General features: G+C 41.4%; 1 protein-coding gene across 1 annotated transcript; it reads left to right on the top strand.

Moving 5' to 3' along the window:
* Nucleotides 1-16,377: 16,377 nt before the first annotated feature.
* LOC147616589 (uncharacterized) lies at nt 16,378-52,085 on the top strand. The gene is made up of 6 exons (XM_086777659.1): nt 16,378-17,900; nt 29,029-29,130; nt 29,251-29,544; nt 48,583-49,209; nt 49,315-51,558; nt 51,818-52,085. The coding sequence occupies exons 1-6, from the start codon at nt 16,497-16,499 to the stop codon at nt 51,863-51,865; spliced, it is 4,719 nt and encodes a 1,572-aa protein (XP_086633785.1). The 5' UTR covers nt 16,378-16,496; the 3' UTR covers nt 51,866-52,085.
* The last annotated feature ends 20,004 nt before the right edge of the window (nt 52,086-72,089 follow it).

The following is a 72,089-nucleotide window of genomic DNA, read 5'->3' as shown; positions in this document are numbered from 1 at the left end:
ATATGATTTCTTATGTTATGCTGTAGGCTTCTCAAGAAGATTCTTCTCCCTCAAAATCTATTGTCGGACTCACAAGATGGGTCTCGTAAATTGCTCTCTATGCTAGGTATGGATTATACAAAAATACACGCATATCTCAATGATTGCATGCTAAATATAGGGGTTAATAGAGATGCAACACAATGTCTACAATGTGGAGAGATCAAATATAGAGATGATTTGCAAGGAGACAAAATAACCCAAAAGGTGTTGGGACACTTTCCTATCATTCCTCGCATCCAACACAAGTTTAAATGTAAGGGGATTGCAGAACTCATAACATGGCATGCAACTCATTTCTCAATCGATGGCATGCAACTCATTGCTCAATTAATGGCATCATGAGGATCGCAAGTTGATTCACTGGCATAACAACATGTGGAGCATCAATGGCCAAAGTTTAAATATGAGCCTCGTCACTTACATCTTGGCTTAGGCATGGATGGTGTTAATCCATTTTAATTCAAGTCTACATTATGGTTGACTTGACCTATTGTATTAGTGAATTACAACCTCTCTCCATGGGTGGCGGTCAAGAAAGGTCATATCATGCTTGCTCTCTGTACCAAGCAAGTATAAGCTGGTGAACATGGATGTGTACCTCAAGCCTTTAATTGAGGAGCTTGAGATACTATGGTAAGGTATCAAAGTGCATGATGTCTCAAGGCCAATAAATAGGCATGATATGGAGGTGAAAGGAGTTTTCCTTTGGACGATGCATGACTATCCCGGGTTCCAAAGTACTCACGTACATACTTGAACTTCCTAGCTTTAAAATTTGAATATCATGCTTTTGTTTAATGTTAGTACAAACTATATAATGCAATATGGTCATAGGGAAGGTACTTTTGTATGGATCATGTGGATTCTAAAAGAAACACATTTGATTATGATTTGATCGCAACTTTTAAGCAAGAAAGTTGAGCTAGTAGACCTTATACCAATGTCATAGAGGACAATCTAGAGTATTGTGGAACTATTCAAGATATTCTTGAGGTTGGGTTTAGAGAATTTAGTCTATTCATCTTTGATGTCAAATTGTTCAAGGTGATATATAGAGGTGCTCAAGCAACCATGAAGAAACATCCAAATGGGTTTTTTCAAATTGATTCAACCAAGTTTTTAAATGATGAGAAAGATACTTTCATACTACCTTAACACTACCTCAACACTATCAATAGGTTAGTAACCCAACCAATCACCGGTAAATCATAATATAGTATAATGAAAGTGTGACCCCTTTGCTTTATGATTTTAGATTGTGTTTCATGTCGATCAAATCGATCCAAAGTGGTGGTATGTTATACAAGTTCCCCTCATTTAGACATATCGTTCAAGATCAAGATGTTGAGGCCACATCTACTACCTCAAGTTAACTCATTAGAAGAAGACGATGATGAAAATGAAGAAAACAATTTAGAGGAGGCCGATCAAGATCATGAGAAACATCAATCCAAATAAGATTATGAGTGACCTATCGATCATGACCATGCTTTATTGGATAATGATACTGATATGGATATGGAACCGCATCTTTTTATTGAGCTTCCATTAGATATAGAGATTAATGAAGTAACATAAATGGATATATTACAAGATGGGATAGATTTATGATCTTGACATTGTTTATGTAATTATATATATTGTTGATTTGGATGTCAAGATTATGAAAAATACATAAGCAATGTCAAGATCATGAACAATACATAAGCAAACACTATATAGTCCCAGAATGCACTACTATACTGTAATAACCAGTTTCGGGCAGAGATAGTTCTCAACTAAACTTCTCAAAATTGCCCAAAAACACCTTGCAATAATGACTAAACGAAGATCGAAACGTATCCAAAATGTGATTTGGGTCGCAAAGTATTAATACAAAGTACTACGCACCTTACAAGCACCTCCACGCCCGCGACGAACAGCTCCTTGATCATAGATGTGTAGCTCCCAAAGCTACCCAAGGGGTGTCATACCTAAACAAGAAGGAAAAGAGATAATGATGCTCTTACCCATGTACCACTTACTTGTCGCTCAACTCCTTATCTTGAACCAGGATTTGATACCATAAAGAGTATGCGGGGGAGAGTGAGAGAGCTTGAGTTCCTTGTAGACAAACACACACACACAAGAGAGAGCAAGACACAAGAGAGAGATGGATGGTTGAATTTTCTTCTATCTTCTTCTCTTCTCTACAACCATACAACTAAAAAGATAAGAGTACATACTATAAGGAAAATACTCTCCTATAATAACATACAATGGTTCATAGTGTGAACTGGACTATATGAGCCGATGTTATAACTATGCCATAACTCTAGTACTCCAAGGTGGATGTCACACAACTTGTCATCCCACTGGTAGCATATCAAGCGCATAAGTGTGGAAGCTATCACCTAGGTAGTATAGGAGCATTTACATGAGCTATATCCCTAAATGAGGGTTACATCTAAATATTAAAGAAGAAAGTGGGGTTCTACAAAACGAAAGAGATCACATATGGGAATTAAGCTTACTAAAGTGAGTTAATGAGGGTTTCACCTATTTGTGATAGTCCCTAAAAAGACCAAAAAGATTCACATCTGTGTGGACTACTAGTAGTTGAACAATAAGATGAAGAAGGATCATTTTCCTTTTCCGCACTTTGAGCATCACACAATGCTCGGGCAGCACACTAGTGTGATGAGCCCAACTGCTCTCATACCATCTCAGATCCTAAGCATCGAGGTTTACACCACACATGCAATGTATACCTTTTGAGCTCCAGTGTAGCTCAAGCAATGAAAGCTCATATCTTGGGTGAAAGATTACAAAGCATTTTGGCCAAAGCTGGATAGCGAACCCAATGTGAGAATTTATCTGCAACTTTGTAAAGAAGCTTATATTTTCCCGCTATTTCAGGGGTGACACAAGCTTTTGTGTGTGTGATATACATTGTTCAAGAATTACAATTCTGCTTTTGGCCATAGCCAAGCAGGGTACCCATGTGTGTGGCCATACCTTTTTTAGAAGAATTGCAACTTGGGTTCACACCATGTGAACAAGCTTCAAGATGAAGGACCTAGTGTGTAGATGGACCTTTTAAATGACTAAGGGTTGGGCTTATCCTTAAAAAAACTGTTACTTCAAAGTTAATGTTCCAAATACTGTCACTTGCACCTGGCATCAATCCCTCTACGTGTTTTACTCCCCTTTAACAGGTTTGGGACCCATGTCTCCTTCTTCTTGGAGATTTCTGTGAGCTTCAATGGTGATGTTAGACTCAGCTCTGCTTTGCTGACTGCTTTGTTATCATTACTGCAACTTTTTTCTACATGCTACCTTTCTCTCTACAGGCTACAGCTGCCTCTGCTTGTTGACGATGAGCACATTGCCGCCCTAGTAGCTACTTTTGCTAATGAAGGGCCTCAATTCTTCGTCTCACCACCATGTCTCCATCGACATGCTTACCACTGCTAACTACCGATTCAGCACTCTCTCTTTCGTGTCATAGCAGGTCAGTGCGCCACAGCAGCCCCGCCACCATAGGCGGCCATGTAAAGTTGCCTTAGCAGGCTGCCTAAGCTTCCATTGCAGCTTGGCCTTTACTCTACAACCACTCTTGCTGCTGCTGTGCTTGCCCTCACGGGCAACATTTTTTTCACCTATATACCACCATAATATCCGGCTCTTGCACTCTACTGGTTCTTCTCTGTAGCTCTTTACTTACAGTCCTCTTGCTTTGATTTCTCTCAAGTAAGATTCTCTATTGCTACTCCTTTCAGCAAGCTTCCCACATTAGCCCACTTGCTTTATCTAAAATCTATGTGATGCACCTTGTTTGAGACTTTTGAGCCAATCATTAGTGTCCTTGTAACTAGTTTGTAGCCATCACCATGGCTACTTTGATTTCACCATTGCTATGGCTTTAGCTAAGTTGCCCTTCTTTTTGTGCTTAAGGCTTCTTTATACCAGCTTCTTGCATGCTATTACAACATTGTTGTTAACTTGCAACTCCTCCTTGAGGTTTACACAACTATCAATATGGTTGTAATAAGCTCCCAAGCGAGCTCCTCTCTTTGCCTCACCCATTTAACCTCCCTCTTGAGGTTTATGTAGCCATTATCATGACTACCTTGGGCTCCCAAATGAACTCCATAATCTTACATGCTCTCTTCTTTGTATGTTGAACCTTCAAGGGTGCTTCTTCACAAGTTTCTCTCAAGAAACCAAAGTGAAAAATTAATTATAAAAGCCTTCAATGGCCTCCACCAAACTTCAGCCATGTCCCATGAGTAAAGTACCAAGCTCCACCTCTTTCAGTGAGCTCTATGGACTACATTCTCCACCCATAACCACCACCTGTCCACTACTTGAACAAAGAACCGTGCTCTTGTCCATTTGCAAAGAACCATGAGATCCTCTCATCCCATAAATCAGCAACCTTTCTTTACATTGAGCATTCTCTCATGCTCAAACCAAAAACTTTGAGTCAAAACTTCAAAACCAACCTTATCTATGAGACACCATTGTCTCCTTGGTAGCTTCCTTTTGACAATGTAGACTCCAAAGGTCTTCATATTGTTGAAACCTCCATTCTCAGCTTTGTAGGCAGCTTTATGATCTCTCCAATCACCAACAGCATAATCTCTCTCCAAATGCAATACTAATGATAATGAGTGTGCTCAAATTTTTCATAATAAAAGATGCAAAATCATACAATATGCTTAATCAAATGAACTCTCACCAAGGCTATTATACATAGATATTCACCACCATGATCAAGAGCCCATCCTAGCTCTGATACCATGCTAAGATTCCTAATATGGGATTAATCATGGTGGAGTGCATAGATTAAGCATGATAACAAAAATGGGTAAAACCACACCAAGAACTCCATGGCTAGAGAGAAAGAGCCTCAACAATGCTCTATTGCATATGCATCTTATTACACCATACAATGAAAGGCTTCTAATATAGATAGCCTCTAGCCTAATCTTCTTTACACATCATCATGTCACGTGGCAATTCTTTTTCCACATTCTTTTATGTGACGCTCACCATTCATATTATCTATCAATTTTAGAGTGCTTTCTTGCACACATAAATCGATCTTACATATTTCAACACCCCCTCTAAAGCGAGATGTTCTCACTCACCCATACATTTAGCATTGCATGCATGCATGCAAATGCTATCTCCATATACCCAAAATATTATTTACAGGTTTGCCAGAGTTTAACATTGATGGTATGCAGTATGTCAAATTGGTAAGCAGGCCAAACATGCTTTCCTGCATGAAAAGTACATAAATACAAGGCCATTATATGTTATACATCCGGATATATAGGGATTGACCACCAAGACTACAACAATTGCATGTTGTAGATATTATGTTACATTTGATGATAACACTGGGAAAGTGTGGGTTTATTTTATGAAGGAGAAAAGTGAGGTGTCTGCTCACTTGAAAAGTGTGGGTTTATTCTATGAAGGAGAAAAGTGAGATGTCTGCTTGCTTTTAGATATTTAAAGCCTTTAAGAAGGAAAAAAGTATGCAACTCAAATGCCTAGATGCAATGGTGGGATGTAATGAAGTAGATTTGGTTGCACATGCACATGGGGAATGGGGCCTAGGCACTTGGGCTTAGGGTCATTTACATGTGTACTTTGGGGGGGGGGGGGGAGGAACTTGGGCTATATTAGGCATTGTACCTTTTTTATCATATACATTTTCATGAGTACACTTACTCTTTGGATCTCTAAGCTTCCATGGTTAACTTCTCTCTCTTGAGATGTTAAGATGGTGACCCACACCCATGTTGTCACTCCATGCCTTGAGTGGCCAATCCTAGTTTCTTGCATGGGAGAGAGTATTTCTCCAATGAGTTCAATGATTCCTTGAGAAAGGAAGAAATCAAGAGACATCCCGCATGCAGGTACACTCCACAACAAATAGGAACATTGCAGAAGTGACATGTGTTGCCTTGTGAAAAGATTGGGGGAGGAGAGAGAGTTTCAGCTCTTGTTGCAAGCACATATATACTCACACAACAATGGATAAGACACACACAAAGATGGAAGGTTGAAATCTTCTTCTTCTTGTTGCTCTCAAAGGAGGCCTATTAAGATAAGTAGAGTACAATGTACAAGCAGTACATTATGTGAACACGCTAAATTAATGAGCTGGCAATATAAGTATGCCATAACTCGGTTGTTGGTGGACTAGGTAGGTAGGTGTAGGTTAGCTATAGAATCACTAACGAAGATTCGTCAAATGCACCAGTGTTGTAAAGGTGGAATGAGTCACCCAAGTATTACATGAGTGTCAGCTCATGATAAGCTTGACATCTCAACAATCCCCCTCACGCTAAACTCCATGTCAACACTCCCCCTCAAGCTCAACTCCATCTCCAAGACTCCAAGTATAGTGCCATGTCATCACCAATTTGGGAACTTCTTGAATATGAAAAATTGCCCATCATGCTATATATTATTGGAAAGATCTTGAAGAGTAGATTCTTAATCTACAATCTCCGAAAACATTTGATTTGATTTGCAAAAATTTAGCCATCATCCCATTTTTCTAGAAAAGGCTGACATGGCATTTCTTAGATAGTCCTTTTTTAGTCCAAATTTTGCCTAATGGTAGCTGTATACCAGCCCATAAAAGAGTCCATAATCCACTCTAGACCTCATGTAACATAGTATGCATTAGGGAAAATTTGGACTCACTTTTGGGCCTTTTAAGCTCTTTGAGATTCTAGGGAATATTCCATAAGGACCAATGAGAGTGAGGCTTCCGTACAAAACTTTTTTGAGGTTACTTTTTGGTGCAAAGGCCATAACTTGAGCATAAAAACTCAAAATTTGTCGCAGATTGGTGCGTTAGAATCCTCTCATCAAGATCTTTCCAATGATATGCTACATGATATAGTTTTGAGGTACTATGGATAGAGTCATCCATGATCCCCCTTTTCGTAATAGAATGATGACTTGGCTTTCTTAGAGGGCCCAAAAATGAGTCCACATTTTCCCTAATGAGCCTCACACTATCCAAATGTGGCTTTCCACGAACCTGCATAAACTGACTCTCCAACCCACCTATATAGTTCATGTCTAGCTTGGTGATCATCATGCAAATCAAGCTACCCATTATCTTCTTGTACTACATAGTGGCATTCTCCAACTCTCATCTGCATTTGCACTTAGCTTGCCATTATGATCTAACGATATAGAAATGGGCTTACAACCACCAACCATACCATATTTGGACAACATGTCCAATGTATACTCTCATTAATAGCCATATGCTCTCAGGTGTCCTGAATGATGACCTCAATGCTAAGAAAGTATCTCATCTCATCCAAATCCTTCATGACAAACTTCTTCTTGAGGAGACTCTTTGCATTCTCACCTTCCTCTTCATTGTCACCCCCAACAATCAAGTCATCCACATAGATAGCGATGACCTCACAATCCTTATCACTCTTTTGCACATAAAGTAAATGACCAGCATCTGCCATATGAAATCCAATAGTGCTAAGATACTATGCAATCTTATCATGCCATGTTCTTGATGTTCACTTCAAGTCATACAAGGCTTTACATACCCAGCACGCATAATCTGGGTGACTCAAATTCTCATTAACCAGGTGGCTATTCCAAATATACTTCTTTGAACTCACCATGCAAAAATGTATACTATACATCCATCTGATGTAAAATCTAGCCTTTTAGCGCAGCCACTATAATAACAGCTCTTACATTGTCATCTTAGCAATGGGGCAAATGTCTCCTCATGGCAGATGCATGCATAAAGGGTAGATACAAGGCAGACTACGAAACCCAACAAATCCCCCTTCAAAGTCAGCGAGGTGTTATGTGGGTAGCCTTCATATTCATGATGATTTGGGCTTATGATTGTACACGTGATACAAAAGATCACAGTGTGTGCCAACACCTGAAACTCTCACGTCAGGCCTGATAGGAGCTTGACCACACATGAAATCCCTCACGTCCTAGAACTAGCCCCCCCTTACTCTATACATAGAGTAGTTTGACATCATAGTTGAAACACACAGGTTAACAAAGAAATACACATTTTGGGTGGACTACCTGGGCAAAGAACCCATTATTGACCTGAACTAAAAAAATATAGATGAAGGGGAAATTACAAGGCATACTCATCCTCATCATCGAAGGTCGAGTCCTTCTATGTTGCGGATGTGGAAGCTTCTGAAACATCTTCAAAAATTTCATCTTCCTCTACAACCAAGTCGGCCTAGTCCTTTTCCTATTTTTGTGCCATCTTCTTAAAGCATCTGTCCTCTGTGTATGACCAAGCTTTCTACTAAAAAATGTGCATTTTATGGCCTTGCCTTTTCCCTTGCTCTTTGGAAAAGTGGTTTTAGAGAGGAAAGATTTCTCTAAATCAAGCGCTTCTTGAAGTCTCATGTCTTCGTCAATGAGGGTAGCTACCATACTTTTGTATGGCATTTCACATGACACTCAAAGTGAAGAAAGTGTTTCTTTGTACTTCTTGATTTCTTCTAAGCTAGAGAACAACTGAGCTTTCTTGTCGTCCTCATCAAGATGTGCATTTAATGCACCAAGTTGTTTTGCAGGAGCAGATGTTGCTAAGATGTCCTTGAAGAGTTTGATACTCTTTCATTTTCAGATTGTAGTATTTTTTCTTAAGAAAAACTTTAGAATTATTAATTTTGTTACCAAATAGATTCTCAAGCTTATCCCATACCTCTTTTGCTATTTTGTCTAAATCAAGATGATAAGGATAACATTATCTACAAGACCAAGCCCAATGTGAGCAAGTGCCTTGTCCTTATGCTTGTTCTAGGACTTTACCGTAGGTGATGATGGTGTGCCTTGAGGTTCTTCTTCATTTCCTTTGATAATCCCCCAGACCCCATCTCGCATGAGAAGAAGTTTTATCTTTGTTCTGCCAAGTAGGGAAATTTGTTTGAGAGAACTTTTCAAGAGAAAGAAGCTTTTCCAAAGCTTTGAAATAATCCATGAGTGCTTAATGGATATGATGGACTCTGACAGCTAACTCCGATAGCTAATTCTAACATCTAATTTAGAAAGTTGTTTCAGGCAGCTGACTCCAATAGGATTCCATCAACTGATTCAGACAGTTAACTCCAACAGTTGACTCCAACTTGGTGTCTCTGACATAGCTGACTCAGACAACTAATTCACCATTCGGATTCCACCAACTTATTTAACATTTAGATTCCATCAGTTGATTCTACGTTCGGATTCCGTGAACTGATTTTTCATTCGGATTACGTAAAAGTAAACCTAGCCAAAAAAGTCAACCTGGCCAAAAAAGTCAACCTGGCTAAGAAAGTAAACCCGACCGAGAAATTTGACAAAGTTGGCGAGCTTTGATATGCAGCAAGTACAAGTGAACTAGACAGTAATGTGCACACAGTAGATGGGCAACGATGATGAGACCAGTAGGTGTATGCTTAAGTGACTATATGTGCAAAGACAGCTCAATGCATTGATGAAGCTATAGGTGAATGGTAGATAATGGCACACACAGCATGCAGCACAAGGTGCAGGGCCAGTTGATGAAGCTATAGGTGAATGGCAGATAATGGCACACACAGCATGCAGCACAAGGTGCAGGGCCAGAGTAGTTGCATAAAGGGTGGAGCTCACATGTAATTTTGACGTAGAGCAAAGGGCCAGAGGTGTAGTCTGTAGGAGATAGACGTCATGACACTACATAGAGTTTGGTGACGATAACATCAGGTAGACACGATAACATCAAGTAGACATGCTTACACCATCAATAGAAGTAGTGTGCAACAAGAACCCTATGGTGAGCACTTGGCTCTAATACCATGTTGAAGACTTGGATCTCACATGGTATGTAGGAGTAGAAGGTTGTGTAGAGTGTAATAGTGACTCAAAGTGAGTGTGTGAGAGTAAAAGCACAAGAATGATTAGCATGAGTAGTTCTTCAATTAATCTAAAATGAAAGTACAAGGGTCTTTTTATAGGCTTGGTTGAGCCTTATCTTCGGCTAAACTAAAGGCCTAAATCACAGGAGAGAATATCTACCTAAAAGGTACTAACATCACTGCTTAGCTAAAGGCTCAAGCGGGTTATTTAGGAAAAATACATACACACACATAAAGGGCGGCAAACTACAAAACCCAACACAATGTACCTGCATGTGAATTGCCTCTGAATTCCATGCTTTCTCAAGTACTCACTGAACTCATTGGAGAAGTACTCTTCCCCTCCATCTGACCTTAGGCACTTAACAAGCAAAACCTATTTGCTTTTCAGCCAACATTCTGAAAGTGAGTAAACACTTCACTTTTCTTTTTCATGAAATAGAACCACACTTTCCTGGTGTGGGTCTATCAATGAAAGATACATATTAAGGACATCCTCCCATTGATGCCATCTTTGTCGGCCCTTTCCATACATCTAAGTGCATCTTATCTCTTACTTACATTCCTATCATGCGGAAATACATTCTTTGTTTTCTTTCCAAACTGACATGCTCCACATACTTTTTGCATTCTATCCACCTTAAACTTTAGCCAACTTATAACAAATTTTGAATTCTGCATAGACTTTAATCGTGCTCATTCACATGACCAATATGTTTATGCCAAATATCTATATTGGCCCCACAACACCTGTACCTTGTGCAAACGTAACAGCTTTCACCTCAGCCATGCTTACATCTAAATTAAACATTCTGCTACTCTTTTGCATTTTCCCTTTGTAACCAAATGATATATTTATTGTTAAATTCCTCAGTGTTAAATTCCTCAACATAGCAGGGGGGTTAAAGCATACCTGCAAATCCTACTGAACCATCTGCACAACCAAGACCAAATTCTTTGTTATGTTAGGCACATGAAGTACATTAGCCAAGTACCTCATCTTGCCATCCTGCATAGCCAATGGCACATTCCCAATGTGAGCAATAGAATGAGTTGTGTCATCCCCCCTCTCTACATAGCCTAGTTTTCCAAATTTTTAACATCTCTAAACCACTCAACCATGACAAGTCATGTCAACGATCCATTAGGAGCACAAGTTATACTCTGATCTATGAGCTTACCATACCACATATAAGTTGGCTCTGTGTCTCAATAGCATGCCTTTTCAACTCATATTCGGACTTGATGATGCAATCACACTAACGGAACACTTGGTTGCAAGTCCTTGAATTGCATTAATGCATACCTCAAGGGAAACCCTCTCACTTCAAGATAGTAGAGGCATCAAGGATCGATTGGGCTTACCATACCACATATAAGGTGGCTCTATCAATAGCAAACCTTTTGAACTTTCAAGCTTGATGGTGCAATCATGCTAATGGAACACTTGGTTTCAAGGGAAGCCCTCTCACGTAAAGTTTAGTTTCCTTAGAGTAACTAAGCGAGAAAATATTGTAATCCATTTATAAATTAATGGTTAAAAAACTACGATGGAAGCAGTGGTTTGATGTGACTAAATCTGGGAGACAAGTGCATGAAGTAGAAAACATGGTAATTATGTACATTTTTAATAACACCAAATGAGAACACAAGTATAGAGGCCAAGGTCCCTTTAAAGTCACAAAAATTTCTTCCAAGGTGTAGTAAAGATAGGGACCTAGATGGGGTTGATATGGAAGGATATTTCAACTAAGGGAACATTTTGGATTACTTAGGACATTCTATTAAATCCACAAGAAAAAGGAGGAGAAACGGGAGGCTAACAATAAAAAACAAAGGGAACATTCTCTATTACTTTTAAGACGTTCTATTAAATCCAAAAGAAAAAGGAGGAGAAAAAAGAGGCTGACAACAAAAAACAAAGGAAACTCTTTGAGATAAACGCTTGACATACCTACTGGTAAAGAAGAACTGTGATGCTCGAGCTCCCCCATAAAATGGTTACCGTACCTTTGGTAAATAAGGATATCCCAAACCTACCAGTTATCTCAAGCCTCATCATCCCGAACCACCCAACACCCCGAGCTCCCCTACGGAATACTTATTATACCTTTAATGAACAAGGATACCCCAAACCTACGAACATCCCACGCCTCATCATCCAACTACACAGTCCAAAACCACACACCATCATTTAGGTAGCACCTAACACACAACACTCCCTCACCTCAAAGCATGCCATCCCCTCCAACCCTATAATGGAGACCCAAAACCTCACCAATAGAGACGAAACCACCCCCTAAACGTCAACCTTAATGGACACTCGGAGAGGTCACTAAGAAAGAGTGGATACCCAAGAGTACCCTAGTTAGCCAAGGTAGGTTTAATGCCCAAGCAACAAAGACTTGGCAGAGCCACCAAATTGTTCCAAAGCCTACCTTGAGCATAGATCCACCAAATTGGTCCAAAGCCTAGCTTTAAGCATAGATCCACCAATAAGTGGGATGATGGTACCATTTTTGACACCGTAGGTCTAATTCTTTGCTTTGAGGCAATGCTCGAATGCATACACATATTACCTATGTAGGCTATAACTTTGCTGCTCAATGAGGACATGTTTTTCCTTGTGATCTTCCTCTTTCCATAAGTGTTGTCTTTCATCACCATTTGGATACTTTAACACGAGCTTCCCTCTTCATCCTTATACATTAACTAGGTTTTTTCACTTTTCTCTCTCTTTTGTTTCTCTTGCAATCCATGATATGTGGCATTGTATATATATTATTTTAAGGCACATAAATTTTTAGATCAAATTGTGGAAAAAAAAACCCTCCCCTTTAGTGTGATTTCCACGACTCAATTTGGGGAAAAATGATTGACATTTTTTATGGCCTTGAACTTAACGATGAAGATTTTGAGAATTTAAGTTTAAAAAACCAATTGATGTGTAGATTCTTAAAGAAAATTTATCCAACGAAAAAACCTCTCCTTATTTTGACTATTTTAGAAAAAATATTTTTTATGACACTACAATGACACTATGGAAGTCGACTCACCTTTGGAAAATGATGTTAGGAGCAAGGAGGGGTTAGAATGGCTCTCATTCTTTTAGCCAAAGCTCTATTTTTTTTCTTTGTAAACACCATTTTCTTGAGGAGAATACAGAAGTTATCTTTTATTCCTATGCTTATTGTAAAACCAATTAAACTCATTAAAGTATACTCACCTCCTTTATCAGCCTTCAAAACATTAACCCTTTCATTAAATTCATGTTTAATTATTACTTTGAAATGTTTGAACTCTTAAAATACTTTAACCTTGCTTGCCAAAAATTACACCCATGCTCTCCTATTAAAATCGTCAATGAAAGTGATGAAGCAAAGTTAACCATTTATTGACTTTGCTTATGGAGGACCCCAAAATTCAAATATACAAAATTAAGAGATCTTCTAGCTCTATATTAACTTCTATAAACATTACTTTTGCTTTGTTTTTTTTTTTGTGCAACAAGACTCATAAACTTTTCCACAAAATGAGTAGTGGAGTAGCCTAATGACCTTAGTACCACCATTTCTCAATTGTTGCAAGCTTTTGTTAAACTATTGATTTTTAAAGAGATTTCAAGTTTTGTAATAAGGAGATAAGCTACTGATGTTTCAAGAGACTTTAAACAAGGATCAATTTCTTGATTAATTACTTCTCCTTTGGGATGTTATTGTTAATTATGCAGCTCTCATAGTCTTGTCAAGCATGCACCTATGGGTGTTACTGTTAATCATGCACCTCTCATAGTCTTGTCAAGCATTTTTGTGTAAATCTGCAATTTTATTTTATTTTCTCCACTTTAACTTATTTCCTTACTTTGTCAATCATGCACCTCTCATAGTCTTGTCAAGCATTTATAATTTTATTTTACTTTATTTTCTCCATTTTTAACTTATTTCCTTACTTTGTCAATCATGCACCTCTCGTAGTCTTGTGAAGCATTTGTGTATAAATTCGCAATTTAATTTAATTTAATTTTCTCCATTTTAACTTATTTCCTTACTTTCTCACCCTTTTTTTAATGCCCAAAGCTTGGATCTATTTATTTTTCTCGATCAACTAGCTTTATATCTATCTCTATGTGGTTAGTGGAGTATTTTTCTTGTAATTACATGAATAATTTTCTTATAATTATGTATAAGTGATTTACTTATTATTTATATATAAGAAATTTACATATGATTATAATATAAAATTGAGGAATGACAAGGAGCTTATAAAGATAATTAGGGAGTGCAAAATGGTGCTTGGTTATGTATTATATGGTGATTTTAGATTAACATTACTGTAGGGGCCAAAGCAACCTACTATCCCTCCCATTTTCATTTTTGGGGACTCAATCTCCCCAATACTATTGTTGACCCATTAACACAAAACACTCTAGTTTTGAGAAGCACTAAGAGAGAGACTTTTCTTGGCTGGCCCTTCAACTGCTTTAGCGATGGAAGACTCATCATGGATTTTTTGGGTGAATAGAACACTATCACCCTTCTGCAATCACATTCCTGTATTAACCATTTGATTGTTTTGTTTTGCTTATGTGTAATTCGTGCATCTATTCAACCTTGCATGTTTTTTTGTGGATGACTCAATGATATGCTTGTTCATTATTTTTTCTTTTGAGTGGTTAGTTGACAAGGTACTCTTGTTTTAGCAATTAATTGAATCAATTAACCAATGTTGATTAGTCATTACATTAAAAACACTATATTCAACCGAAAAATGTTCATTTTGTTTTGTAATTTTGGGCTGTAAAGAGTGCTCGATTTGATTATTTATTGTGAAAGGCTAATGATTATTATAGAGTCATTACTTTATATCACTAATATTCACATTTTATAAGCAATGCTTTAATCTAAACGATGTTGCATTCTAATGCCTTAATCCTTATTTGGTCGATTTGTGTTTAGTAATTAATTCAATAAAAACATTATATTCAACCCAAAAATGTTAATTTGCTTCATAATTTTGGGCTTTGAATGAATAGTGCTTGGTTTAATTAATAATTATTTGCTTTTTATGAAAGGCTAACAAAAGAGTCATTATTCTATATCACTAATATTTGTTTGCATTTAAGTTCCCATTCTTATTTATATTCTTCCTATATGATAAAATTAGTTAGCATTTTATAAGCAATTCTTTAATTTAAAAGTTGTTTGCATTCTAATGGCTTAATCCTTATTTAGTCGAATTGTGTTCCTTATTAATTAATGCCCACCAATGGTGAGCATTAAATTTTCAAATGTAATTTTTAAAAGATTCAATCATTAATTCTCTAAAATTTGAATCCTCTATGTGTCCTTCCTTCCTCCTCCTCTTCCTTCCTCGCTCCCTCCTATATGCCTCCTCTCGCACCACACCATTGCCCTAGCTTTAGCTTCCTTGGCTATGTCTTCACCTTTCCTCACCTGCACATCCAACCCCAAGGCCTACGCATCCCCCTCCCTCAACACCCCCCCCCCGCATCTCTCTCTCTCTCTCTCTCTCTCTCTCTCTCAAACATAACATGCAAAGGACTGTAACCTTTAATATGAAGCTCATATTAAAGGGCTGTAACCTTTAATATGAAGCTCATATTAAAGGGCTGTAACCTTTAATATGAAGCTTATAAACATAATAAAACCTTAATATGAAGCTCATAATATGCAAAGGAATGTATGAAGCTCATAAACATAATAAAACCTTACAAAATTTGAAGGCAAAATAAGGGCACCTACATAAATTTCTGTATGCTAAGGGGAAAAATGTTTGGGGTGCAACTGGCTTGATTGTGGATTTACTTTTTCTTCTGTTTATTGAAGCAAATTCTCATTCTTCTGTTTATTGAAGCAAATTCTCATTCTTCTGTTTATTCTTGATGCCAAAACTAAACCCAAATTTAAACCAATGGGGGTGGGCACAATAGCTGCTCGGTAGAGCTGGGAGCTTTGAGAGTTTGAATCGAGCTTAGTGGTAGAAAAAAACTTTTTTCACAGCCAGTGAGAAAAAAGACAAGTTGGAGTTTCCCCTATTCAAAATCTCATTATTAATTGGTTTTTATAAAAACCTATAGATTTTATCGGTTTTTGTAAAGAGAATAGTGAATTCAATCGGTTTTAACCGATGCAAAATACACTAAAGGACTGTTTTTTTATAGCACCGGAGCTCACCTCTCTCCTTCCACTTCAGCAATGGTGGATTAAAAAGGGGGTGTGAGTAATTTTTTTTTGGGTTTTTCGAGCCGAGGTTAGAAACGAGCAAGCTCGTCTCCTGAGATTCGAATAGAGAAATGCTTTTGTCATTAGCTTCGTCAATCACCAATCTTAGAGACGATAATGTAGGAAAATTCATCACCTAAGCAAAATCAATGAATATAATGTAGTAAAAAAGCGATTTTTTTTTTCTTTTGAGATGAAAGGGCCGGCTAGGTAAAGGGGAAAATGGTATCTATCATTCACTGACTGTTGTGACCCCCTGCATTTCGCAACTCTGCTATTCTCCCTGTTTTTACACTGATGCGCTATGGCAGGCACTGCACGCTTGACTCCGCGCAGCGCCCCGACCATTCCTCCGCCCCCATCTTCATCGAATGCCGCCGCGCGAGAGGGTTTTGCTTACCCCAACATAGCGGCGATGAGCAACTTCCCAATGGGAGCCTCTCTGGAGCAGCAGCGCAGGGCCGTGGATCATTATCACCCTAACCAGCATCTACATCATCATCAGCAGCAGCAACAACAGCAACGGCAGAGGGAACTCGCCATGAAGAGGAGGATCGGCGAAGAGGTGGAGCGGGAACGAGAGCGAGAGCGGGAGAGGGTTCTTCTGTTCGAGAGAGGGCGGGCGGACAGGATGATGATGGAGAGAGCCGCCCGGATCGCAGCGCCTGCAGGCGGAGGGGGCCGGATTTTGGAGCGCGACAGGGTGCTTGCTGCAGCAGCAGCAGAGCGGCCGATCTTCGCAGACAAAAGAATGGATGGCCCTGGTATACTAGGTAACAATGCAAACTTTCCTGTGCTGGACAGAAGGGCCGAGATGCATGTGGGGTCATCAATGCACATGGAAAATGCACTGGACAGGGGTTTGGAAAACCTGGAATTGCCTACAGGCTTGGAAAACCCCAGGGGCATCAGAGTCTTAGAAAATCCTGGGGGCTTTGACATCCCCAGGGGCATGGAAAAGCCTGGGGGCTTGGACATTCCCAGAAGCATGGAAAACCCTAGGATGTCGGAAATCCCTAGGGGCTTGGACATCCTCAGAAGCATGGAAAACCCTAGAATGCCAGAAAATGCTAGGGGTATGGACACTCGCCGAAGCATGGAAACCCCTAAGGTCTCGGAAAACCTCAGAGGATTAAACCCTAGGGACTTGGAAATGGTCAGTCAGAACCCTAGAAGCTTGGAAATGTCTAGAGATCACCCAAGAGGCTTGGAAAACCCAGAATTATCCAGAGGAAATCCTCGAAGCTTGGAAAATTCTAGGGTCTTGGACAAACCTCTGGGCCTGGAAAATATTACAAGCTTGGATAACCCCATGGCATTGGACAGGAGGCCAGAAAGCAGCAACACAATAGGATTGGACAGAAGGTTTGACAGCATTGCTTCTGCTGCGAGAGGGTTAGATGCTACTTCTGATGATGGAGATGGTGACAGGAATGGATTTAAACCATCTCTGCGGCAAGCAAGCTTTGAGAGGAACAGGCCAACTGATCGGGAGCGAGAAGAAGACAACAGGGACAACGATGAGAAGCAGAAAGAGAGGCCAATGGATGATGCAGCAATCCAGGAGCTTGTGGCTCAGTATAAGACGGCTCTAGCTGAGCTCACCTTCAACTCCAAGCCCATAATCACCAATCTTACCATCATTGCAGGAGAAAATTTGCACGCGTCCAAGGCAATCGCTTCCACTGTTTGTGCCCATATTCTGGAGGTTGGTATTGTCAAACCAGTTTGTAAAAGCTTAGTTTTTTGCATGCATTTGGGATCTTCGAATTGTCAAATCAGGTTGTAAAAGTTAAGTTTTTGACTATGGTGGATGGGCTACTTTCAAAGAGTGCATCTATGGTTCCCAGAAGATGCTTAAAGTTGCTATGTCCCTACTAATACGTTGCCCATTTCTATGCTTCTTTCTAGGAAGCAGTTTTTATTTCTCGTTCTTGGATATATTCCAATTTTCTGAAAGCAAGCTATTTTTTGCCCTATCTTCAACATGTCTTCAGTCACCGGATCAAATTGAAAGGCTTTCAACTCTGGATTATTCTCTTGCACTCATGTAGATTATCTCAGGACCTTGTGCCCATGCTGCAGCAAGGGAGAGCTGATTGAGTGTTGCCTTTGTGATTCTCTCCGTCTCGTATTGCTTGGCTGCTGGCAGAATTTCTGGCTGCTGAGTTGGGAATAAGTCAGAGTCTTAGTCACTATTTATGTTAACAATAATTTACATGGATGATCTCTGTGCTGTATGGTGCGTGTGAGTTTTTTGATATCGAACATGATTTTACCCTCGATACACTGAAGACCATTGACCATAGTTGTCACGGTACGAAAATACGATACCGTATGGGAATTTTTGGTGCGATATGGAAATTTGGCATACCGTACGATAAAATACGGTTTTTTTAAAAAACACTTACAAACTATGGAGCTTCAAGCTTGAATGTGTGGGAAGGTTGGGGGGGGGGGGAGGAGTCCACAGTGCTTGAGGAACTAGAACATGGAGATGTGTCTCTCCCAGTTGGATCTCCCAATTGTCTCCAAAAAAGAGCCTGCATGGATAATGTGATACCAAAGGTCTCCCAGTGTAGTGTTTATGACTAAGGGACCGTCCTTGCACAGATATGGGCAGTGCTTTAGGGTGATAGTTTAGGGACTCCTCCGTAGATTAAAATGGCCCTGTCCAAATCTTCTCCCTCTTACATAACTTGAGGATTTGACTATCTAGCCTACCTATACCAGGGATCTCAAAGTGATGTAGCAAGATTCTCTCATCCTACCAATCGAGTGTACCCTACCAATCTACCTTGCCAGATTTTTTAGGTCTCTTGGCAACCCCGTATGGAATACTGAGTGGACACGAAAGTTGCGAAGTATTGCAGGCATTTGGGATCCTCGTTGAGCAAGAGTTCTATTTCTTTTGAGCATTTGGAATTTTTTTCTAAGGGGGGAGGGGGGGGAGATCATACCGTACAAAATCGTATGGTACGAATAGGTTCGTACCAGTACGAGAAACAACCCTGTTCCTGACAATGATATACTTGAAAGGTGCTGCCAATGTGCCACCCGTGTACACATGGCAATCTCAAATTGTACCTAACCTACCAATCTTGAGATTTGGCTTCACATTGGGGCAAGGCATGACATGCACAATAGAACTAATTTTTCTATGCTTGAGAAGATTTGGAGCTTGATATGGTGATCATACTGTGTCTTTCTATCTTTGTCTTGTTGGTTTTAGGCAACTAGGAGTCAAGTTCTTCTACAGGGCCAAAAGCTGCAGCTGTCACGATTGTGACTAACGCTCCTAATCTCTTTCTAATTACTCCTTAATCCCTCATTAACTGGAAAGACACCTATGAAGGGTCACACCCTTACACATGGGTAACTATCAAAGGACATGCTACTCATTCCCACATCCCCATTGCTTGTACTAGTCCTTCGCGGAAGGCAGCATGCATGCAGCAATGCCAGCTCGCAAGTGCCAACCATCTCCAGATCGCAGCAGTTGCAACCGTTGAAATAAAAACGTAATAATTAATAACTAAAAATTATATTACGTAAGTTTTTTTTGATGCTAACGTCAAACCTTACTAACACTAACAAATGTTATCTAACAAATGTTATCTAACAAATGTTATCTAAGTTCCCCTCCATTAATTAATTGAATATCTTTTTTCACTCATTGTATGCCCCTATTCATTAAAGACACACCCCTAAGTCCTAAGGACATAACCATTGATTCAAGAGCCACACTCCTTCACAGGGATGTGCCACTTCAGTTGTACCTTTTCGGCCTCTATTTAAGAAAGGCCCTCGTCTCAATGCAATCACTCAGTCTTTTCCTGCAGCATTTGTCTTATGTTCATTAATTAAGTCTTAATCATTTTAATTAGGCTATAAAAGCTTTCCAATGGTATCGGAGCAAACTTTTTCCGCCTTGTGACATGTGCAAACCCTAACCCTAGCCCTAAAATCAATCCTAACCTTAACCCTAAAATTAGGCAGCCCAAGCCTTAAAATTGGGTGTAGCAAGTATTGAATGGAAGAGAAGGAGAGAATGCCCCGTCAAATTCAATCCCAAACTCCCAATTTTTGCTGATTAATGTCAGGCCAGCCACATGCAGAAAACTTTTGAACAGAGGCAAGACAGCATGCAACCCCTCAATATGGAGGCTCACCTCTTCAGCCGGCACCCTTTCATGGACAAGCACCCTTCCATTGAATAGTCGCATCCCTTCGTGGATTTTCCCCAGCCGGCTGTCGTTGAGAAGCACACGACGTTTGCTATTTTTTTTAAATTAAAAAAACACACAAACATAATATAACCACATCCAAAGGTTATGGGTCTAAGGTTCTAAGTTGCCACGTATACAAGAGAAAAAAAAAAAATTATTCTTCTTCACTAGCTCCCTCACAAACCGGCGCCAACTGTTGTGCAGTTTTTAGCCTGTGCCACTGCACACGGTTTTTAGCGTGCGCCAGCTTCAGCCGCCTCCTTTCTTGCCGGCTTCAGCCTGCCTTAGCCCCTTCATCGTGTGCTTCCCGCTGTCCCCTCCCTTCGCTTGGACTAGCCGCTTTCCGTTGAAGACTTTCGTATGATTGCTTGCCACCATCTCTTCGGTGCTTCTCCTACAGCAACAACATTATTATGGCAATCTTTTTCAGGTGTGATTTTTCCATTTTCTCGGGCATTAAAATCTCACATAATGTGGCGCATTAGAATATCGAAAACCCGTCACTCCATTCTTTTGTGTGCTCTCCACTCATCAGGGGCCAATATCACTTTTTATGGGTTTAAGAGCACCTCCTAGTTTATGTGGACACACATTACCCTCTTCTCCGATGGCTTATGGCAGAGGAAACCTATGAATTCAGTTATTTACATGATACACCCTCACAGTCCATAGTGCCCTCTCCTACCCGTGTTTTCCCACTGGTCTCTGCCCCTATTCCAGTGAGTGTGCCTCCCTCTTTACAGCCCACTCATTATCGTGTTTAGATAGCCACATCGACGTCTCACCTCTGAGAGTTCGATGTGTGGGTGATCCGTGTTCATACATCTGCACAGGATTTGGATCATTACTGTTTTATGCTCAGGCGTCATCCTTATCTGGGTGCTATCCTTCCCGAGTGCAGCATCATTTTTCATGAATATTGCACCTATTCTGAGAACGTTTATCCATCTTCTTTCACTGTGCGTCCTTTTACACTAGATTATACACCTTTGACACCAGCAGCTGCCCCCACCCCTGTACCTTCTTCTCTAGTAGAGCAGACTCGTGCGAGCCCAGTCCCAGAGGATCGCCCTCATTATATTGGATGGTCCATAGCCGCTTCACCAGCACGTAGCCTCTCCTCACGGGATTTCCAGATGCCGCACCCTCCAGCCGATGGTTCTTACTAGAGCCTAGCGATGTCATCAACAACAAAAATCCCCAGAGCCTCGTCACCCTGCAGCCTCTACATCAACATCTTCTCTCATGGTTGAAACTGTTGACATACTGGCTCCTCCAGAATGGCAGCAAACTTTGTAGCAACTTCACCAGCAGTTCCAACAGCAACTCCATGAGTCCATGGCATCCTTGGCTTCACAGATCCAGCAGCTCCACACGGATTGCCACTCCCACACGAGTTCCGTACTAGTAGCAGATGTTTCAGCAACAGTACTAGCAGACGACGACGTCATTCCTTCGGAGGTAGAAGGTGATGACCTTAAAACTCTGTATCATCTTTTACAAGCTAGTAAAACAAAGAAATTGGAAATTGAACCCCTTGAATCTTATGGTGGTCAACGCAATAAGCGCATCTTAGACCAATGGCTCTACAAACTGCAGTTTATACTTTGAAACATTTCAAAAAGGTGATTTTTGCAGTATCCCTCCTCAAAGACACTGCTTTATTGTGGTGGCAACGATGACAGTACGTCGGAAAATCGGTTAGAACGTGGGAAAAATTCGAGCGGGTCCTTCGTGAGTAGTTCATACCTGCCAATGCGGATTTTCAAGCCCATACTCGCTTGCGCCATTTGGACCAAATGGTTTCTTGGCCTCTTATATCTCCCAGTTTACCAACTTGATACTGGAGATTGACTCCTCGTCCCCAGCGGATGAACTCCATGTCTTTGTTGAAGGTCTTAACCCCACACTGCGTGCCGATGTTCAGAAATATAATCTTGTCGATCTTGCTGATGCCATATGTTACGCCGAGCGTGTTGCAGACATTAATTCTCGAAATTCGGCCTCTTCCGGTCGAGCTAATGCCTTTCAGAAAGCCAATGGGTCTCGTATGAACCGAGATAGTCGAAGAGAATCTTCTGGCCCTTCTACCTCCCGGCCTAATCCCCAATGGAATAATTCTCAACACCCTCGCCGATTAGAAGGATCGTCCTCTTTTTAGTACGTCCTCAGTCCTTCCAACCACGCAATTCGGATTGTGGACGAGACCAAGGACGTGACCAATCTCGCAATCCTCGTCCTTCCACTGTTCCTTCTGGATAGGATCAACAAAAGACAGGATTGTGCACAATTTGCAATGGACCTCATCATGGGTTTGAGTGCCCCAAAAGACCAACCCATTGACAGAATTCTAATGCTGAACCCTCCACTTCCGAGGAGAAACCCCCAGTTGCTGACAAAGGAAAGTGTGCGGTCAATCAAGATGCTATTGCACACGCTTCGGTGATCACCGCTACTGCCACAGCTCAATCTGCCTCTTCATTGTTACCCCAGTGGTCTACTCAGGTTTTGGTTCTTCAAGGTTCTATTTCCAATCACCCTATTCATGTGCTCATCGATAGTGGGTGTTCTCATAACTTTGTGGGAATCACCTTGACCTAGAGATTGAAGATTCAGGCTTCTCAAAGTGCTATTATTTCTGAAGTAGAGCTTGCCGATGGTTCCACATCCTTGTATAACACCGTTGCCAAACACCTCTTCTTTCGAATTGAGCACTATCGTGACAAATTGGATTTCCAAGTCATGTCTTTGGCACATTATGATATGATTCTTGGTCAAGAATGGTTGTATCAATATGATCCCCTGATAAGTTTCCGGAACCATTCCATACAATTTGCTCTAAATGATACGCTTGTGGCACTCGAAGGCATCCGGGACCAACCCTCTACACCAACCCTTTCAGCTCTTCAAGCAAAACGATGGGTCCGCAAGAGTGGTTGTTCCTCAGCACTTTTAATGGTCTATTCAGCCAATGATTCTCCCGAGGAACATGGATACGAAGATGACGTACATCAAGCAACCTTTCTTTGCCCCATACTTGGATCTTTTTCCTCGGCAGCTTCTTGTGGTTCTCCCACCTCGGCGACTAGTCGACCATGCTATTGATCTTCTTCCTGGCAGGGCACCACCTACTCGTGCTCCATATCGAGTTTCTTTTACGGAATCTCAGAAGATATAGCGACAACTTACTGAACTTTTGGAGAAAGAACATATTTAACCAAGCAAAAAAAGTCCTTTTGGAGCTCCAATACTTTTGGTGAAAAAGAAGGATAAGTCTATGCGCCTTTGCATCAACTATCGTGCTCTTAATAAGTTGACTATCAAGAATAAGTATTCTTTTGCGCGCATTGATGAATTGTATGATCAATTGCTCCATGCAAAGGTCTTCTCCAAAATTGATCTTAAGTCTGATATCATCAGATTTGCATTCGCGAAGGTGATGAATATAAGACAGCTTTTCGAAGTATGGTCATTATGAGTATCTGGGCATGCCATTCGGGTTAACCAATGCCCCTGTAACATTTATGAGCCTGATGAATGATCTTTTTCGTCCTTTTCTGGACAAGCTCGTTATTATCTATCTTGACGACATCCTGGTGTTCAGTCGTAATATGGAAGAACATAAGGCACATCTTAAGATCGTCTTCAGGTGCTTCGTGACAATGCTCTTTACATTAATCCAGGCAAAAGTGAATTCTTCAAAACATCCTTGGAGCACCTCGGACATGTTGTTTCAGCAGACGGTATTTCTGTGGATCCGAAGAAAATACAGGTTATTGTCAATTGGTCAACTCCCACAAACATCCATGATGTTCATTCTTTCTTGGGACTTGCCAACTTCTATCACACAAAGGTTCATCGATTTTCAGAAATAACTGCTCCTCTCATATAACTTTGAAGTCCGCTTCTACATTCCGGTGGACTGAAGCCGCAACACAAGCTTTGGAAAGATTAAAGACAGTGTTGACCACAACTCCTGTCATGGCTATTCCTGACCCTACTCTCCCTTTTGATGTTTATACGAATGCTTCTGATATTGCCATCGGTGCCGTCTTGATGCAACAAGGACATGCTATTGCATTTGACAGTCATAAGCACTCTGCGATTCAAGTAAGATACCTAGTATATGACAAGGAATTTTTGGCTATTGTTCATGCCTATTGTGCATGGAAACATTATCTCCTTGGTGCGGATTCAATGGTGAAAACAGATCATCATTCTTTGAAATACATCTTCACGCAGCTAGTTATGAATGCTAGGCAATCACGTTGGGTCGAATTCTTAGCCAATTTTCATATGACAATTAAGTATGTTCCTGGTCTTACCAATGTGGTTGCGCATGCCCTCAGTCGTATGCTGCCAGCTTTGGTCTTGGCTATTTCTACAGTTGAAATGGATATACCTCAAAGTTTCAAGGATCGTTATTCAAAGGATTGTGATTTTGGAAATGCATTTCGAATTCTCAATTCTCAGAATGCAACTCCTTTCGACTTGAAGATTTATGGAGCATATACATTAGTGGATGGTTTACTATATTATCAGGATCGTATTTATGTACCTCATGATACTCATGTTCGAAGAGTCTTGGTGAAAGAACATCACGAGGTCACTTATGCTGCATACCCAGGCATCAACAAGACGTATCATCTTTTGACGGCTACATACTATTGGCCTCAAATGAAGCAAGATGTTATTAAGTTTGTCACAGCATGTCTTTCGTGCCAACGTATGAAAGTTAGCAGACAAGTTCCAGTTGGGCTTCTTCAACCACTTCCAGTTCCCAATGAACACTGGGAAGTATTAGTCTGGATTTTAGCACTTCAACGCTATGTTCTAAAGGCACTCCATAGATTCTTGTGGTGTTTGACAGATATTCTAAGATGGCACATTTCATTCCGTGCAAGAAAGCAGCTGAGGCTTCGGATATTGCAATACTGTTCATACAATATATCTTCAAACTTCATGGATTGCCAAAATCTATAGTTTCTGATCGAGATCCAAAATTTAGAGGACATTTTTGGGCTTCGATATTCAAGTCTCTTGGTACAAATTTACTCTTTAGCTCTACTTATCATCCATAGACAGATGGACAAACGGAATGAGTTAATCAGATTCTGGAAGAAATGCTACGTCATTATGTTCAGTCTCGATTAGCTTCATGGGAAGAATATTTGCCTTTGGTGGAATTTGCTTATAATAATTCTTATCATTTAGCTATTGGAATGACACCTTTTCAAGCAGCTTGTGGCCATACTCCCCTTGTTCCTGCCAACTTTGTTCTTCAACATAAAGTGGCTTTAGCAGACGAACTCATTCAAGAGATGCAAGATATTCTATTACAGATTAAGGATAAGATGGTCAGCGTACAAGAGCAATATCAGCGCACAGCTAATAAGCATCGTCGTCACATTGAATTTCAAGAAGGAGACTTGGTATTATTATATATTGCCCCTCATCGATACAAGACAAAGAAATCAGTCTTGCCAAAGCTTTGTCCAAGTTATTATGGACCCTTTCGTATTATTAAGAAGAACTGATCTCTCAGTTATAAGTTGGAATTATCGTCTTCTTGGGGTAGAATTCATCCAACTTTCCATATTTCTTGGCTCAAGAAGTTTGTGGACGGTGATTTTCCAGTTTTAGATGTTTTGGATTATGTTCTAGAAATCGAAGATGAACACATACTCTTAATTCCAGAGACGATTCTTGATGTCAGTCAGAAAGAAACACGACATAAGCTCACTATAGAATGTTTGGTTAAATGGAGAGATCTTGATGATTCTGACTCTACTTGGCAAAGTGATGAAGACTTATAAGAATATCCAGAACTTCTTCGGGAATTCTTTCAAAAACAACCATCTCTTCTTAGCTGGAGTCTTATTTTAAGTGGGAGGGAATGTCACGATTGTGACTAACTCTCTTAAATCTCTCCCTAATTATTCCTTAATCTCTCATTAACTATAAAGACACCTGTGAAGGGTCACACCCTTGCACATGGGTCACTATCAAAGGACATGCCTATTCATTAAAGACACATCCCTAAGTCCTAAGGACATAACCATTGATTCAAGAGCCACACCCCTCACAGGGATGTGCCTCTTCAGTTGTACCTTTTCGGCCTCTATTTAAGAAAGGCCCCCATCTCAATGCAATCACTCCGTCGTTTCCTGCAGCATTTGTCTTATGTTCATTAATTAAGTCTTAATCTTGTTAATTAAGCTATAAAAGCTTTACAGCAGCAGCTGGGCAATCAAGCAATGCAGTTGTTTTTTGTTGTGTCCAAGTTCTTTTTGGCTGTCCCTTCAGTTGAGCATGTTGTAGTTTTCAGTTTTCCTTCTATTGAAAGTAGTTTCTAGGAGCCTTGATGTTATGGCTTGATCTTTCCTTCTACTGAAAGTAGTTTCTAGGAGCCTTGATCATTGGCTAGGCTGTTTGTGCTTGTAGAGTGGTTGCTTGTATGCATAATCTGTTGTTTCAGCTAGGGGTAGGGTTTATGGTGCTACAAGCTATGAGGGATCATAGATGTACGTCATGGTTATTGGGTTAGAGTCGACAGAGATAGAGAGAGAAAACAGAGATAAACAAGCTAGAGAGAGTATAGTACACATGATTCAAATGATGTGAGAGATATTAGTTAATACTTCCATGAAGACTGAAGTACATGTTCCTTCATAAGTACAAAGGTTCCTCTTCTTTACATCACTTCTTATGTCACACACCACACACAAATACATATTTAAGTGAGTGTTTACTCCTTGTAAGAGGATGTTCACACACACATTACCACATATTTATCCAAGCTTAGAAGCCTTTCACACACATGTAAGACCTTGATTCCCAATAATCCCCCCCTTAAGAGATTACCTCATACTGTGTCAAGGACAATATTAGGCTCATGGCCTTTCTCAAGCCAGTTATGGGGTCTCAAAGGTAGAGTGCACATGGGATAAGGTCACTCACATTCACAACTCACAACTCATATTTGAACAGTAAAGAACACATAACTGAATAGAACACAACACATTTTTTTTTGGGACTTTAATAAGCACATATATACACACCAAAACAACACACAAAAAATTGACAGACGTGGAAACACACTTTTGTGGTCTGTAGCACCACATTTGTCATCTTCCCCCTTGATACCAACTTGGCCTACTCGTTTGGTGGCATAGAGGTTGAATTATTACATAAAGCAGATTTTTCATCTCTTGCCCGAAAAAATTAGGGTTTCCTAAAATTAGGGCTTTTTGAAATTGATGCTACAAGAGGCTGTAGCAACACTCCAATGCTTAGTATATGCCCTCAATTTTGAAAAATGTTGAAAAATTAGGGTTTAATGCTCTGATTTAAGCAAGATTTTCAAAAAACTTGAAAAGCCCCAAATTTTATTTGCAAAAAAGCTGAAAAGTCCCAAATTTTCCTGATTGATTTGATTTTTTGATTTGTGTAGACTCCTCTTCTTCTTCAGCACCTTAGTAGCACAGGGGCTCTTCACTTGGTCTTCTCTTCGATGTTGCATGCGGTTTTTGACAATGTCATGGAAGCTTCTCCTTGCTATTTGCTGTTTTGATGTAGGTCGGCTCTTGTGCCGTATCGAATCCTTTTATTAAGGCCTTTTTGAGCCTTATGCAATTAAGGCTTATTAAGCATGCCTTATAAAATTAAGGCATATTAAGCCTTAGATAAGGCTTAAAGGCTTCAAGCTTTAATGGCGTTCATAGGCCACACGGGCTGTTGCAGTTTGAAGGCAACTGCTCACAACACTACGTTGGGGGGCTGGTGGACAGTGAGACCAGCAGATGTAAGTGACCACTTTGGAGGTGGGTACAAGGCTGTGCGCATATTGTGGATGAAGCTCTAGGCAGCTCAGCTTGGAGAGGTGAAGCAAGGCAAAGGGTGGATGAACCTAGATGCAGAGCATAGTGGCGTCAGTGGTCAGTAGGACTCGATGGAGGCGACAGGTTGCTGGAGGGCACAATACAGCACAAGTGTTGTTGGCAATTATTGATAGAACTCGGCTGATAGGGTTGAGGCTCTGACACCACATGTTTCAGCTAGGGTTAGGGTTTACGGTGTTGCAAGCTATTGGGATCATAGATGTACGCCATGGTTATTGTGTTGGAGTCGCCAGAGATAGAGAGAGAAGAAAGGTAGAGGGAGTACAGAACACTCGACTCAAATGACGTGATAGATATTAGTTAATTATTCCATGCAGTACATGTAGCTTGATAAGTACAAAGGTTCCTTCTCCTGTCATCTTATGTCACACATGAAATCTAGATATTATGCATGCCCCTTTAAGAGGTAGGTACACACACAAATACACAAATAGTTAAGTGAGGTAGGTTCTCACACACAGATTACCACAGATTTATCCAAGCTTAGAAGCCTTTCACACACAGGTAAGACCTTGATTCCCAACATAATCTTCTCATGAATTGCATTTGTGTCGTTGAAAGTGTGTCAGATGCTACATGCAATTCGCTAAGATAATGCAGAGTTTGGGAATGTGCGAGTCTCCTTGTAAATGGCTTATCAATTCCAGTACCTTTTTCTGATTCTTTTTTTCTGGGTAATGCTAATGCTGAACACACTGCATTGTAGGTGCCTGTAGAGCAAAAGCTGCCATCTCTTTATTTACTGGACAGTATTGTGAAAAACATCTCCAGCACTTACGTCAAACACTTTGCTGCCAGGCTACCAGAGGTTGGTTACAGGAGTCTGTTGACTCTTGATAAGTTTCTGTAAATTTTTACTTAGCTTTTTAGTTGCTTCTAGGTACATGCACATCCTGAGTGGAACAATGTTTTCCCAAAAAAATTGCAGGTTTTTATAAAGTCATACAGACAGGTGGACCCATCCTTGTACCCAGCTATGCAACACCTTTTCAAGACGTGGCGAGGTGTGTTTACTAGTGAACCTCTTCGGGAAATAGAGGCAGAACTGCAGCTCAATGTACTTGGAAATGGTACATCTTCATATACTGCCCCTGCATCCAATCCCTCAAGGTCGAATGATTCTCCTCCACCGCAGCAGCGTTCAGGTCATGGCATCCATATAAACCCAAAGTATCTTGAAGCACAGAGACAGAAATTACAGCAATCAAGCCAGCTAAATGATGTAAGTGATTACCTGTTTTGATTGGATATTACTCACATGCCTGTTCTGTCTGTATACCGACACTTTGCATATACACACAATGTGGAGGCATTGCTGGGATTGAAACAGCACGGAGCTGGTGCTGACTGGTGAATGAAGCTGATGAATTATCAAAGTGGTGGCTGCCTGCTGATGAATAATCGAAGTGATGAAGTGAGGTCTTTTTGTAGGCTTGGCTGCCTGCTGTGGTCTTACTATCAGCTTCTGATTTCTGCTTTGTTTCATTTAACCATTCTGCATGGATAGGCTATGCCAGGGCTAGTGATGCTCTGTTACTTGAAGTCTACTGGGACAGTTGTACATGCAGCACAGAAAACTCAGCTAGTCAGATGCACGAACACCTACCAGATCAGCCCAGCAGTGCCATCTGTACATCTACCCTGGGCAGCCTTGTGTACAGCTGCTGTACAGCCTTATGATCAATGTGCAGGTTCTGGCCTCAGAAGGCCCATACATTAGCTTGCAGCTGAAATGTGTGGCGCCATACACTGCCTCAGCCTGCACAGGTGGTGCTCATTGAAGAGGGCTCTGTTTCTCTTGTTTCTCTTGCATGTGTGGGGTTCTTTAGAATGTAACATGACTGGGGACACTGATCGTGATTAAGTCTATCTAACGGCTGATTAATGGCAATTACTTAATTACTGCAATTACACAATAGACAAGAGCAAGATGACCTAATCTACTTTATATTTCGAAAACACGATTAAATACAATGAAGATACAAATCCAAACTCAGATCTGTACTGCATGGTGTGCAAGTCCTGCCACTGCATAATCTAATTGTCCTCCACTTGAGAAATGGGAAATGATCATAGAAGCTGGATAACACCATCACCACTTGGGCTATCATCTCTTTGGCAAATTGTTGCAACACTTGTCTCATCCTCCTCCATATTGGATTCGGAGAGACGTGAAGCTTCCCGGATAATTGTTGGCCTAGCTTTGGCTCTAGCAACTGCACCTCTGCAGGATCTTCACCCTCTTCTCAACACCTGGTGACTTCATTGTGGTACTTGCCGATGCTACCAACTAGCTTAATTTCTTCCCCACGTTCCTGATAGCTTTTCCACCGAGTTGTGCCTTGAGTTCCTCTTCTTTCCGTCTGTATCGGGTATTGCATTCTTCATCTTCCCTTTTGCACTGGGCTAGGCAGTCCTTGCATTCCCGCTGTTGGCATTCTTCATCTTCCCATTTGTATTGGGCTTCACATTCTTTCTCTAGACCTCGAATTGAAATATATAGACTCTTTACATATTACATGTGGAAGCTTGGAGTTTGAATCGTTAACTTGATTAGAGCATAATTCAGCATTCATAACTTGACGATTTGCACATGAACAAGTGAATGAGAGAGAGGCAGAAGAGAGCACACAGTGTATGGTCCCAATTGACCCTCTGAAGGGCCCCCATCCTGAAGGTGTATTTGCTTTATTGCTGAATGTGTATGGACTGACCTGTGGGCTGTAAATCAGCCCCTGGACCGATCAAACCTCGACGTACAGAACACCCATGGAGGAGGCTGACCTGGCTGCCTTCTGCTGTACTGCTGGACAGCACTTTGATACCTGCGTTTTCCTCCTGGAGACCTCCTACATGCAGCAAATTGTGTTTGCTACTTGTTGCCTGGCTTCAGATAATTTTCTCCTTGCGTTTTCTTGCTTGTGGACTGCCCGGGGCATGCACACAATGTGGGGGCTTCTTACAAAGACTTTAGATGCCTGAAATGACGGCTGGAAGCACCTTTATACAGTGGATATGGGGAATCAGATGTTGGCTGACGGGGGCTGACTGGGACTGGCTGCTGGCCAACTCGAAAAGAGGACACAAAATACATTTATGATGCATTGTCATAGGTGTGCCTCCCTAGAGATGGGCTCCTATTCTTGGGTCCCTCTCATGGCCTTCCGCCTTCCCGTTGGGCATGACCAATGGACTGAAACCAGTCCATGGCCCCTTAACTTCCATGATCTCAAGAGTGGTGTTTCTAGTTCATGCCTCAGATGCGTTCGAACGCACACGCTAGTGCCCACTAGTCCTCGACCTATGACACAAACATGTTGCCTGAACTAGTCTAATAAGTCCCTGGAACACCAATACATCATTCAAGAAAGTTACATCAGTGTGTGGGACAAGCACAACAGATGTGCGCGGGACATGCACAACTGACCTTTACATTCTTGTTGTGGCACACTGGTGGATTTCCGTTCATGAAACCATATAAGACCAGGCGTTTCCAGGCAAGTATATGCGATACCAGACCCAGTGGAAAGCCAATCCTCCAGGCGTTTCCGGGCATGTACACAAAGGCACAAGTCCCAGCGGAAAGCCAAGTCCTCCAGATATTCCGGGCATGATAACATCAAGTCCGAGCGGAATATCATATCCAACTATACAGCATGACACGTGTCAATCACATACATAGGCACATTCCATAAGCCATGCACACCAATCCAATATGTACATAGTGTGAAAGCAAGAGTGAACCATTCGGGTGGCCAAATGGTGACATTCTCCCCCGCTTCTAAACAGTTGTCCGCAACTGAAATGCATCCAAATATGCATGTAGTAACTGCGGGCAATCTCCAAAGAACTCTTCATCTACCCATTTAGCATCAATGGGAAGATAGTCCTAAAACTTCACAAGGTAACGCCTCACAACCTTGCTTGCTTGCGTTCCTTGTGATACACAATCTGCTCTGGCTGCAAGATCTCCTCAAGCTCATCCACTTTTGGTGGATCCTCAATGACCATTTCACTGGGCTCCGGCCCTACATACTTGCGAAGGAGACTCACATGAAAAGCATTGTGTATGTGCCAATGACTAGGTAATGCCAATCTGAAAGCCACTTCATTGAGCTTCTCGATCACTCGAAAAGGTCCATAATACCTGGTTGCAAGCTTAGGATATGCACCCTCTTTGCCGGGCCTCTTTGCAAGTCTTGCTTTCTCAAATTTCAGCAATACCCAATCATTCTCTTTAACATCCAATTGCCTTCTATGCTTGTCGGCAGCCTTTTTATGCTTGTCTTGTGACCTTGCAATGGCTGTCCGCACCTGAGCAAAAGCAATATCCAAGTCTCTTACATACCCATCGGCTGCAAATATCTCATCCTTTGTGCAAAGGATGGGTGGCAAAACCACCTTACCATAAACAATCTCAAACGGGGCCTTTCCCGTAGATGCATGCACTGTGTTGTTGTATGCAAATTCCACAAGCGGTAAGTACTTCTCCCAAGAAGACTTCTGATCCGCCATATAACATTTCAAGAGATCCAACATGGCTGAATTTGCAGCCTCACTTTGCCCATCCGTTTGAGGGTGATAAGCTGATGAGAAGTCCAATTTGGTGCCCATATTATCAAATAAGACCCGCCAAAAGAGACTTGTAGTCCTGGGATCTCTATCTCCCACAATGGACTTCGGCATTCCATGATGTTTGAACACTTGTGCAAGATATATTTTAACCATATGCTCAGCTTTGATGGTCTTTTTGACTGGCAAGAAATGAGCTTGCTTGTGCTAAACCTGTCCACAATTGTCCAAATTGCATCATTATCCTGTTGGGTACGTGGCAAGTCCATAATGAAATCCATTGTAATACTTTCCCATGGTTGCGTGGGAAACTAGGTGGCGGATACCCAAAGAGAGTTGACCGTGGCCTGCCTATCAAATTTGACCTTTTGACAGGTGATACATGCACGTACATGTGTCTCTATGTCCTTCCGCATACCTGGCCAAAAGAAATACCGCTCAATCATGTGCGTAGTAGGCATTATGCCTCTATGACCAGCATATGGAGGAGCATGGCACTCATCCAAAACCTTTTGCCTCATGTCAGGCACCACACATAGGCAATTATCTTTCATGAGATAACCCTCTTTGATCACATATGAGGCATGTGCATGACCAGCCATCAAATCAGCCCAAATAGTGGCAAAATCAGCATCCGTATGATACAAATCACGCATGGTAGACAAGTCCCCATGAGAGGCAACTGAGATAGCTGCTACCTACGGCTTTCGTGACAATGCATCGGCCACTACATTCTTCTTTCCCGGGGTGTGCAAGATCTGAAAATGAAACATAGAGAGGAAATTGGCCATCCTCATATGCTTCTCTGATAACTTAGTTTGAGTAAGAAAATACCTCAAACTCTGGTGATCTGTCTTCACAGTGAAATCAGCCCCAAGAAGGTAATGTTTCCATATAGTAAGTGCATGAATTACAGCCAAGAGCTCTTTCTCATAAATGCCAAGAGATAGCTTTGCATCATGCAATCTACGACTCTCATAAGCCACGGCATGTCCCTCTTGATTAAGGACAGCTCCTATGCAATTTCCAGATGCAGCACATTCCACACAAAAAGGCTTTTGCAAATCCGGAACGATCAACACTGGACCATGAGTAGTTGCATCTTTCAATTTGAGGAATGCATCTCTCTCTACATTAGCCCATTTGAACACGGCCTTCTTCTTTGTCAAATCATGCAAAGGAGAAGCAATCCATGCAAAGTGCCGAATGAACCTGTGGTAGTAAGAGCATAATCCAAGAAAACTACGGATCTCATGCAACGAACTCAATTCGGGCCAATTCCGAATTGCATCAATCTTTGCAGGATCCATTCGTACTCCATCTTTGGACACAATATGCCCAAGATAATGTATCTCTGACAAGAAGAATTCACTCTTCTTTGCATTTATGAAGAGTTTATGCTTATGGAGCTCTTCAAAAACAATAGCCAAATGAGCTTTATGCTCTTCTTCGGTCTTCGAGAAGACTAGGATGTCATCAAAGAAGACACCTGTAAATTTCCTGTACCCACGGAATATGCGATCTATCATTCTATTGAATGTAGCCGGGGCATTTGTAAGACCAAAAGGCATAACAAGATACTCATAAAGCCCAAATGCTGTCCTGAAAGCAGTTTTGTGTACATCCTGAGGCACTACACGCACTTGATGATATCCACTCTTGAGATCAATTCGGCTAAAGCATGCCGATCCATCCAACTTGTCAAGGATGTCGTCTATGCGTGGAATCGGAAACCGATTCTTGATGGTAAGCTTATTCAAAGCTCTATAATCCACACACATACGAAAGGATCCATCCTTCTTTTGAACCAAGAGGGTGAACAATATGGGGAAGAGCTTGGCTGAACCAAACCCTTCTCAAGAAGCTCATTCACCTGCTTCATGATCTCCTGGGATGCACTTAACGATAGGCTGGCCTATTAGGTGGTGAGCTACCCGGCACAAGATCAATGCGATGATCTTCCGGTCGTACAGGTGGTAACTCATTTGGTAACTCATCAGCAAAACAATCATTATGCTCTTGCAAGAATTTCAGCCTATCATTACAAAGAGTGTTTACATGTACATTATTTTTCTCAACATGATCTCGTACAAAAATCAAGTACGCAAAAATACTCTTTTTCATTACTTTCTTAATTTGTACATGAGATACAAGGGGAATGGTATCACCCTCTTCACCAGCATCAATTACATGTTCTCGGCCTTTATGCATGAAGGTGATCCTGTTAGTCTTGTAAGCCTTGCACGGATCAATACGTGTATGCCAAGGCTTTCCAAGCAATACATCACAGCCATTCAAAGACGCCACAAGAAAATCCTCATGATCCACATAGCCTTGAATGTGTATGCGCAACTTGCCAAAAATAGGCATGACCTGCACTTCTCTACCAACAAAGGCAGCCCCTGCTTCAATTTGAGGACCCATGTCCTCCACTTCAATACCCAAAGCAGCTGCCATCTGAGTGGATCAGATGCACAATCATCAAACATGAACAAAGCGGGCTGATCTTTGAGCTGTCCCCAAGCTTTACATACAACCCTATCTTTGCTATCATGTGAAGTGTTGCCCTGCACATCCGGAACCATATGCACATTAGGCTTCGGTACATTAGCATTTTCAGCTTTGTTCTTCTTATTTGGGCATGCTCTTGCCATGTGCTCAGTGCTGCCACAAGTAAAGCATTTGCCTTCACGCATATATTGCTCCTTCTTCTCAGCATTAAGACCAAAGTTTGCTTGCTTATAAGGGCGCTTTTTAGCAAACTTATTTTCAGCTTTTGGACCTGATTTGGCTTGGTTTTGGTCCCTTTTAGGTGGCTGTCCATCATTTTGCAGGTTTTGGACAGCCCTCTCTTTGCCTTGAAATAAGGGTTTAGCCTTATTGGATTGACTCAATTTGAGTTCCAATTGCTCGGTGGCGGTGGCGGCGGCGGCTGCGATTAATTGGTGTAAGGTATGACCAGGATACATTTGTAATCCCGCTTTGTACACGGGTTGCAATCTCGATTGAAACCTTCTCTTCCTTTCCGCCTCGGCGACATGCATAAATGGAGACACCTCCAAGAGCACTTTCCAAAACTTTTGTACACATGCATTTACCGATTCCCCCTCATTTTGCTTTACCTAATCCCACTTCATTGTTATCTCATTCAATACATTGGGAGGCAAGAATTGAGCATAGAACCTCTCCTTGAACTCTTCCCATGATCTAACAGGATTCGGTGAGAGCTTCTCCGTGAGCCACCAATGGGTAGCAGTGCCTTTCATGAACATGCTTACATGCCGGATCATGGATTTCTGAGTGAAATCCTCATCACTGAAAGCAATATCAAACTGGGCAATAAAAGCAAGTGCCTTGGATGCATCAAAGTCCCCATGATATGTTTCAAACTTCACAGATTTGTCTGCGGCTTTGAAGTCACGAGACTTTGATGCATGTGTGTGCATCTCAACATGTTTTCCCCCATGTTTGTCCATTGGGACAGCCCCTGTAATTGGCATCATTTTTGGACCAAAAGGTGATGCATAAGGCATAGATACATGTGTCCTGTAAGCATGAGGCATGGTTGGCCCCTCAACATGCATTGATACATTTTCAGCCATAACTTCTCTCTCACGAGCACACTCGAAGGCATGAGTGGCATGAGAGATACGCCAAATACCTGCACCAACAGAAAATTGCAGCCCATGTTGCATGTGTTGTGCATGTACATTTTCAGCCGGCAATGGCATTTGACATACATTTTGACCACTGCCATAAACATTGTATCCTTCACGGGCTACATAAGGTATTCCTGCATGGCGTGAAGTCACTGATTGTTCCTCTCCCATAGCATGGAGATTTATCCTCTTAGACATAAGTTCTTGTTCGGGCACTAGTGGGGATTCCACGACATGTGGGATGGTTGCCTTTTATGCATAGGCATCCTCGGTACGAGCCAAGTATGCACGTGCTGCATTCCTCGGTTGCATGTGCAACTCTTGAGCAATCATTGCCATTGCATGATCCATATAAGATTCAGCTTTCTTGGTCTTCAAACGATCATGTACCAATGGATCCTCGCGGCGATAGAGATTCAATTCTTCTTGTTGTGCATGGAGAAGAGCCTGCATACGAGTAAGTTCAGCCCTCAAGACTATGGACTCTTCTTCTTGTATCTTCTCTTTGCCATGGGACGGCTGTCCCACATATTCATGTTCCCTATTGTGCACCACATGAGTTTGCTCATCCTGTAAAGCATTGGAGGCATGCATTTCATTGTCCCTGTCTCTTGTATTAGCATCTCCAACATTCATTGTATGGCTGTCCATAATGTTCTAAGTGTAGAGATAGCTAGTGTTCACAGTGATCGTCTCTCACGATAGAAGTGAAAGAGAACCGTATGCTCTGATACCAATGTTACTTGGTTGAACACAATGCTAATCAATACACTTAAATACTCTAAGATTTGAAGGACACTTGCTCATATACAAGAAGTAAGTTGCTGAATTGACAAGAGACACACAATGAGCCGGAACGGCCGACCCCTCCCTTGAGTAAATTGTATTACTATTGGAGAAATTCAATACATAGCTTCACGGGCATCCATTGCCAAATCCTCCATGCCAATGCATATGAAATTCAGCATTTAGAAAACAATGGTATGTCGATGTAGATCACCAAGGAGCTGCCTTGATGCCTGGCCCGACTTCAGTGCCCATATTCTCTACCATTGGCACCGGCTTAAGCCAAAACTTACTGGGCAGATCCTTGCTCTTGAGCATGCAACGTGCCATCTCCATAAGTGTACGACTACGTCTCTCTGCAACTCCATTTTGTTGAGGAGTATAGGGGGTAGTACATTGATGGGAAATACCATGTATTTCAGCCATGGGACGGAAGTCTTTGAAAGCTGCAAAAGCATTTGACTTCACTTTCAAACCATACACCCAACAAAACCGAGTGTAGTCATCAATGAACGTGATGAAGTACAAGTGTCCTCCAAAAGATGGAGCCCTCATGGGACCACAAAGATCACTATGAATGAGCTCTAATGGACGGACAATCCTCATAGTACCATCTTTAGGAAATGAATTCTTGTGCATCTTTCCAAGAATGCATCCCTCACATACATGCTTGAATGGAACTTGCATAGGAGGAAGCTCATGCACCATACCTTGCTTTTGCAAGCGGACAAGAGATGGGAAATTCAAGTGACCAAACCGAGCATGCCATAACTCAGTGTCACTCAACGCACGGGAGGTGGATGCAACCATAGCATCATGAGAACGAGTACTCCTGTCATACATATGAAGCTTATACAAGCCACTGCATAATGTCCCAAAAAGCATAAGAGAAGTTGAATCTCTTCTGTCATACACTGAGCAACAATGGTCAGAAAACTGAACCTTAAACCGAGATAATGCAAGGGCTGAAACAGAAATGAGATTCTTCTTAATACCTGGTACATATAAAGTGTCACTAAGAGTAAAACTGTCCCTATTACATGCTGTTAGCTCCACATTGCCAATGCCTTTAAATGGAGTACGAGGCATCATTGGCACACATAACTATGCCACCTGGAGGTGAATCCTACAAAGTGGCAAATAGATTTTAACACGCGGAAGCTCTGGGGGTCTTCTTCATAGTTACTGCGGAACGGCGTTCCGCCTTCCCGGAACGCCGGAACGCCGCTCCGAAGCGCAAGGCGTGCCCGGAACGTGGAAACAGGAGCCGGAACGGAGCACTTGCCGGGGAACGTGGCGGAACGCGTGTCGGAACGCTGGAACGCTAGGGCGGAACGCACGTTCCGGGCGTTCCGGAAAAGTGTACTTTCGCTAAGTCGCCGGCGGCCGTTTTTTTCCAGCGTACGGCTCTTTTTCGCTTCTGCGCCTGCTTCGTTGGCTGCGCCTGCTGCTTGTGTGCTCTCCCTACCACTCCACGCTGCCCCCTTGGCTGCCCCCTTGGCTGCCCCACACTCTCCATTCCACCTACTATCCCACCCTTCCTCTTGGCTGCCCCACACTCTCCCTACCTTGAGCCTTGGCTGCCCCACAGTGCACACTCTCCCTACCTCCTCTTGGCCCCTCCTCTAGGCTCTTGGGCCTTGGCAAGTTGGCCCCTTCTTTTGCTCGGGTGGCACTCGTGACTCGAGTCTTGAGCACTCAGCAGGTAAGATTTAAAATTTACGCAATGAACATTGGATTTTGGAGATTCTAGTTTGCTGCGTTTTTTTTCACTTTGTGGACACTTTACTTATGTCTCATGCAAGGGCATTTTGCATGTTTTTTTAATTTTCAGCCATTTATCAATTTCAATGGCACCTCCTCGTGGCATAGATGCAGAAAACAGATCCCCTTGGTGGAATGAGGTGGATCTTGTGTCTAGATATGATAGTGCAAGAGGAGGAGGGTCACGCAAGTGGAAGTGCCACTTTTGTGGATCCATTAAGACTGGAGGCACGGATCGTGTGCGAGCCCATTTGTTGGGGGTTAGAGGCAAAGGCATTTCTGTTTGCCCTACAGTGTCAGGAGCAGATATCATACGATTGCAGGCACTTGCAGATAGACTTGATGCAGCAGGCACTTGCATCAAGTCTATCTGCAGATAGACTTGATGCAGCAAGGAGTCGGCCCTCTGTTCTTGATCCTCAAGGTACATCATCATCAGCTACACCTGCAGGCGTGGCATCTTCAGCGAGTGCATCTATCCCATTATTTGGGGCTGCTCCACAGCCATCCGCACATGGAACAAATGCTTCCCAGACCCAGGCTTCACGAGGTCCAGTGCAGGCTAGTCTTGTGGCATCATGGCACCCTGGGAGGAGGGCACAAGTAGATGCATCAGTGGCACGGTTTTTTTATGCTGCAGATGTTCCTTTGGTAAAGGCCCGCAACCCATACTTTGCAGATATGGTGAAGGAGATTGCTTCTTTCGGACCTGGCTATGCTCCACCTTCATCCGAGGCATTGCGCACTACACTTCTAGCCACAGAGAGGACGGCCATAGAGGATGCCTTGGGACCCATTCAGGATGTATGGCATAGATGTGGCGTCACTATCATGGGTGATGGTTGGAGTGACACCAGGAGCCGCTCCATTCAGGGTATCCTTGCCTACTCCAGAGGATGTAGCTTTTTTATTAAAGCTATTGACAATTCAGAGGCGGGCAAAACTGCAGAGAGATTGGCAAATATTTGGAGTGAAGCCATTGAGTACGTGGGTCCCAATAATGTCATCCAGTTTGTTTCTGATGGAGAGAACTCAAACAGGGCAGCAGGGAGGATCATTGAGGATAGGTACCCACATATTTGCTTCACTCCTTGCATGTCACATGGACTCAACAATCTCCTCAAAGATATTTGTAAGATGCAGTGGGTGGAGCCTTCTATTGAAATGGGCAATCACATTGTTTCATTTATCACTCGCCACCACTACATTTTGGGTGTATATCGACAGAGATCCCCAAAGGATCTCTTAAAGTATTCAGATACACGCTTTGCATATAATTTCCTTATGCTAAAGCGTCTTTTTGAAGTGAAGAATCATTTGAGGTAGCTTGTAGTTTGTGAGGAGTGGGATGCATGGCGAGAGCGCACCTGAGTGGCAGGTATTCGATGCAGGTCCATTGTTCTTGATGACACTTTTTGGGACACTGTTGAGGTATTGTTGCAGGTTGTGCGGCCAATCATTCTTATGTTGAGGCTTCTTGATGGAGATGAGCCTTGCATTGGCAAGGTGTATGAGGGGATGGACAGGATGATTGAGAGAATCCTATCTCTACAGACTTTGGATGGGGGTAGGAGACAGGAGCTATCTCGTCTTGCGACAGGCAGGTGGACAGAGTATCACTCTGCATTAGAGGCTGCTGCATTTGTGGTGGATCCAGAATTTCAAGGCAAAGGACAAGAGACAGATGCAGAGGTTGTGCAGGGTTGGGAGGATATCTTGAGGAAGCTTGTACCTAGTGCAGATGATAGGAGGAGGGTTCGTGAAGACCTTTCCTTCTATCGACAAAAGAGAGGCCTCTTCGCTTTGCAGGATGCACAGAATGATAGGTTCAAGATATCCAGTGCACGGTGGTGGGAGGATTATGGGGCAGATACACCATTGTTGCAAAGATTGGCCATTCGAGTGCTTAGCCAGGGTGCTAGCTCCTCGCCATGTGAGCGCTTATGGAGCAGTTTTGGGAACATTGCAAGCAAGAAGAGGAACAGGCTTGGTGTCCAGAAGGCAAATGACCTTGTATTTGTTAATGCAAACTTGCGTTTGCTTAACAAGTTCAGGGCTGAGTGTACTCCAGAGCCATTTATTGGATTTTGCCTTGATCTTGATGACAATGATGGTGAGGATCAGCCAGAGGGAGAGGATGATGTGGAGCAGCATGAGGATGAGGAGATTGAGGGACAGCCTGGACAGGAGGATGAGATCCCACTTGCTGATGACTAGTCTTTGACTCACCAGTTACCTTGGCCCTTGAGGCTAGTTTTGTACTTGTCATGCGATGTACTTTCTTTTCAGTTTCTATTTGGAGTTTGGACTCTTCAAATTTTTAATGTTTAAGACTTTAAAGTTTAATCTTGGATATTTTAAATGTTTTGTCATTTTAGTCCTAAATGCCGACATGTCATATGACGTGGCGTTCCGCGACGTTCCCGATCCGCTCCCGTTCCCGTTCCCGTTCCCGTTCCCGCTCCTGTTCCAGCATCCGACGTTCCCGGAACGTTCCCGTTCCGTGGTAACTATGGTCTTCTTTCAGCCCTAAACACCACTGAGAACATGCTGATGCAAAAACGGAGACAGAAGGGAGAGTCGAGAGAGAGAGAGAGAGATATGCTGGAAATTCAGTATATTCATATGGTACAAAAAGATACCTAATCTACAGCCATAGGCTGCCTTGCATAAAAGGTGGTAAACACCAAAATCTGTCCTACTCTAAGGACCCATTCCCTAGAGGAATGAATGATTCTATCAATGAGCACATGGGCCTTTATATAGGCTCTTGGACCATAGGAGTCTTGGCCGACCAGCAGTCGGCCAGCCGACTGGATATATAATCCCTAAAAGCTGCGCTGTCTGGTTTTCTTGCCTTGTCATGATGCGCCTTCAGCCGCCTTGCTCTTTGGTACAGCCGACAGCTCCTGTAATCAGCCGACAGCACCTTGGTCCTCCTCCAAGTCCAAACTTGCCACATCAACACCTTATGCTCCATCTTCTGGTTCTACTTCTCTTTTTCTGGCTGCCCCTTCTGGACTAGCTCTAGAGAAAGGTCCATGGCAAATGCTTGCACATGACATAGATCCCTGCAAGAAGTGATGTGCTTAGAAGCACCACTATCAAAGTACCAATCTCCAGTTGAGATAGACATACAAGAAGCAGGCAAACTGCATGTAACTACCAATGCATAGCCCTCATGAGCAAAGTTAGCCTCTTCTTTAGTGTCCACTGTAGCAGCCAAACCTTGTTGCTTCTTTTTCTTTTCACTCTCAATGCGCTTCTTGCATTCTTCAATGAGATGGCTAGGTTTCCTGCAATAGTTACATCTCTTCTTCTTCTTCTTTAGACGAGGTAGAATTTGAATGGGCAGGTGGTTTGCCCTTAGGCTTAGCACTAGATGAAGCCCATATTTACTCTTGTTTCGATCAAAGGCACCAAATGCCTGATCAGCAGAAAGCATAGTAGTCTTGTTAGAACGAGACTGCTCTTCCTGCAATAAGAGAGCCACCAACTCATCAAAGGTATACAAGTTTGGATTACCCTTTATGAGTAGACGAAGAGTACTAGCAAAACTCTGATAGGATTCTGGCAAACCTTGAAGCACTGTAGACACAAGTGAACTATCTGGAATGATCTCATCAATGTTGATAAGCTGCTCTCGCAAATCCTTGATGTGGGTAAGGAACTTGTCCATTGAATACCCTCATCCATATGCTTAGACTCAATCCTCTTGCGAAGATGGCAACACGAGTCTCATTGCGAACTTGAGACAAAGAAGCAAGTACACTGTACATCCCATGCACCCTTAGCAGAAGTGCATGAACGAATGTGCGGTATAACCTGCCTTTTGCATGAAAGGGCAATCAAAGCATGTGCCTGAGCATCCTTGGCATCCGATCTTAGCTGTTCTGGAGTAGGTGACAATGGTGCAGAAGATGTAGCACCACCTGAAGATACATCATCACCTGCACCAATAGTGCCTGAAGTACTTGCTGCTCGTGCAGGAGCAATAGGCCTGACATCAGCCCTTGATACATAGACCCATAAATTCTTTGTGACTAGTACATGTTTCATCATATATGCCCACATAGGATAGTTGGTGCCATCCAACTTATCCTCAACGGACAACATGCCAAACAAATCACTAGTATTCCTAGGAATGGCTGTCTCAAACGCGTACAAACAGGTAGTACAACTGAATCAAGGCGGGAACTGCAATATGACCCAAGTGTACCACTATCTTTGCTTAATACATAGGCATAAACCACATCAATTGGAGAGCAAAAAAAAATCTGCAAAGCAATCCAATGCTGAGACACCTGAAAATTGGGGGAAATGCCCCAAACTTGTCTTTATCACCTGTATCAATGCTGTAACATCCAAAAAATTGGGGGAAATGTCCCAATGCTAAGGGAATGTACTTGTAATATCGAAAGTGCCTGCAAATGTCTATAATAGACTTGCAAATAGTGTCAATTACTGCAAAATCCCCAAATTTCTAGTGCAATTACGCACCAGATCCGATGAAATCAATGCCAATGTATGCCAATGTTGCAATATCAAGCTCAATGGTGAAAAGCCCCAAAGTTAATGCAGCCAATTTGCTATTTTTTTTTAGCAATTTCTGAATTTTTGAAAGAATTTAGAAATGATAAAATAATGGATACAGTTGGCACAGATTTCGAGGAGAACACGGCAGCTTCAGTCGACACACAACAAATGTTGGCAGCGCACAGCTTCAGTCGACTGTGAAGGACAGGAGGTGCAGGTTGTTGGCGGCTCACAGCAACGGCAGGGGATGCAAGTCGTTGGCGGTGCACAGGAGTAGCAGGAATGTTCAGTAGCTTTGTACGATGGCACAACAGAGAGGCACGAGTGCACAACAGCAATACTTGTGAAGAGAGAAAAACGAGCAGTAGACCGACGCTGAGGAGCACAGGGCAGCAGGGAAATCCTAGCCCTAAGTTGCTCTGATACCAATGTTGGGCTTGGGAGCAGACGTGCACACGAACACGACTAGAGGCTCTAGCGTGCAGTGAACTTGATAGAGAGAAAACGTATGGCTGGAAAAGGTACTCACTAATGATATAATGAAAGTACAATGAGAGTACTAAAAAGCCTAGGGCTAAGTGTCCAACACACAAGAGTGTGTTCACACGGGAAAAAACTTGTGTCCAGCCACACGGAAAAAGCGCCCGTGAGTAAGCCGGGTTCACACTTGAACTAGCTGAGAGTGGCCGGGTGGACATGACCAACAGGACCATCACACAAGAGGTCTCACCGGCCGTGCCAACTCTCACATGTGCTCATCAGGTATTGTGTGAATTCGAGGATCTCTTTGCTCGAGATTCGTCGATGAGAGGGCGGTTACTTTGCAAGGGCAACTCTACGGTTTGTTATTTCCTGCAGGCAGTTCTATGTAGTCGTTCCTCATGAAGGCCAAGGTTATCCATGACTAGTTATTGGCGATGGGTGCTGCTCAGTCCTCTGCTCAGTTAGATGCACTTATCCTCACCAAGCTTCCCCTGGAGTATGATGTGGTTTCTTGAACTTTGCGGTGCCAGGTCACAACCACTCCGTTGGATTTTGATGATCTTAATTTCCTACTCTTTTGGAGGAAGAGTCCGTCCTAGTCTCAGAGGGTAAGATGAAGGTCTCTCAACAGTTTTGATCATGCACTTTTTACAATTCAGAAAAAAGGTCAGAGTCGTTGCGTCTCTTGTGGGAAGAGAGGACATCTGTCCAAGGATTGTTTGTCCAAGAAGAAGGACAAGACCAAGGGCAAGTCTTCATCTCAGAAAAAGGACAAAGACACGACAAACGACATTGATATAGATTGACCATTATCCCCCCAAAAAAGTAAATTTTTTTGAAAAAAAATATATTTGATTTTTTTTGGAAAAAAATATATATTTGATTTTTTTTTCAAAAAGTTATTTTTTGAAAAATCCGTACGAGTCCATTCGGTATCATACCGTACGGTATTCTATACAATATGGTGTTGTGCGTCGTAGGGAAACAACTATGGACTCATTGCAACTTAACTTACTGGTGCATGGAAACCATGATTTGGAGTTCCAACCATTAGACATCTTGCAGGACATGGTTATCTTTGGTGTAGCAAAAATTATGAATTGGATCTGTTCCGAGTTCATTGTTCGAGGCTTTTGGAATGTGATGTGTTTTCTGTCCACTGTTGGGGATTATGGGCACGGTGTGTCCGGTAGCTCATCATCTATTCATGGAGTTCATTGCACACTTGTGTGGGAATTCGTAGCCAAGCAAAGTTCCTTGTTGTTCGTGGTGGCATTTTGTTTCGAGGAAATAGGTTGGCGGGTGCTCTCTTCGAGATGATTCCAGTATTCGCGGTGCTGGAGGGTCCATGGTTGCATCTTCATCAAATTATCTTCTTCAGACTCTTGCACACACTGAGCTGCAGAGGGGGTGTTAGAATTGTTCATCTCTGTGTTATGAGGTTACCCTATTTAATGGGTATTTTATGTATTTTTTCTTGTGTAGTAAGTTGTGAGCTGGTCGGCGTGTTTCTAGAGGCAGTCGGCCATGTCATTTCTCTACTGTATACGGTAGCTCCTCATTGCTCACTTTAGTCATCCAATCCCTTGCACATTGTTCAACACTTCTGCTGGCTATTGCCATTGTAAAGCTATTTGCTATTATAAAAGGTGATCTCATCCACAAGCTCTCTCTACTTTCTCTCTCTTGTTCAGTTTATGCTTCCGCCTGTGCATTCTCCAACACAAATTGCTTCTTCTTCATGCTCAATACACAGTAGAGAGAGATGACCTAATCTACCATGTATTACTAACATGAAATATATACAATGGTGAATAGAGATACTTAATGGTAGCAGTGGGTGTCCTGCTTGAGGTGGCTAGGGCTAGCCTTGATGTTGCACTTAGGGTTGGCCCTACCACTATTGGCCTAAATAGTTTAGTAGATTCTTTGCCAACTCATCTATGGTCATGTCCTCTTAACTAGGAGTCTAGTTGGTATGGGTTGGACACCCTTGGTTGACGATGGGGCTTTGGATCATGCACCCCCTATCGGGTGGATGACTTCTACATCCCTGTCTTGGAGATTATCTATGAGGTCTATTACCTCGGTGGCAGTGGCACTCATCAAAGGTGTAGAGCCTAGGCCTGTAGAGATGGTCGGGACAGCAAAGTAATGGCCATATCTTCTGATGATATCTCCTTCCCAGCCTGGAGGACTTCTTGCTGAAGGGCCTGCAGCTTGTTAATGTGCTCCCGCATCGTCGACGACGTTGCAGGGCTCATAACCCGCATCTGCACTTCCAAGGAAATCCTCTTCATGGGCGATACCTTGTTATAAAGAGAAGCCAAGTGCTGCCATATGCCTCTGGCCAGCATCATATGCTTTACGTGATTGATTACTTGTGGTGTGCAGTTGAGGAAGATAAATGACCGGACCCTGGCGTTGACACGATCCCACATCTGTGCCTGTGCCTCACAGTCCTTCTTCATTGACAGTAACTCCCCTTCCTCTGCTTCCGGCCGTGGAACCCTGATAACGATGAAATCAGCAAGGTCATATGACTCCAGCACAGACTCCATCATAACCTTCCAGATGCCGTAATTGTTCCCGTCCAACTGACGGTCCACTCGGAACGTGGGGAGAGTTGGGATCTTCACATGCTTCTCGGCCAGCTCTAACAAATCTGCCATCGCGGGGATGTAACTGAAAAGGTTGGGTGGGTGGGAAAAAAAAGCTTTAAACCTGCAAGTGGCTGTCCAGCAACTTAGCCCGCCTTCCTCTTTCTACTTCGCTTCCCGAACAGTCCCTAACAGTCCACCAATCAGCAACACAAAAATCCCCCTCTTGCTCAGAAAACTCCCATGATCTCAATGACTCAATGATGATTGATCGATCAATGAATGAATATGGTCATGGTCTAGACTCCTATTTATAGTGTCTAATGTTGGTGAGTTGGCTACCAACTCTACCAACCCTAATATTATGTCCAACTAAGTGTGTTCACACATAACGTAATAAATGTGTCCACATTGGGCTGCACATTGGGAGCATGGACAACATTACAATGTTCTGGCACAATGGCCCTTACAAATACATGAATCCGGCCATGTACTTGACCTTTGAGGTGGCCAATGGATAGAAGCATGTTCACGTCACACTCGGGAGAATGTGCACGTGACATCCCCTTCTGCTAAACTTGGAGCATGGGTGCAATTGATTCTCTAGGGTTCCACCCCCGCCGGGACGGATCTTCTAGCGAACTCGCTCTCTGCATTACACATTGGTCCAAACTCCAATAGCATGGCCATTGGACCTGCTGTCTTCAATGATGTCTGGGTCACTGCCTCCTCGGGAACCGCATGCAGCTCATGCTGATTGCAGGATTATATACAATGAAGACACACATCCAAATTTAGATCGATACTGTATGATTTGAAAGATTTGCTACAATGCATAACCTAATTGTAGTAGTGTGACGTGACTACGGAAGCTAGACTTGATTATTGCTAATTATTATTGATTAAGAAGCACTGCCGAAATAATCATGTTTTGTCAATATACGGTAGATTAGGTCATCTTATGTGATGACTGGCCCACAATCCAATGAAGTGACGTCCACACTGGGCCTGATCATGGATGCCTGGTACTCACATGTCTGGACGCCCAAAGCGCTGCCATACCTGCCCAGTGCCCATACATGCCCTTGGACCCTGCCCTTCAGGTGGCTGCAGCTGAAGTATATGTCCATGTGCATCCTCATTAAGGCATGCATGTAACATAGAAATGTTTACCTTAATGGCCAACCTCTGTGTTCTTGCAACATGGTATCTTGTCTTCCCAGGCACGCTTGTGTTTTGGTACCAAGTCATGCGGCCCTGGCTAGCAACAAATCCAGATAAATGCTCCACACTAAATATATCTTTATTGGGGCTGATGAGCCTTTAGCACAGTGTACACAGCCCACCTAGGCACCCAGTCCATATGGGTTAATATATGTAATCGACACTTGGTGTCTGAGACGCATTCAACTCGTGGACAAGGGGCTTTACAGCCTACTGGTGTGAAGAACCAGGGTTTCATTCCGAGTTTCTGTCCATATCAGAACTCGTTGAGTTTAAATAAATGTTGGATGCACCAGGGCTGCTCTGTGCATGAAAACCAGTGTGGCAGTACAGGTAAGGGCTTTTGGCCTTGACTAGAAGAACTAGAGTGTCTCTTGAGAACTCATGGCAACCCTTACTACCTACCTTTTTTGAACCACCATGATTCATGCATTATTAATCCACTTTCCTGCTCTATCAAGAAGGGTATTAGGGATTGATTGCATAGATCCCATTTACTTCCCCAATTATCTCTCATGCAAAAAGAAGGCGCCAAAGAGAACCTATGCAGTTTGGAATGTAGCAGTAAATAATTAATCTTAATTATATTTGTGTGTTTGATCTCTTACAAAAAAAGAGAAGGATTGCATTGTGCAGCTTCCATCTCGGATTGAAAGAAGTGATGGTGTACCTGCTGACGTCATTAGTGTGCACAAGTTGGCTTCAAGCTTACCGGAATTTGATTATGGTTCTTTCGATAGAGGAGGTGACAAGGGAGGAACTATTGTTGAAAGGAAAAATGCATGGGACAAGGGATTGCCCAGCAGAGAAGAGGATTCATTAAGAGTACCGGAAAGCAGTACTTTCAGATATGGAATGAGAAATGGGTACGAGCTGCAGCATCACTCTCCTCGAGCTCTTATAGATGCATATGGCAATATCAGAGGGATGCGAGCTCCAAGGTTACCTCCTGTTCTTATACAGCATGCCCAAGAGTTGGATAGTAGAAACAAAGGTCAAGCCAGAGACTGGCAAAAGTTGGAAGAGGAAGAGTATAGCTGGGCAGATGTCAGTCCAAGGTTGTTGGATGTTGGTGAGAGCTTAAGGAAGGAGAAGGATGACTGGCTCCATGGGGGTGCTGATAAGAATTTGATACCTGGCTCTTTGACTGCAAGAAAACCTTTTGGTTTAGACCAGCCACTTTCAGGTCATTCTGGCTGGGTTAGGCATGGGACTTGGTCAGGAATGGATCGGCCTGCATCTGCTGAAGATAAGAGCACAAGGGTAAGAGTATGCTTCTTTTTATCTGGCTCTTTGTTTGTTTTGCAGGTTGGTCGTAGAAATGATTCAACCTTTTGGCTGATATAGAGCTGTCCTAACGTTTTGCAGGATATAGAAGAACGGGCTCCCTTGCAAGACATTGGATCCAGGCTTGCCCTGGATCCTCTTGTAGAGCCTCCTGTAATTGGGCCAATTGGGCGTCCGATGGTCGGACATCGGCCGTTTGCTGGCCGCTTGCCACGCCCTTTGACTCAACAGCTTAGCCCATCTTCACAATCAAGGCTTCGACCATTGCAAGTTAACAGGAATACTTCACCTTCTGTGCTTGGACCAACGATTCAGGGTTCTGAGGCCTCAAATCCTGGGCCAAACTCCAGCAGTGGGCTAGCGGCTACAGATCCCCCCTTGGCTAGCCGTTCATCTGTGCTTCCTAACTTAGGCTCTTCGTTTGGTGGTGTCAATCTGAATTTGGAGTCCTTATCACCTGTCACCCCTGTTTCAGGCTTGAATTTTCAACAGAGGCAGCACCTCAAGAGGCCTTTATCTCCACTGTCACCTGCTACCTTATCTCAAGTGCATAACCCACCACCACTCAACCAACAAAATTTGTCATCCTTGCCACGGCATGGTTTTCCTTCAAAGTCTGTTCAGCACCAAGACCAGGCTCCAGATATGCATTCTCATTCATCACAGCAGCCTATGTCCTTGCACCCACAACAAAGACCTCCTTTGCTTATTCAGCAGCCAGGTGTCCCTCAACCTCCATTGCTAACTGCTCAGCTGCAGCAAACAACAATAGAACAAGTGCCAGATCAAACACCTCCTCAAACAGTGCCCGTGCAGCCTCAAATCCCAATTCATTTATTAGAGTCCCTTCAACAATTGCAGCACCATCTACCCCCTCTTTCAGAAGCTCCTCCTCAACCTAGCCAGCCTCTTCAACCTCCTTTTTTGAAGAGTTCTTCACAGCCAAGTAAATCAGCACAATTACCACAGCCATCAGTGGGAACGGTTCCAATCTCGCAAGGGCAACCAATGCCTCAGATTCCTGCGCGTAAGGGGTCTGTGTTGAACGATAATGCTTCTACATTGCTTTCTGGAACACAAAGTCATGTCAGCACCAACAACCTTTTGGCAGCATTTCTACAAATTGGCTTGATATCTCCACAAGTGTCACAAATGCTTTCTGAGCCTGGGGCCTCTTCTCTTGTTCCACCTTCTGAACCTACCGTTTCTCAGCTCTCTCAGGCCCATCCACCCTTACCAAGTGGGCCACCACCTCCTTCAGCAGGGGGAAACAATCTAACGGGGCAATCTAGTTTATCTGCTCCCACTGTTTCCACCTTGACATCTAGCCCTCTAACCCTTGCTCCTTTACCATCGCAACCAGCTGTTGCCTCTACATGGTTGGTGCAGCCTCCTCTTCCCCCTGGTCCACCCCCCCCATCCTCTCAAGTTGCAAGTTCAATATCGCAACCACCACCACCAGCTGGGCTGCCATCAACAGCTGGGAACAACCTTACTTCTCTTTTGTCTTCTCTCATGGCACAGGGAATGATTTCTGCTCCGTTGTCAGCTTCTATTCCTCCTCAATCAACTGGAGTAGCTCCTTATGCGTCGATGGGGGTTTCTGTTCTCAATCCATCTTCTAATGCACTTCTGAGCGGAGTGGAGCTTTCTAGCAGGTTAGCAGCCCCATCTGCCACCGTTGTGTCAGCCACATTAGTGACCGCATTGAGGAATCAGGAGCCACCAGCCAAAGCTACAAGTGCTCTCACTGATGGGAGATTACCAAGTGTTCTTAATGCAAATGAATTCAAACAAGAGCTGCTGCGAGATAGGCAGGAGTCTGTGATCAAAGCTTTATACTCTGATTTTCCTAGGCAGTGTACAACTTGTGGACTACGATTTAAGTACCAAGAAGAGCATAGCAAACACATGGACTGGCATGTATCCAGAAATCGCCGGCAAAAATCCTCAAAAAAAGTGTCCAGAAAGTGGTTTGTGAGTGTGAAAGAGTGGCTTGATGGTACGGGAGCAGCTAGCTCTGAGGTGTCTCCGTCCTTCTTTACTGATGAGGTAGCAGAGAAATCGGAGGAGGAGGAGGTGTTGGTGGCAGTTCCTGCAGACGAGAACCAAATTGCTTGTGCTTTATGTGGAGAGCCTTTTGAAGACTTCTACAGTGATGACACAGAGGAATGGATGTATAGAGGAGCCGTCTACATGAATGTTCCCCCTGGAGGTTCTGTGGAGGGCCTGGATACCTCAGTGCTGGGTCCCATTGTTCATGCTAAGTGTCGGTCAGAATCGGTTGCTAGTACTGTGGCCGACCCCACTGAAGATGCTGAGCTTGTAAGTTGTTCGAACTGCCTGTAAGATGTCCCTTTTCTTACTTTGCAACGTTTTTTGTCTCGCCTCTTATGTATGCGTTTGAGGGTCGTTACAGACAGATGTCCCACCCACCCATTGGTCGGAGGTGGTTGCTTGTCCATGAGGGACAAGTCCGCGGGTGAGACCTCTTTTTCATGGGTGGGTTTGTCTGGAAAGACTCCGATGTTCACCTAATCACTGACGAATGCTGATGTCATATGTTGTGGGATATTTTATGCAGGAAAATGAGGAGGATTTTGGCCATAGCCAAAAAAGAATACGGTTGTAACCATTTTTGCACTATGTTTTGTGGGTCTTTTGACTGTGCTTTTGTACATGTTAACTGCCATGAAAGCAATGCAGACTTAACACACCTTTTGTACATGTTAACTGCCGAAAGCCATGAAGACTTAACACACCTTTTGTTTGTCTTTGTACCTCTCTAAGCAAGGTTGCAATGGGAAACGATTGAAGGAATGAAGATATGATGCAAAGTAAAAAGTTTTCAATTTGTGTGTAGGCTTCTTTTCTCAGAACCTTTCTTCTTTTGCCTATCCTCACGTGTCTACTTTTTGTTTTCAATTTAAGGTCATCACTAGTAGATTAATATGACCCAAGGGCATTCAACACTCTGGTCTTTAAGACTGGCGAGGAAAATATTAGTTTATTTGATTTCTGATTGTCTTTCAAACAATTCAGTTGAATTAGTAAGACAATTTATGCTGGTTACATGAAGCATGAACGGGATGGGCTTGCTTGTTTCTTTCTTTTGACGGTTCCTAAGCTCCAAGCTGGAAGTTACAGCTTGGAGCTTAGTACAGTTGTGCAACTGTACGATGTGCCACCATGTGTAGCTGATGTTTGTAGGCTATTCATGAGGTATCTTTTTCTCCAGTATTCCTTTGTGTACCTTGTGCTGGAGCAATGGAATGCCTTCTAGGTATCATGTAGAGAAATCTGGAGGGTGTTTTGAGTGGACTCTTACTTCAAGAATGTGACTAGTATTATATGTGATGTGTAAATTATAACATGCAAGTGGAAACTCTAGTATTTGTTGTAACTTGTGCTAGTTATTTGGGATGCCAATAGGTATGTGTTTCATGGATGTGTGAAACTGTGGTGAAAGAGTTGGACTTGTGGTTCCACACGTGAGTTGCGATATTGCCCCCCGTTACTTGAATTTTCAAAATACGAACTCCAAAGATTAAGGCTTTGTCCAATCAGTGCAGTAGGGCTCGTTCAGTGATACATGTTGGAATACTTGATAGAATACTTTTAAGTTTGCAATACATATATCAGAAAATTAGATGTGGATTACAGAAAAATAGTGTAGAATATCATCACTTCTGCAGTGCGTGTGGTTTAATAGTATCTGATAATTGGACCGGAAGAATGTGTTGCCATAAAACATTTAGGGAAAGCTGTGTCAATGCTTTATTAGTAGCTGATTACTGGACTGGAATAGAGTGTTGCTACAGAACATTTTCTGAGAGCTGTTGGAACAAGAAAAATGGTAAGTAGAGGTCCTAACAAAAGATATGAGAGAGAGAGGGAGAGAAACGGAAGACCAAAATGGACTATGAGACTGAAAAAGTTTAGAGTACATAACTTGTGATAAGCTATTGTATCTAAGATATAATCATCTGACTGTAAATCTAACAAACAGAAAATATTGTGAAGTACTAAAGTCAGAGACACGGTTACCAAGTCGGCAAGTGTACGTGGCTTTGTAGTTATTCTCACTTTGTAATCGCCATTGGATCATGGACGTGGCTACATAGAACTTGGTTATGTGTGGTGTTGCAAGTCTAAGAAATATTGAGAGGAGTTGGGCCATAATCCAAGCTAGGAACGGTAGTCCTGTGAGCTTTTTGCATTGTCACATGCAGCTTGCAGTTCTCCCACTTTGTGATCACCGTTTGATCATGGACGTGGCTCCATAGAACTTGGTTATGTGTGGTGTTGCAAGAGTGGGCCATAATCCAAGCTATTTATGGTAGTCTTGTGAGCTTTTTGCAATTTGTCACATGCAGCTTGCATTAACTAAGATGTGAAAGAAACGAGGAGTGCTGCTGATTTCTTCTGCATGCGAGTGTTTTTTCTGAGCGCACTTTCTATGCATATACTCATCTCATGCGTGTAGAGAGCTACATATCTTTTGTCCATATTCAACGAGGCTATGCACATACAAACACCAAGTGTCACCCTAATCAACTAATTGCATAGCACAAGATAAGCGGGGTACAAATCATGCATAACCCATAGCTTTGACTTCTTTTCTCCTCCCTAGCAGTGCCATAATTCTATGGGCCCATTGGGTCTCCTACGTTATGGTTAAGAACAATCCTCTTGGTGGTCCATGATTTGGTGTAGTCATGGTAAATAATCTCATAAAAAGTTCTAATTCGGTAATCATGTCGAGTATATTAAGATAATCAAGGAATCAAAAAAAGATTACATTATATTATTTGGATTATTTTAGCTGAGTAATTTAAGCTCATTTGAGCTATCAAAATAGTCCTTGGGGTGTTCAAATGCAATACTTTTTTTTCGATATTAAAGTCGGGTTTGCTTTTTTTTTTATATATATATCAATATTAAAGTCGGGTTTTTTTTTAAAGCTGCATTTGGTTGGCGAAAATATATTTAAAAAAAAATGAGGCTTTTGTTCTTGTTCTTGTATTTGTTTTTTTGTTTTTGGACCGTTGGTGTGGATGCGGTGACACAGATTTTTTATGGACGATATCCCCATCAGGATTTTGTTTTACCAAAGTTGATTATATAATGTGTGTGTGTGTGGATGCGGTGACACAAATTTTTTGTGGACGATACACCCATCAGGATACTGATCACAAAAGCACTGTTGGGTACAACACCCAATTCGCGTTGTGTTAAGCTAGCATAAATTACACTCTTGCGATAGCCCAAGATCAAAAGGATGAGAGACCTGTTGTGGCCGCTTGTGGAACTGAATGTTTAGCCGACATAATGAGACACCCATATCACAAAATGGACATAAATCCATGAAACCTTCAAAGGGTGTACTTGGCATTCAAAAAACCCACGAAGAGGAGTCCTAGCACTGGCAGAGAGCTTTCGGAACATGTACTCCATGCATTCCCTCATGCGCTTCTCCTCCTCGCTTAGCTGGTTGGATGGCAGAGAAACCAAAACACTCAACTTTAAAAAAAGCTCTCTCTCTCTCTCTCTCTCTCTCTCTCTCTCTCTCTCTCTCTCTCTCTCCGCTAACATTTTCTACTTTTATTATTAAGAAAACAAAAAACAAAAACAAAAACAAACTAAAACATGGTAATATTTTTCTACTTAACAAATCTAAAAAATCTCTCTCTCTCTCTCTCTCTCTCTCTCTCTCTCTCTCTCTCTCTCTCTCCATTAACATTCTCTATTTTTATTATTGTTAAACAAACAAAAAAGGAAAAAAAGCTCTCTCTCTCTCTCTCTCTCTCTCTCTCTCTCTCTCTCTCTCTCTCTCTCGCTCTCCACTAACATTTTTTGTTTTTTAATTATTAAACTTGGGGCCTATGTAAGTTAACGGAATTATGTGTGAAGCCCTAGCGTGTGGGTCCAAATCTAGTATAGCCCAGGAGAATCGTTGAACCATTTAGTAGTTGCTGAACATGGTATGATAGTCATCCACATGAAAATCCTCATTAAAATGGTATGACGACCTTGCAGTTAGGTGCATTCACTTGTCTTTCTCTCTCCTAGATTGGGGCTATTTGGGAGCTATGAATACTTTGGTTATAGTTTGTCCTTCCATTTATTATGTGTATGTATGCATGTGGCTTGATCTTGGATGGTTACAAGAGCTGTTATGATTGGTATCAAAGTGGGACTTGTGTCAAAAGAAGATATATGGGGTGCACAAAAGTCCCAAAAGAAGATATATGGGGGTGAAGTTGCTGTCGGGGTAGAAAAGTGTGGATGGTCCAGGCTACAACGTGAAGTTGGCATAGTGGTATGGTTTGACGGCTATGGCGAGGTTGTGGTGGTGTTAAATTGGAGTCGAAAGCAGAGGTTGTATGTATAGAGGCTCTTAGGAGGTACCTATAAGCAATGGGTCATACCATGGGCTAGGCTTGTGCCTACCAAATTATAGCATGTATGCCACACATGCAAAAATAGGAATTTTAAGATTTTTAGAAGCTAATTGTTACTTTACACTATAGGGGCTAGGTTTAATAAGAAATGCTATTTTCTATTCTAACTTTAATGATCCAAAATGATCTAGTTTTCTATAAGTAGTAATATTTTAGGTCCCACCCCCTCCCCCCTCATGCCTTAGTGCATATCTAAGTGAAGGAGTACGTGGTTGCCATATAACCACATGAACCACACCTTCCTCCCTCACTCCCCCACATGAACCACAAGCTCCTCCCTCACCCCTTGGTGCATATCATTAAGCTTTGTCTAAGTGAGGAATCACTTGTAAAGCTGTCATTTTTAGGCATGAATAGCACCCCAAGTGCCATTTCTTATAACCTTTTAATGATGTAGATTAAAGTGTCTATCATGAATGAAATAAATTAAAAACATATTACTTGCTATGAATTCTTCTCACAATCATGCTAATCAAGATGATTTTTAATTATTTTATCACATATTTAATAATAATGAGATCTTGGCTATAAAACCTCTTTTATAATAATGAGCTCTTAGCTATATTTTTATATATTTAATAATAACGATCTCTTAGATAAAACCTTCCTCACCACCTAGCGTGTCATCCTTCAATCATCTACTGTTATTATTTTTTATAAGAATCTATGCACATTTACCATTATCTTAGCACATGTGTTTTCTTTTTCATTGGTTGACTCACCTTTGTGCATAAGGACTCTTGGGAAGTGTTGTGCTCATGAGTGTTGATAGGAGCTCTCATGTCATATAAAAACTTACAAGGACTCTACAAAGTCTTATAATGTTAGCATAAGAGTTCTTCTATCTTGATTTGATGAACTCATAATATCTTTTATTAGCTCTAAAAGCACATATGATCACTTACTAGGCTCACATGAGCTCAAAAGCTCACATATAAGCTCATAATACGATATTATATGATCCCACACAATTTCCAAAAAGACCATAATACCTCCTAAGATCTCACAGAAGCTACTACATGATCATAGGACGTAACAAGATCATACATGATTATTGAGGATTTAAGTATAGCTATCTAGGCCACTTAAGCCAGTAACTCCCAACATGCCCATCATCCTTCTCCTCCATTTCCATGCATTCTTCCCTTAAAAGAAAAATTAATGTGGAGAAAGTCTATATCTCTCACCTCTGTTTTTTTTTTTGGCTCAATTAGTTTAATTGTGCTTACTTCACTCCTAGTATTTGTTAAGTTGAAGATGCAATTTGCACATATCTAGTTTTTTTTTCATATAGGTACAACTACTATCTCACTCACCATCAATATATATTTATTGCCTAAGGTCAAGGGTGCATTGTCAAATAAGATATGGATCTTTTTTTTTCTAAACTAAGAGGAGTGATGATTCAATTGGTTTGGCCTTAGGGAGGACATGAGAACTTGGATTTTATTGTTTTGGGTAGGCAGGTGGGCATGAATAGGTAAGAAGTTTGGAAGAATGGAAATTTCAGGTGTCGATTTTGGGGGGCTCTTATTGGTGCAACGTTCATAGAAACCCTATAAACTATATACAATTAGCCATCAATATTTTATTTTTTAAGCTTATAAACTTTATTTTATTGATTTTTAAAAACTTTAGTTAAAATTGAGCTTAAAAGTCTACAACAAATTTTATTGTACTTTAGTTAAAATTTAGCTAAAAAATCTATAGATTTTAGAAAAAGGACCCACAAAACTTGGGAGATGTAAGTTTTTGGATGTGTTAAGAAAAATATTTTTTGTGAACTAGTACTATGTTGGTTATGTTGTGCAAGAGGTATGGCTAGTGGTGGTGGTAGCTTGATGGCTCATAGAGCACATAACTCCTTGGTGGGTTGGTGGGTTGGGGGGGGGAGATATGGTAGTGAATAGTAAACAGATTAGTCACCTGAACCTCCTCCCATTGTGCCTCACAAATTTGCAAATTTTGACACCAAAAATGATAGTCCACGTTACTCTCTCGCCTTTTTCTCGCTTCCTTTTTCTATTAAATGCCATTTATAGAGTAAGAGGTGTGTGCCCTCAATTGTGCAAGAGGTAACGGAGGGGATCCTTGGATAGGAGATCTCCACTTGCACACTACAATCCATTACATTATATATGGAAAAGTTATTACCCTTATGTTATAGCATAGGCTAGAGTGCAAGGACCTAGAATTCAGATGATCAAAGAGGTGCTTCCTATTTGGGGATAGCACAACCTATTATATACAAAGAGATTGCCCCCCATTATGTTGCTCCACATACTCTCTCTCCATGATGAACATCATGAAAAGGTTGCTTCTTCTTGTTGCCATAAAAATGCAATAATATAAAAGGGGGGGGGATCTATGTGATCAAAGAAGAGGTTAATGTTGGGTACAATACATCCTAGCATGTCACCCCCCCCCATTTTGCTACTCCACATAATCTTCACGATGAACATCATGAAGAGGTTTCTTCTAATTTCCATGAAAATGCATTGATGTAAAAGAGAAAATCAATCTTGGGCTAATCACAGTGCTTACCCAAGTGAGATGAAGTACATTTTACAAGTGTTGAGAGCTTAATGATGAGAGATCAAGGACCTATAAGCATCGGCCACATGGATGTTGTAGTTGTATAGATTCTCATAGGTTTGTGTGGGCAACATGGGATGTGCTACTCTCCTAATTGTTGGATTTTATACCCTAGTAACCAATGTGGTCATGGATGTTATAGTTGTACAGATTCTCATAGGCTTGTGTGGGAAACATGAGATGTGTGAGTCTCCTAGTTGTTGGATTTTGTACCCCATTGTATGAGGTAGCACTACAATAGATACAATAGAGTATAATTTTTTGAGGTGGCCAAGGTGGTCATGGGGGCACTAGAGTCTCTCTATTGGTATGAGCTCAAGCTTGTGGTAGAGAACCTTGGTGAGGCTATGGTGGTAAAGTCAAGAAAATTTTGTTGAGTTCAAAACATGATGCCCTTATGTTGTAGGCAACAACATTGATGGTAATTTCATCACAATGATGCCCACATTGATGGTATCATGAAAAGTAAGTGGGTTATAGTTTTACAAAGAGAGAAGTGTGAAGTTTTTGTGAATGCTTTTTTGTGATACTTTTTTACAGTTACTAACAAACATAATACCTAAAATTTTTGTCATAAAGGTACATGTAATCATTCAAGGAGCTAAATTATTATATATCACCACAATTATCTTTGCTGTCATGAACATGTAGGCATATTTAGGGTAGAAATCCAATTCCAAGTAGAGTTGTTAGCATTGTAACTATGAAGAGCAAAAGCAAGTGGTTGCTCACTAGTTTAGAAGGGGGATTAAGAGACCTTAAAGAGGTTCCTACATCCTCTATTTTCCATAAATATCCACCACTAGTCCATAATTTATCCCATTTTAATGTAACTTAGAAGACCTTGATTCGATTTAGTAGATAGATCAAGCCACAAAACATTTTCTTCTAACACTTTATCAGGAGATCCATGAAACTATACACTTTATAATGTAATCTATGAATTGTATAAATTATGAATCCTTGTAAAGAACATATAACAAATAACCATGCATCCTCACTCATACTATATTGATCATGAAACTCTAGTTCCATATTCTTATTGCCTGAAGTTGCCTAGAAAATTGCTAAAATTTTTCTTGCACCTATTTCTTACTATGTTATGTTGATTTTCCCAAAATATAGTAGCTCATAATGTTATTAAGGCCATACTTTCATAAGGACCAACAAGGGTCTGAAAAGTCTAAACCTCAGCAATCTTAGAATGGTGGTATAAGAGCGAATTTTTAGGCTGATTATGTGGCTTGAAGTGTTACTTTTGAGCTAATTGTATGCATAATTGCCAAGCATTTCATGAAACATGTTTCAAAACCATTTTATACCGTTATAAAATGTTTCAATTGTCGTAATTGTAGATGTTAGCATTTCTTTACCATTACCCTAGCCAATCAATTATTTATCATCATGTAATCACATTAACTCCACATTTATCATATAATCACATTAACTCCACTTTTTTCCTACACACTATGACTAACATACTTAATGGGTCTCATGGAAGTGTGTATTATGTGAGGAGTAATTCATGGAATTTAATTTCCACATTTTTTATTATTAAATTCTCCTAGATGGATTTAGATCGAGAAACATTTTCTATTATTTATGGATTGTCCTAGCTGAATTCATATCGAGATACCTTTTAAAATTTGAGCGGCTATAGCTAACCGTGTACATGGGTGACTCCATTACAAGTGTATGGTGTATTGGTTGCATCATCTTGATTATATTAAATTTGGTATTTAATCTATCAAATTTTTAATTGATTGGTGCAAGTAAAGATGTCTGACAACATCAACTAAATTGTCAGTGAGAAGCTTCGACAAGAAAAACTTCCATGCGTGAAAGTTCATAATGATCAATTTCCTGATGGAAAAACGTTTTTGGGACTGTGTTGAAGGAGACAATAAGGAGCCTCTAGAATTGCTTGAAGAGAACAAAACTCTTGCAAAGATAAAGGCGCTCAAAGATTCAAACCACGATGCAAGGAAAATCATGTATTGTCTTTTAGTCAGTGTGATAGACACTATGATAGGGCATATAGAAGATGCCAACACTCCAGTAGTTGCATGACAAAACCTGGTGAAGATGTTCCAGAGAGACAAACACAAAGGAAGGAAGTTAGAGCTTAAAAAAGAGCTACATACAATGTGGAGAAGATAAGTACGAGTATGCATTTAAGATCGAGGGTATTGTTGAATCCCTTGGGTCTATTAGTCTCCGTGGAAGAGACGATGCCTTGTTGAACATTTGTTCGTCGAATGGGCTCGGCAAAGAATACAAGCCATTCAAGACCTTTATTACTGTAAGAGAGAATATTTCCAACTTTCATGATTTGGTGTCTGTTATAGAAGAGAAGTCTTTAGGTGAAGACTCTTCCTCCCAAAGCAAGAACACTATAGAATAGAACTTCTACTCAAATTCATGTAGAGGTAAAGGTCCCTGGTCGAGGCCAAGGTGGTGGCCATTTTAAAAATCAGAATGCAGTCCCATGATTCACAGGGAAGCCATAGAGGAGGCTAAAAAGAACATGTTGAATTCAATGACTATAGATGTATCCACAAACGGTGATGATGTATGGTATAACTTTTGGGCACCATAAGGAAGGTGTTGACTTTCTTGGCTATTCACTTGTGGTGGGTAGTAAGTTGATGACTTTCTAAGCACCATAAGGAACTCTTTGAGCAAGAACTCTACCACTTCATTTATAAAATGTATACTGCAATCACTCACGATTTCTAGTGGGTAACTGAAATGAGTAATCACATTTGTATAGAGGAACTTGGCAGTGGATCTCATGTTGGCCTTCTGCATGGCCTTAGCGTTAGCCAGTTTGTGAATTGGTGGCGACTATAAGATGTATAGCATGATCACTCATTATTTCTATTGGCAACTGAAATAAGTAATAAAATTCGTATAGAGGAACTTGTCGATGGCTCTTGCATCGGCCTTCTACATGGCCTTAGCCTCAGCTCACTTTGGGAATTGGTGGCGACTATAATGAAATGTGCTTGGGTTCCCTTAGTGGATGGGCTAATGGAACCAATGAAGTATAACCCATTTTTCAAATGGTTATTCCAAAATTATAGGGGGGTTTGGGGCATTTGGTCCTCTCTTGGACTATGGCATACCTTTAGCATTCATTGCAATGATTGACAAATTTATTGCATATCAACAAAGTGTAGACCACCACAGGCTTGGAGAATTTACGGGCACTTGTGTCCCTATCCTCCGCCTATGCCAAAAATGGGCTTGCTCAAGAATGGTAAACAAAGTCATCTTAATGAATGCATATTTTTATGATGCCATCTTAACCCTTCTTGGAAAGTATTCCGGCTATTAATTGATAAGGGGAACCTTCCTAATGAGGCATCTAGATCTATCTTTCTTGGTGGGATAATGGATTGCAAATGCATTGGTGTCGGTACATGGTCAATATGGAACAAGGGAGCATCCCGAAGATCGTCTTCCACTCCTACAGAGGGTTCTCCACTTGAAATTGTGGAAAGGTGGCCTACCATTAGCATGGACATGCACAAATCCCTTTTGCACAATGATGGTGAAACCAAACTTTAAAAGAATGAGCAACCATCTATTGATACACCTATAATGTAAGAATTATTCACCAAATAAAGAAATGCTTGATGGGGTCGACAAAGAAAACAAACGCGGCAGCCAAGAGGTGAAGCAGTGGGTTATGTAATTAGATTCAATGTCATTTAGTTGAGATAAGTAAAGGTCACAAGGAATTCCATGTTGTACTCCCCTGACTGTGCTAATATGCATCTAATAGCAAATTCTGAAGCATCGATATGCACATGAAAAACTAGATCCCAATTAAGGGATATTAAGATAGGTATGCTTAGTAGTGCCTTCTCTTCAGTTTTTTGAATGTCCACTGGAATTCATATGTTTATTCAAAGATAATAAATAGCTTATACAAGGGTATGGCATATATGACATACAAGAAGATGAATCTTCTATAGTACCCTATATGCCCCATAAATCTTTACACTGCCTTATAGTTGATGGGTGGTTGTAACTTCAAGATCACATGGATCTTGTTCTCATTTGTGGAGATGTTCTTGGATACACAATATCCAAGGATGACACTTTCTTTGACCCAGAATTGACATTTGAGTGGTTTCACAATGAGATACAGTAAGGTCTATATCTCTCAAAAACTAGCCAAAGATGAGCAAGATGGTTCCACAATGAGATGCAATAGGCTATGTATCTCTACACTGTCTTATAGTTGATGGGTGGTCGTAACTCCAAGATCACATGGATCTTGTTCTCATTTATGGAGATGGAATTCTTGGATACACGATGTTCGATGACACTGTCTTTGACCCAGAATTGACATTTGAGTGGTTTCACAATAAGATGCAGTAGGGTTTGTATCTCTCAATAACTAGCCAAAGATGAACAAGATGGTTCCTTCCACTTTGAGTGGCTTCACAATGAGATGTAGTAGGGTTTGTATCTCTACACTTCCTTATAGTTGATGGGCAGTCGTAACTCCAAGATAACATGGATCTTGTTCTCATTTGTGGTGGAGATGGAATTCTTGGATACACGATGTCCAAGGATGACACCATCTTTGACCCAGAATTGACATTTGAGTGGTTTCACAAGAGATGCAATAGGGTCTGTATCTCTCAAAAACTAGCCAAAGATGAGCAAGATGGCTCCTTCCACTTTGAGTGCGGGCATTTTGAGGTTAATGTACTCTGAGCTTCTGTTTTTTTGGGAAACGAACACCTTTAGTGACACCCACTTGGTGTGCTCGATTTTGTACAAAAATCCCACATCAATGAGCTTGTTTAGCTCCTCTTTGAACATTTTTTTGTACTTGGGACATGCTCTCTATTTGGATGGCTTTGCGTCTTCATGGAGAGAAATGTGTGTTTTACCACTTTCGAAAGAATTCCCTTCATCCTGATATTTTTTGAGAAAGGTTATCAATTCTCTTTCTCACTCAAAAGTAAGGTTTTTGGCATTAAAAATTGGCTTACATTTTTCACTTGTGTTAGTGAAGTTTACTTCTTTGACCTTTTTGGGGCAATCACATATGAAGCCTGTGGCCCAGGCTTCCTTAAGCCTCCTTACCATGTGCCACTATGTCCCCAATGTTGGAAAGTACTTAGGCACCTACCTTAGATCTTCCTCTTGAGCCTCGATGAGCTCTTTGAGTTTCTCTTCCTTTTATGCTCAGCCTGAACTCTATTGGTCTTGCATTTGGTGGCTCAACAAAGCTTGGATTGTTTGGAGGTCATGGGTTCCTCGTCACCTTTATAGGCCACTGTCTTGTAGCAAACTTATTTAGGTTAGCTTCCCACTGTCTAAAGTAGGTCTCATGTGAATCCATAGCCTCAACAAAGCTAGTGAAGATCCGTCATTGGGAGAATCTACATCTTAGGATTTTTATAGGGTTTTCTTCTTCTTGGATTAGTTATTATGAATACTACATATTGTTATATGCACATTATGTGTGCATATACTAGGGGTATAACCCACATTAGGCTTGTGAGCATGGGAACAAGCTCTATTGGAGCATGGGTTAGGACTAACCTTAAGGGTTAAGGTTAGGGTCAGGCATCCAAGGGTCACACATGGGAAATGGAGAGTCAAGAGTCACTTGAGGGCCCTCCTATATAATAGAGGCATGTGGCACACTCAAGGGAGGCTTGGGCTTGTGAGGCCAAGGCTATGTTATGCTTTCTTGTGTAGAGGATCATATCTACTCACTTACCATTTCACACTATAGCTACATGCTATTGGATTGGAGTTATACCTCTTGATGGTATGGGACATCAAGGTAGAGGTATGATGTATTTCATTATATTTCATGTGTGCATCTTGGGCTCGGGGGTGGTTGGGTGGATGAGTTTATGCTTGATTTATGCATGTTTATGCATAACAATTATCTAGAGAGATCTTAGGGTTTTAACAGTAGTATAAGAGCAATCTCTAGTTAATTGTCATTGATTTTTTCTTATTGCAAATTTTGGCATTTTTTTGAAGTAAATATTTACTAATAAAAATATCATTTTGTTGATTTGTGTTGATGATTTGCACGTGGATCGTCGATATGGCGATTGGAATGCGTGTTACTACTATTCAATGGGCGAATTGACGTTGCCAGGGAATTTCGTGAGTTTAATGCTATTTTTTTCTATTTTTTGTGGTTAAAATTAAGTATTAATAGAAATTTTTTACAAAAATACAGCATATTTTATTGTGGATATTTTTGGTAGAATGGATTCCCTAAATTTCTACAATTTTAAAGGATTTTTTTCCTAAGTTTTAAGAAATTTTTAGAGCATTTTTATGGTTAAAAATATATTTTTAATACATTTTTGTGGGTTTTTTCCGCGGGAATGCGATCAAATTTCTGTTGATTTTTTGCTAAAATGCAGTAGGGGGCAGCATGTTGATGCATGAAATGCTCCCCCGTGTGTGTGGGACCCTCTCTGCCTCTCAATTTCGATTTTTCCTTCTTTTTTCCTCTCCAGCGTGTGAATTTCTCTTAAAAGGGATTTTTTAAAAACATTAATCATAATTAATATTAATTATGATTAAGAGTTTAATTAAAAATTTTAATCAAAAGATTAAAGTTAAGCTCTCTGTTAAGAGAGAGAGATGGAGGGGGAATTGAGTAGAGAAGATGGAGTGAACCAGGAGCATTGGTTTATTTAAAAGTTCCTAAAGATTTTCAGATGTTAGAGGTCATCTAGTCTTTTATATCAATAGATTGAAAGGGAAACTGGGAGGTGAGGATTACACAGTTACTCCTCAAGAACTCGTTGAAGTCAAAGATTTATCCTATGTTCCACATGAACCTGATAAGGTACTTGAATTCAGGGAAAGGAAACTTTCTAGTTGACTAATCCCTGAGGTTAAAATTAGGTGAAAAGATAGGGAAATAGAGGATTCGACTTGGGAGTCGGTTGATATTGTTCAGTGCAGTTCTCCTTCTTTTCATTGCAAGAGTGCAATGTTTTGAGAGAGGGGAAGTATGTTATACGCACATTATGTGTGCATATACTAGGAGGCTAATCCACATTAGGCTTGTGAGCATGGGAGCATGGGAACAAGCTCTAGTGGAGCATGGGTTAGGACTAACCTTAAGGGTTAAGATTAGGGTCAGGCATCCAAGGGTCACAAATGGGAACAAGCTCTAGTGGAGCATGGGTTAGGACTAACCTTAAGGGTTAAGGTTAGGGTCAGGCATCCAAGGGTCACACATGGGAAATGGAGAGTCAAGAGTCACTTGAGGGCCCTCCTATATAATAGGGGCATGGGGCACACTCAAGGGAGGCTTGGGCTTGTGAGGCCAAGGCTATGTTATGCTCTCTTGTGTAGAGGATCATATCTACTCACTTACCATTTCACACTAACCATTTCACACTAGCTACATGATATTGGATTGGAGTTATACCTCTTGATGGTATGGGACATCAAGGTAAAGGTATGATGTATTTCATTATATTTCATGTGCGCATCCCTTGGGCTTAGGGGTGGTTGGGTGGATGCATTTATGCCTTATTTATGCATGTTTATGCATAACAATTATCTAGAGAGATCTTAGGGTTTTAACAGTGGTATAAGAGCAATCTCTAGTTAATTGTTGTTGATTTTTTCTTATTGTAAATTTTGGCATTTTTTTGAAGTAAATATTTACTAATAAAAATATCATTTTGTTGATTTGTGTTTATGATTTGCATGTGGATCGTCGATATGGCGATTGGAATGCGTGTTACTACTATTCAATGGGCGAATTGACATTGCCAGGGAATTTCGTGAGTTTAATGCTATTTTTTTTATTTTTTGTGGTTAAAATTAAGCATTAATGGATTTTTTTTACAAAAATACAACATATTTTATTGTGGATATTTTTGGTAGAATGGATTCCCTAAATTTCTAGAATTTTAAAGGATTTTTTTCCTAAGTTTCAAGAAAATTTTAGAGCATTTTTATGGTTAAAAATATATTTTTAATACATTTTTGTAGGTTTTTTCGCGGGTATGCGATCTAATTTCTGTTGATTTTTTGCTGAAATGTAGTAGGGGGCAGCATGTTGATGCATGAAATGCTCTCCCGTGTGCGTGGGACCCTCTCTGCCACTCAATTTTGATTTTTTGTTGAAATGCAGTAGGGGGCAGCATGTTGATGCATGAAATGCTCTCTCGTGTGCGTGGGACCCTCTCCGCCACTCAATTCTGATTTTTCCTACTTTTTTCCTCCCCTGTGTGAATTTCTCTTAAAAAGGATTTTTTAAAAATATGAATCGTAATTAATATTAATTATGATTAAGTAAGGATTTAATTAAAAACTTTAATCAAAAGATTAAAGTTAAGATCTCTGTTAACAGAGAGAGATGGAGGGGGAATTGAGTGGAGAAGATGGAGAGGAGAGAAGGAGAGGAGAGGTTCTCTCCTCTCCTTCATATTTTCTACGCACATGCGGGGGGCCAGGGGGGGACTGCGCAGCAGCAGCAGCAGCCGGCGCTCGCGGAAAAAAACGCCCCCCCCCCAAATTTTTTTTATAAGCTTTTTAATGTTGTTTTTTTAAAAAAATGAGTTTTTTTATTTAAAAAAAGCTTTTGATTTTTTTTCAAAAAAAGCTTGAAAAAAAAGCCTAGAAAAATAGAGAAAAATTTGACATTTGGGGAAAAAAAATCTAAGGAAATTTTTAAAAATTTTCATCTTAATTTTTTTTTTGGCTTTTTATCTTCCGAGAAAATTTTGGCTTTCCGATTTCCCAAAACCTTTTGGCTTTCCGAATTCCGAAAAACTTTTGACCTTCCGTATTCCGAAAACTTTTGACCTTTCACATTCTGAATTTTTTTGTCTTTTCATTTTTCCGAAATTGTTGGCTTTCCGTATTCCGAGAAAACCATTGGAATTCTTAAATTGTTTGACCGTTCGTATTCTAAATGCGTTCGAGGTGATTTAAAAATTTTAAAAAATTCTTAAAAATTAGTGAAAAATTAAAAAAGGTTATTTTAAATTTTGGAAAAATGTGGGGTTGGTGTTTGGCATGTGGTGTGTTTATTCGGGCGCCCGTGACCATTCAACTTCCTTTAAAATATATTTTTTGACCCAAAAAATAAGAAAAATCCATTAAAATTGTAAATTTTCATTGGATTTGAGAGGCGGAATTTAAAATTTCGCTTCATACTACAAGGACTCTTTGACGAATTCACTTCATACTATTTCTGAACCTCCATGATCTTGATCTTCTTTCATAGGGTGACCTTAATCCAAACAGCATCCCGGCCTTCATACCTTGATCATCACTGTAGCTCATAAGATCACCACCTTCAGTTTTGCGCTTTCCACCAAACTTGAGTAAAGATCTTTAGTTTGAATAGCAGTGAACAGCTTCAAGCTATACACCAGCCTCTTTCAATACTCTCCACAGAAAACTTAGCTCTCTCAGACCAAAACCAACAACGTCTCACGCACACTCCCTAGAGCGACTAGCCACTAAAAGAAACATGCCTCTTTTCTCAAACCCGCCACCAAACGAACAAGAGAAAAATACACCAGCTCTGCCAACTCTGTGGCAGCTAACAAAAGTAGTGCAATACCTCTGTGTGCTCAGAGGCGGCAATACAGATAAGAAACACACCTCTCTCTTCTGCAGCGCTACGGCAGCAAACAAAGCAACACCCAAAAACAACTCTCCTCTGCGTTCACAGCTTACAGCACCTCCACTCTCAGGAAAGACAGGTGCCTGCTTCATCGCCACCCCACCCCTTCATCACCTTTCTTCTTCTTTCGCCTGCTAGCCCATCGACGTTCTCTCCTCTATCTCTTCTTCCCAATATAGCAAGCTTCCCTTTCCATCCCTAATGTCCATGCCTCTCCGGATTTTTGGCGCACGCGGTGACGGTAAACCTGCCAGGATGCCGTTGGCGGTCGCCATTCTGACTTTCTGGAAGCTTGAAGCTTCTAATTTCATATTAGATTTTATTATCTATGGCTGTTCATATTGCGCAGCCCTTTCAACCAAGTCCCCAAGCCACTTAAGTCTTCCCACCCTTTGCTCACATGCCATTAGCACCACCCTTTTTGCCTCCTCATTAGCCTTAGGTCACACGCCACAAGTCATCCGTGCTATATATTTACAAAGGGCATGCTCAAATGCAAACAGTCAGCACTCATGCAGGCCATTGACACATACACACACACACCCGAAGACTCGCCCACAAAAGCAGCAAGATCACCACATGATGAGGATGCAAGGCCTGATGGTTATGCCTCTACTCCTTCTGCACAACAGATTTAGTCTCAACCAAAACTCAAAACTGACCCAAATTGATTACATATTTCTTGAAACTCTTAGTACTCTGCACAGTATATACACATCATCAGTCTCTGTTTTTGTCCACACATATTTAGCAACCCCCTATTTTTGCTGAGACATTCATGTCCAGCAGCTGTACAAACAGGGATGTAATATTCAGATCTTCCTCTGTACTCTCCACAACCTCCTCCACAACCTCCTCCACAACCTCCTGACATGCATCACAAGCTTCCTGACCTTCTTCTTTCAAGGCTAACATCAACCGAGCAAAATATTTCTTTAATCGTAGACCATTCACTCTTCTTTTATGCTTCTTTCCATTTAAATCAGTAAGCTGATAGCTTCCATTATCAAACTTTTTCTCAACTTTGTATGGACCTTCCCACTTTGTCTGGAATGCAATATGAAATGTACTGTCCAGCTTGCTATTATATTTGAGAACCAGATCACCTTCTTCAATTTCTTTCTGCTTCACCTCCTTATTCTCTTTCTCTTGTCTTTTCAATTGCATAGTGGCATAATGATCAAAAGCTAGTTCTCTATCTAATTGGACTGTTTGCAAAGCTAACAATCTTTCTCTGTAACAATTGATGGGTTCATATCCTTCTTCAACCAGAAACTTCAAAGCTGGAATTTATACATCAATAGGCAAGAGTGCTTCTTTTCCATAAACTAAAGGAAATGGTGAGAATTGTGTACCAGATTTCAATGCAACTCTTTATGCCCATAATACACGATTCATCTCCACATCCCAAATTTTGACATGGCTTTCTGTCATCTTAGTCATCATCAGCTTAAATTCACCATTGAATTTTTCATTCAAACCATTGCATTGAGGGTGATAAGGAGTGGTATACTTGTGGTTGATGTTTAGTCTTCTGCATAAGTGGTCAACTACCTCTCCTCGAAATTCAGGACCGTTATCTGACAATAACTCCAGAGGAATACCAAATCTGCAGCATATATGTTCATACACAAAATCAGCCACTTCCTTACTATCTACTCTCTTCACTGCCTTCACTTCTGCCCATTTTGATAGGTAATCCACCACAGTAAGCATATAACACTTCCCTTTGGTCGTCCTGGGAAGAAGTGGTCCAATTGCATCCACCCCCCACCTTTCAAAAATGTCATATACCAGCATGATATTTCTCGGCTCCATTTTTAAGATTCTTTTTCCCATTCTCTGGCACTCATGGCAACACCTGCACCAGTGTTGAATATCCATCTGGATGGAAGGCCACACATAACCCTCCAGTAATATCTTTTGCAAGGTGATCTTAAATGCATAATGACCTCCACAAGCTCCCTCATGATTTGAAGATAGAATATGATATTTCTTCTCTCCAGGGAATTCTTCTCAATACCTGATCAGCTCCTTGCATGTATAATTCATCCCCAATCATGACATAATGCTTACTCTTCCTGATAAAATGATACTTTTGGCCTTTTTTGAGATCCTCAGACAAGCGACCTGAGAGTAAGTAATCCACTACCTTAGATGGGTATTCTCTCCCTTTGTATAATGGCTCTTCAATTTTTGCAATTACCGGGTCCTGATCAATTACCTCCTGGGCTAGCTCATGTGCAATATGATTGTCCTCCCGTCGCACATGTTGAATACTCCATGCTGTAAATTGATGCAGCAGCCTTCTAACATCAGCCAGACATCCTTTTAATCTCGGATTCTTTGCCCGCCAACTACCCAAGACCTGCTTTTCTACTAACAGGGAATCTCTAGCTTCTGAATTTTCTGTTTTAGAGTAGCCTGCAGCCCCTTAAACAATGCTGTGTATTCAGCCTCATTAGTACTTTCGGCTTTCAGACGTATTCCATCTTTTAGAATCAGCCCGCTTTCTGAATCTTGGATTATATAACCCCCGATGGCCTGATGTATACTCCTCTTATACGAACCATCAAAGAACAAGACATGAGCTCCGAGAATGATAATTTGTTTCTCTTTTTCTATTTTTGAATCCACTTCCTTCACCAGGATCGGGGCTTCCTTATATGTCAGAAGATCTGCCAAAGTTGCCTTGCAAGTATCTCAATCAAAAATAAGAAATCATATTCTTGAAGCTCCACTGTCCATCGCATCATACCTTTTGAGAGCGAAGTACCATTCACCAACTGAGGGAGAAGAGTATAGTTTGTCAGAACCACAAATGGTCTCATCAGGAGATATGACCTGAACTTCCTGCATGCATATACCAGACTTGACAAAACCAATTCAGCCTCTGTATATTTCCTTTCTACTTCCGTCTTCACTCTACTTGCATAATATACAGGTTTCATGTATCTGGACTCATCTCCTCTCTGCATTAAGATTGCTCCAACCACATCCGGACCAAAAGAGGGATTCACATAAAAGACCTAGGAGAAATCTGGGGCTTTTACATTAGAAATACCTCCCAATACCTCCTTCACTTTCTCAAACACTTCCTCGCATTCTTCATTCCATTGCAATGGTTCTTTCTTCATGGCCTGTTGAAGAGGATAAAGCAATTGAGATACTAAATGAATAAATCTCGCCATATACTTTACCTTTTGGACAAAAGTCTGCACAGCAGGCTGCCTGGATGTTGATGGTGCAGATAATAAGATAAGAGCTTTTATTTTTTCTGGATCAGGTTCAATTCCATTTTGAGATATCATATGACCCAACAGCTTCACTTTTGAACATCCTAAGTGACATTTTTTAGGATTCAACTGTCCACTTGCATCATCCATTTTAGAAAATACTTGCTCCAATTTATTACCATGCTCCTTTTGAGAACTATATACACATATATCATCCAAAAAAGCTCTCACAAAATCATCAGTAAGAGGTGCAAGTACTCTATCAGTATTCCTCTGTACCATGAGGGTGCATTTTTCAAACCGAATGGTACTACTTGATAATAATAGCAACCCCACGGTGTAATGATAGTGGTTTTAGCTTGGTCTTTCTCAGCAATTGAAATCTGAAAATACCCAGAGAAGCCATCACATACACTATACCTTTCGTATCCAGCCACCCTGTCTAAAATGTCATCAATGAATGGCAGAGGATAATGATTGCTTTTTGTTGCAGCATTTAGAGGCTTGTAATCAATACAAACTCTCCACCCACCTGTATGCTTTGGAGTAATGACCACTGGGTTTGCCCAATCTGAGTGATCTACTGGATAAATTAATCCTGCCTTTAACAATTTACTCAACTCTTCTTTCAACACGGGCAACAGCTCTCTATTTATTCTTCTCAGCTTTTGAAACACTGGCTTCACACCCTCTTTCAATACTATAGGCATTGGTTCACATTTGAATCCTCCGCTCTCTTCATATGAGGTAATGAACAAATCTGGAAATTTATGTATTACCTTCATATATTCTGCTCTTTCCACTGGCTACAAACTGGGATTCAACATACTTTGTAACAGCTTCTCTTTCTTTGCACTGGGTGATGGAGGCTGCATCAGACTGTCCATATCTTCAAGTCTACTC

The sequence above is a fragment of the Cibotium barometz genome, chromosome 38, assembly GCF_041138505.1.
Source record: "Cibotium barometz isolate CiBa-2024 chromosome 38, ASM4113850v1, whole genome shotgun sequence".
Lineage (NCBI taxonomy): Eukaryota > Viridiplantae > Streptophyta > Polypodiopsida > Cyatheales > Cibotiaceae > Cibotium > Cibotium barometz.
The sequence above is the reverse complement of the archived record's forward strand: the minus strand, read 5'-3'. Positions and strand labels throughout refer to the sequence as shown.

Bases quoted from the DNA above. Each gene is read 5' to 3' on its own strand.
- LOC147616589 (XM_086777659.1), top strand. From the start codon at position 16,497: ATGGCAGGCACTGCACGCTTGACTCCGCGCAGCGCCCCGACCATTCCT. The intron at 29,545-48,582 runs GTAAGTGATTAC...TGCATTGTGCAG, and splicing joins AATCAAGCCAGCTAAATGAT to CTTCCATCTCGGATTGAAAG. The intron at 51,559-51,817 runs GTAAGTTGTTCG...TATTTTATGCAG, and splicing joins CCACTGAAGATGCTGAGCTT to GAAAATGAGGAGGATTTTGG.